Genomic DNA, 71,809 nt, shown 5'->3' on the forward strand with positions numbered 1-71,809 from the left:
CTTCAGTACATTGAATCTCCAGATGTGGAAAATGAAGTAAGGAGACTGCTGCGTGCAGATGCTGAAGCCATAAGTACCCGTATCCTTTATACAAATATTTTCTGCATAGTCTGTTCTGCCCCATTTGTACATGCTAACGAAGCCTCACCTCTGGTGTTTGTGTGCCAGTCTCGATGTGTAGAACTTAAGATTTTTTCAAATGTTATGTTCTAGCTAGGAACAGTAAATTCATGTAATAGAAAATTATTTATTGTGTAATTCAATATAAGGCACTTCTCCAAGCTAGGAATTCCAATACAAATGGCCTAAACTTGGACTAAATTAAATAGCACTGTTAGTCAAAGAGCCCCTTCCCTTTCAGCTGTGCCTTTTTGTTTCCTTCTGTGTTTTCCTTGACTACCCACTCCTTTCAGGTTGGGAAGTCGTTGCTGAAGATGGAACCAAGGAAATAGAAAGTCAAGGCTCCATCCCAGGATCTGTGATATCCTCGGGAATGAGCAGCCACAAGCAGGGTCATACCTCATCAGGTACTTTAGTAAAGGCAAAGCAGGAGTTTCAGATAGGGCAGGTATTGACTGGGTATCAGATCATTTTCCATGAATTCATAGGCCAATCCAGAAAAAAGGATGGTTTCATCCTTCCCTCTTTTTTTTTTTTGTTTTGAGATGGGGTCTTGCTGTGTCGCTCAGGCTGGAGTGCAATGGTGCGATCATAGCTCACTGCAGCCTTGACTTCCGAGGCTCAAGTGATCCTCCCACCACAGCCTTCCCTCTTTTTTTTTTTTGTTTTGAGATGGGGTCTTGCTGTGTCGCTCAGGCTGGAGTGCAATGGTGCGATCTTGCAGCTCACTACAACCTCTGCCTCCTGAGTTCAAGTGATTCTCCTGCCTCGGCCTCCCGAGTAGCTGGGATTACAGGCATGCACCACCACGCCCACCTTATTTTTGTGTTTTTAGTAGAGTCGAGGTTTCACCATGTTGGCCAGGTTGGTCTTGAATTCCAGACCTCAAGCGATTTGCCTGTCTCTGCCTCCCAAAGTGCTGGGATTACAGGCATGAGCCACTTTGCCGGGCCTTTTTATTTTTTGGGGGGAGACAGAGTCTCACTCTGTCGCCCAGGCTGGAGTGTAGTGGTGCGATCTCGGTTCACTGCAACCTCTGCCTCCCAGGTTCAAGTAATTCTTGTGCCTCAGCCTCCCAAGTAGCTGGGATTACGGGCATGTACCACCACACCCAGCTATTTTTTCTTTTTTCTTTTTTTTTTTTTTTTTAGTAGAGATGGGGTTTTGCCACGTTGGCCAGGCTGGTCTCCAACTCCTGGCCTCAAGTGATCTGCCCGCGTTGGCCTCCCAAACTGCTGGGATTACAGGTGCGAGCCACCACACCCAGCCCTTCTTCCCTCTTATTGGTCCCTTGGCAGTTTAGGGGTTTTAGATTGGTGTTCTAATCTCCCATCCACCGCTGGTATTTTAACTTCCTATGACCCTTAGAGTCTCTAAATGTCTTGATCACTCACTACATGAATGAATGTTACAGTGTTTTGCACTTGCTGTCCTTGTTTTACAAAGGGAATAATCTTCCTGTATGAAAAAATGATTTATAAAATTTACTGGTTGCCTGGAGAATGTGAAAGTAAGGAGTATAATTTTATCTGGAGTATGAGTCATTTGCAGAGTTTTAGATAGTTCACCTTCTTCTTGCTTAAAACCAGTAGAATATGATATGCTTCGGGAGATGTTCAGTGATTCTAGAAGTAACAATGATGATGATGAGGATGAGGATGATGAAGATAAGGATGAGGATGAGGATGAGGATGAAGATGAAGAAGAAGAGGAGGAAGATTATTCTGAAGAGTATCTGGAAAGGCAGCTTCAGGCCAAGTTTATTGAATCTGGCCAGTATAGGGCAAATGAAGGTACCAGTTCAATAGGTAAGTCAGAGAAAAAACAAAGGGATGGGACCAGGGTGGGTGGCAGTGCTAAAGGCTGACTCTATGCTTACATTAGACTCAAAGCTAAGCTCAAGAAGTTATTGCTCAGATGTTTAGTGGAGTTTTACTTGATTTGGATCTTGGTCCATTCATTTAGGCTATATTTAATATATAAGTTCTATGTATCTCTGTTAGTCATGGAAATTCAGAAGCAGATTGATAAAAAGGAGAAAAAGCTCCATGACATTCAGAATAAAGCACAAAGACAGAAGGATCTCATCATGAAAGTGGAAAACCTGACACTCAAGGTAAATTCTTGGCTGGCATAAAGAAATCCTGATCTCTTACTTTCAGTATCTTGCCTTTGTGTTTCCACTTATGTCATCTCTATGCAGGGTTCTTGTTCATTCATGAACCTTAACAGCCTCTTAGAAACTCCTAATAAAAGATAACCCCGTTTCCTTTTACCTGAGTAATTTTGATCATCTAATATAAGCATTTTGGGGAAGGGACTAGGTGATTTGAGATAAAAATTGCCATTATTGAGCATTTGCTATGTAAAACGCACATAAAGAGCTAAGAATTATGTACACATATTATCACATTTTATCCTCACATCCTTGAAACATAAATACTGTCACCACTCCCATTTTATAGATAAAGAATGGAAACTCAAAGAGGTTAAGTAACTTGCCAGGGATCACAGTAAATGGTAGGGCATAGATTGAATCCTGTTATTTGTATTAAAATGTATCCATTGCAGTAAAAAGGAGAAATAATTAGTTTTTAAATTTTTGGTGCATTTTGAACAAGAATAAATATTTTTATTAATATATGTTTAAGAGCTTCAACAAAAAGAAAATGTATGTTTAGGTCATGTTTGCTTCCCTTTTTTAGTGAGGGAAGTTCTGAAGCATTTGGAATTTCCTGCCAGATTTCATTTTCTTTAGAGCTGTATTCAGCAAATGGGAGCACAGAACTATACCCTTTTTGGGTGTTGTCCTTTAGAATAACCAAGTAAGATAACAGATAAGGACACATTTTGAAAGATACAGATATATGCTATTGTTGTGATTATTGTTACATGTAGTACTAGTTAGGAATAGTGATACTCTGCCCTAGTTAGGGGAAATGGAGGAGTCATCAGCACCAGATTCTAAGCCAGCTTCTCTAACAGGTCACCACAGACAAAGGATTTGTGCTAAACTAGAAAAAGGTAACATAAGGGCATTCCAATCACTTAGGGTAAGACAAAAAAAAAAATGCTATACAGTGTATATAAAATCAAATTGGATGGTACTGTAGTTGGGGGGATAGTTTTTATACTCTAAATCCTTTAAAAAGAGTGCTCTTTTGTATGACAGTTTATTATTTGCGGCTGGGCGCAGTGGCTCACGCCTGTAATCCCAGCACTTTGCGAGCAGCGGCAGGCAGATCACTCGAGACAAGGAGTTTGAGACCAGCCTGGGCAACACAGTGAAACCTCATCTCTACTAAAAATACAAAAATTGGCCAGGCGTGGTGGCATTCTCCTGTAATCCCAGCTACTCAGGAGGCTGAGACATGAGAATCACTTGAGCCTGGGAGGCAGAGGTTGCGTGAGCCAAGATTGTGCCACTGCACTCCAGCCTAGGTGACGGAGGAAGATTCCACCTCAAAAACAAAAACAAAAACAATTACTTGCCAAACTCCTTGCCTCCCTTGGTTTTTTTTTCCTTTGAGACTCAGTGTTCATCATTTATACAATTTATTTTTCAGAATCATTTTCACTCTGTGCTGGAGCAGCTTGAGATACAGGAAAAAAAAAAAAAATGAGAAGGTAAGAAGTATATTTTCAAATTAACCAGAAAACATTTGATACAGAGAATCCCCCAGCTCACTTCCAATATTATTGCTGGCTGTTCCTCTCATAGGAATAGTGGTAGCCAAATCTTCTAAATGAAGGTAGCAGGGTGGAACAAGGTCTTTGTGAAAGTTCACTCTTTCAACAGATATTGAGTGCCTATGAAGTAAAAAGCACTGGATGTACAGTGTTGAATAAGATAAATATAATACAGTAAATCCTCAGTATCATTGATAGGTTCTTGGAAACTGTAACTTTAAGCAAAATGAAGTATATATAATGAAACTAATTTTACTATAGGCTAACTGATATAAAGAAGAATTGAGTTCCTATAGCATATTTCTGGTCACAAAAACATCACCAAACTTCTAAATAAAAACTAAAACACTTCTAATATTAAACATTGAAATAAATGTGAGCTATACATACATTTGAGAAAGACTGATAAAAACAAGTAAGACAATTATGTACCCAGTGATTCCAGTTCAGGGTCTCAGATGGCCAGAGCCTATCCCAGCAGCTCAGGGCGCAAGGTGGGAACCAACCCTGGATAGGATGGCATCCCATTGCAGGGCACGCTCATACCCACTCTCACTCAGACTGGGACAGTTCAGACAGACCAATTCACCTAACGTGTACGGGGAAGTGATTTTGTTTTTCTCATCAACATTATAATGAGGCCAGGCATAGTGGCTCATGCCTGTAACCCCAGCATTTTGGGAGGCTGAGGCGAGCGGATCGCTTGAGGTCAGGAGTTTGAGACCAATCTGAGCAACATGGTGAAAACCCCGACTGTACAAAAAATTAGCCAGTTGTGGTGGCATAAGCCTGTAGTCTCAGCTACTCGGGACGCTAAGCCCAGGAGGTTGAGGCTGCAGTGAGCCATGATCACGCCACTACGCTCCAGGTTGGGCAACAAAGTGAGACCCTGTCTCAAAAAAAAAAAAAAAATAAAAAATAAAGGAAAAGAAAAAAAACATTATAATGAAATTACATTGAACTAACGATGTTATTTGGAGACCTTTTGCATGTCATTTTGCTTAAAGTTGCAGTTTCTAAGAACCTGTTGACATTAAGTGAGGACTTACTGTAACAAAACGACACTGAACAAAACGATGTTATTCGAGGACCTGCTGTACTTGTCCTCATGGAGCTGTCTAGCAGGGGAGATTGACAGTAAACAAATTATACAAATATAAAGGTACAAATTGTGAAGAAGTGCTATGAAGGAAAAAAGTCAATGGTGCTATTAGAATAAAGAGAGTCTTGAATTAATTGGGGGATCACGATAGACCTCTCCTAGGAGGTGCTATTGAAGCTGAGACCAGAAGGATTAAGTCCAGGCAAAGAGTGGGATGAAGAGCATCTTAGGTGGAGCATATGCAAGGTCTCATGTTCGGAAAGAACTTGGCCTCTCTGAGGACCTTTGGAGTATTTAAAGCCAGGAAGAGAATGGCTTAACATAAGGGTGGAGAAGTAGGCAGAGACCATAGTGTTTGGTTCCTTGAAGGCCATAATAAGGAGGATGGGTTTGGCCTTAAGTGTAGTGGGAAGCCCTTGAAGAATTTTAGATAGGAAAATCACATCTAATTTAAACTTTTTTTTTTTTTTTTGAAATGGAGTCTTGCTGTGTCGCCCAGGCTAGAGTGCAGTGGCGCAATCTAGACTCACTGCAACCTCTGCCTCTCGGGTTCAAGTGATTCTCCTGCCTCAGCCTCCCGAGTAGCTGGGACTACAGGCACGTGCCACCATGCCTGGCTAATTTTGTGTATTTTTAGTAGAGATGGGGTTTCACCGTGTTAGCCAGGATGGTCTTGACCTCCTGAACTCGTGATCCACCTGCCTCAGCCTCCCAAAGTGCTGGGATTACAGGCATGAGCCATCACGTCTGGCCTAATTTAAACTTTTAAAAGATTACTCTGATTATTATCTGGAGACTGGGTTGGAAGGTGAGAGTGGAAGCAAAGAGGCTGGTTGGGAGGCTTTGTGGTACGCTAATAACAGAGGATGGTAACTTGGACTAAGGTAGTAGCAATGGAGATTGAAAGAATATAGATTAATTTTAAACTGCAATAAAAATGTTTTTATAACTGTTTGAGATGTAATTCATAAACCATACAATTCACCCATTTAGGCTGGGTGCAATGGTGCATGCCTGTAATCCTAGCACTTTGGGAGGCCAAAGTGGGCAGATGGCTTCAGCCCAGGAGTTCGAGACCAGCCTGGGCAACATGGTGAAACCCTGTCTCTCCAAAAATTAGCCAGTCATGGTGGTGTGTGCCTGTAGTCCCGCTACTTGGGAGGCTGAGGTGGGAGGATTGCTTGAGCCTGGGAGACAGAGGTTGCAGTGAGCAGAGAACCCACCACTGCACTCCAGCCTGGGTGATAGAGTGAGACTGCTTCAAACCCCGTCCTCCCCACCCCTCCACAAGTTACCCATTTAAAGTATACAATTCAGTGGCTTTTAGTATATTCAGAGTTGTACAGCCATCACTGCAGTCAATTTTAGAATAGTTTCATCACTCCAAAAAGAAACTTTGTATCCATTAGTAGTCACTCCCCTCCCCATTTCTCCAGAACCTCTCCCCCGCCCAGCACTAGGCAACCACTCATCTACTTTGTACTAATCTACTGCCTATTCTAGTTATTTCATACAAGTGAAATCATATAATACATGGTCTTTTGAGTCGAGCTTCTCTCACTTAGCATATTTTCAGGGTTCATCCATGTTATGGCATGTCTCAGTACTTTTTTCCATTTAAGACTGACTAATACTCCATTGGATCAATATACCACATTTTGTTTATTCATTCATCTGCTGATGGACATTTGGGTTGCTTTCACTTTTGGCTATTATGAATAATGCTACAATGAATATTGATATATTAGATAATATATTTTAAAGGTAGAATTGATAGGAGTTGGGTCAATTACTGGGTGTTGAAGGAGAAGGAATCATTAAGGATGTATGCCAGATTTCTAACTTGAATGACAACTATTTTTTCAAAGCCACAAGAGAGTGTACAGGGTGAAGAGAGAAGAAGGCAATATAGGCTAAAAGAGGGTCAAGTAGCTGTATAGAAAATGTGTGCAGACTCTAACCTTATACTGTTGAGGGTTACAATTTTAAGGAGACTGGAGTTGGTATTATGAGGATGGGCTTAGCATGGTGCTCTTAAAGTACAGGCACTACTCCCCACCCCCATCCCCACAAGACCAGCGGAATTTTTATGTTCTATATATTCCCTTCCTCTCAGCAAATCACTTATCCAAGTACTGCTTTAAAACAATCAGATGAACAGTTAATGCCAGGGTTGTTTTAGTACCTACCAAACATCTTTGTTTTCATCCATGTAAGTACAGTTGTATGCTGCATAACAACATTTTAGCCAATGACAGACTGCATATATGATGGTGGTCCCATAAGATTATAATGGAGCTAAAAAATTCCTGTCACCTGGTGACATTATAGCCATCATAACATAGCCGCCCAATTACTTAATTTTTTAATTATTTTAGTATAGCCTAAGTTTATAGTGTTTATATAGTCTTCAGTAGTGCACGGTAATGTCCTAGGCCTTCACATTCACTCACCACTCACTCACTGACTCACTCAGAGCAACTTGTAGTCCTGCAAGCTCCATTCATAGTAAGTGCCCTATACAAGTGTACCATTTTTAATTTTTTATACTGCATTTTTAGTTTACCTTTTTTATGTTTAGATACACAAATACTTAACATTGTGCTACAATTGCCTACAGTATTCAGTACAGTAATATGCTGTACAGGTTTGTAACCTAGGAGCAATAGACTATACTGTGTAGCCTAGGTGTGTAGTAAGCTATACTATCTAGGGTTGGTATAAGTATGCTCTGTCATATTCACATCATGACAAAATTGCCTAAGGGTGCATTTCTTAGAACATATCCCCATTGTTAAGTAACACATGACTATAGTTAGAATTGAGGAGCAGCATAGAAATGTAGCTGTAAATTTTATTTACTAAGAGTCCCTTATGTTAGTTCATTTATCCAAATTAGATTTAGTAGGTGTCTACTTTAAGCTACGCTCTGCAGGGAGCTATGATATGCTTATGATGTAGTCTGTGCCTTCATTTGGGGAGAAACTGACAAGAGGGGTAGGGACTTAAAGGCATGAGAGATTGTCCATGGATATTAAGGAAGGCTTCATGGAGAAGATGGTATTTGACTGGGGCCTTAAAATATAGGTAGGGTTTTAATAAAGAGATAGGGAAAGGAGTGCATTCCATGAGAAAGCAGCATGCACACTGGCTCAGAGGTGGTGATGCCAGGGTGAACAGTTTAGATCTTTGGTGTAGGTCATAATGAGCCTTCAAAGCTTTTTTACCTGGGGAGTAACTCAGGAAGATTTTTCTGCCAGAAGTATATAGGAGAACTTGGAGTAGGGACAGCCTGGAGCTTCAAAGATGCAAGTTGTAGAAGCAAACAGAACTTAACAATTGATTGGATTTACAGGGCAAAAAGGGGAACAAAGATGAGTCGAAAGCCTAGGCAACCAGGAAATGATGTGCCATTAACTGAAAATAGGATAACAAGAAGTGGATTTGGAGGGGTATGTGGAGAAGTGCTTTTGAAAATGGGAAATTGGAGAGAGGCCCATACGCAGAAATGATCATTGAAGCTGTGGGGCTGGTTGAGTTAGCCTGGTTGACTGTTCAGCAAGAAGTCTGAACCTAAGGAAAAACCTATCTTTAGGAAGTGGCGGGAAGAGAAAGAGCCTGCAAAGGAGAAAGAACTGGAGCAGTCACTGGTTGTAATCATGGTCAATCAGGGGTCACTCAGCAACTGAGTGAGAAGAGCCTCTAAGTTACTGCAGATAGCAATTACTGTGGCTTGGTAGGTGATGTGCAGCATAGGATTGTTTTATAATGTTCCTTTCATTTCACAAACTAAAAATTAATTCTGGTATAGAGTGTCCTGAAATGAATAATATTCAAAAACAACCTTTGTTATAAAGATGGCATACATCTCTGAATGTTATTGGTCACTTCACCATTTCAAGTTAAAAAAATTAAATCCTATACCACAAAATGTTCAAGGCGTCTAACTTAGAAAGCAAAAGTAGAACATCATCAGGCTCCTGATGGGTCAGGACACTGACTAAGTTTCTAAGTATCTCCTAATGTGGTAAGAAGCAGCCGGTAAGACTCAGTCTAAGACCCGTTGTGTTCATTGGGACAAGAGAGTGTCCCAACTGTTTTACCATCTGACTCTTAGAATATGGTTACAGAGATCCCATCTCCTTTGCCCCTACAGTGAGCTGTGACCTCTGTATATTCTTCACAGAAGCACAAATTCTTAATAGCAAACACATTTTTTAAAGCCTATTCAATTTTAAAGCTTGATATAGTTTATCTGTGTCCCCACCCAAATCTCATCTTTAATTCCCACGTGTTGTGGGAGGTACCCAGTGGGATATAATTGAATCATGGGAGCAGGTCTTTCCTATGCTGTTCTCGTGATAGTGAATAAGTCTCACGAGATCTGATGGTTTTAAAAAGGGGAGTTTACCTGCATAAGCTCTCCTCTCTTTGCCTGCTGCCATCCATGTAAGACATGACTTGCTCCTCCTTGCCTTCCACCATGACTATGAGGCCTCCAACCATGTGGAACTATATAAGTCCATTAAACCTCTTTTTCTTGCCAAACTCAGGTATATCTTTATCAGCAGCGTGAAAATTGACTAATACAAAGCTTCCCTTCATAAATTGGGCATAATAAAGGACATCATCATGGCCACAGCATTATGCATGCATTCTTGACTGTGGCCAGTATTCTCTGGAACATTGCAAGACTAAGATAACCTTATAAATGCCAAATAACAATAGTTCTTTTTGGTTCATGTAAGTAAATTCTAGATCAAGTCCAAGAAATCTAGGACTTCAGATTTCAAATGAATTTTTCATGTCTTTCTACCTCTCCCTACAGCTCATTTCCCTACAGGAACAATTGCAGCGTTTTCTGAAGAAGTGAGGTGAGCCATTGGCCTGGCACACAAACCTTGGATCCACCATCCAGACTGAAGACTGGATGAAACTGTGCATGTTTCTGTCCCTTCCGTTGCCTTATGTTGAATCAGTTATATTTATCTGTACCTTCTTTGTTACTTATAATACGCTCAAAGTTTATAGTCATGTAGAAAAGGCCAGTATAAAAATACAGTAGACTTAGATACCCCACACGACCATGAGACTTTCTCTTTGTCAATTTGGGAATTATTATTATTAATTTAGAAATGGGGTCTTGTTAGGTTGCCCAGGCCGAATTCAGACTCCTGGGCTTAAGGGATCCTCCTGCCTCAGCCTCCTGAGTAGCTGGGACTACAGGTGTGCACCACCACACCAAACAAGAATTGATTATATTGCTTCTGTGCTGTGGTACCAGCAGATGATTCAGTCATGCTTCCAAAGGCAGTCTAGTCTAGAGGCCATACAGCTGTTTGGTTTGCATATGTTTTAGCTTTTCTTTTGGTTTTTAGTATTTCCTAAAACATAGGGGAAAAAACGAGGTCATTTCTACTAAATACTAGAACCTGCCACAGTGAGTTTAAGTGCCTACCTTGCAGCAGTTAATACTAGATTGTGTTCTGTCTCTGTTCAGTTAACAGGGCTGCATTCCTGCTCAAGGGTGATTTCTTGCTGCTGCTTATATTCTATTGCTTCTAGGATGGAGCTGATTGTTATTCACCAACTAAGGGAACAGTTAGAGCAGAGATGAAGAAATTATGAACTGTTATCCTTATTCTGAGCCTTCTCCTCCTAACCCTTATTCTGAGCCTTCTCCTCCTAACCCCCATCAGTTAAGGTTAGGAAGAACAAGATGCCATAATGCCTATGAAGACTTCTTTAACAATCTTGTTTGGGTTTTTTTCTGGGTATATTATTAGTATTTTATGGTCTGTGTTCTTTAAACAATAAATAAATTGTTCCTTTTAAATGGATTGCTGTCAATTTATTAAACCATCCCTGATGATGAGTGTACTCATATCCAAAAGGAAACAAGAAGAAAAGCAATAAGCTCTGTATCTTAGTTCATTTGGGCTGCTGTAACAAAAATACCACAGACTGGGTAAATTATAAACAGCAGAAATTTATTGCTTATAGCTCTGGAGGCTTGGAAGTCTATGATCAAGGTGCCAGCAGCTTTGACATCTGGTGAGGGGTTTGTCTGCTTCCTAGATAGCGTCTTCGGGGTGCATCCTCACACAGCGGCAGTGCAAACTCCCTCGGGCCTCTTTTAAAAGGGCACGAATTCCATTCATAAGGGTGGAGCCCTCATTACCTAATCACCTCCCAAAAGCCCTACCTCTTAGTACTAACATACTACTGATTATATCTTAACATACGAATTTTGGCAGACACATTCAGACCATAGCACTCTGATTAGAAAATGGCAGAAGATGCTGTCAACCTTGGGGCATCCTTCCAGAGTTCTTAGGGTAACTCCTAATGAATTAAACAAATCAAATCCCAATGCTATATGGTTAAGGTGAGAAGATTTGCTCCAGATCCCAATGCTATATGGTTAATATGAGATGGAAAATATGAGATGGAACGGGGGAGGGTATAGAGAAGTGATACAAATGGCAGCTCCAATATTTGGGTTGAATTACCATGCTGTAGTGGAACTCACACAAGGATGGAACTTGCCTTGGGCAAGCCCCTATGTTTTGGTTTTGTTTTGTTTTGTTTTGAGATGGAGTCTCACCCTATCACCCAGGCTGTAGTGCAGTGGCACGATTTTGGCTCACTGCAACTTCCGCCTCCCTGGTTCAAGTGATTCTCCTGCTTCAGCCTCCCGAGTAGCAAGAATTACAGGCACCTGCCACCACGCCTGGCTAATTTTTGTATTTTTAGTAGAGACGGGGTTTCACTATGTTGGCCAGGCTGGTCTCGAACTCCTGACCTCAGGTGATCCACCTGCTTCAGCCTCCCAAAGTGCTGGGATTACAGGCATGAGCCATCACGCCTGGCCGCCCCTATGCTTTTTAGAGCCTCTATTTTCTCATTGTAAATCGTGGGTGATAATGCTTACCACCAAGAGGCATCTGGGGGTTTTCTGGAAGTAGCCCAGCTAGCTCCAGGTCTGATCCCAATTGACAAAGTCAGTGCTGCTTTAGGAAATATACTCCCAAGTTCTCTGTGCCACTTTTAGTGCTACTCCAAGTCAAAGTTAAGCCATGGGCAAAGGAGAGGTCATGTATGAGCAGGGCCTGTGAAGCTGGGATGGAGATGGCAAGAATGCTGGGGGAAATGCAATGGAAAAAGTAAGACTAAGGGAGATAGGCATATTAAAGGCAAACAAAATGGAGCCCAGATTAGGAGAGAAGTTTGAGGATTGCTTGAAAACCAAGATGATATTTTAAAAAGATAGTTTTTTTCAGAAACCCATAACTTGAGAATAAGGAGAAAGAACGAGGGAAAGGAGTTGAGTGTCAGAGGTAGAAGATGGGGGAAGAGGCAGAGTTTGAAAAGAAGATAGGCCTTTCCAGATAAAGGCAGGCAGGGGAATGATAGAAAGTACCCTGGGGTTATGCTGGAGACACAGGCCAGTGAGTGTTTCACATGTGCCACAGCGGGCATCCAGGAGTGAAAGAGGTAGAAGAGCCCTCGTACAGCCTCTGTCTGATATTGCAACCTGAGAACAGCCAGTGCTCTGCTGAGAGGCAGGGTGGTAGGGAAGACAACACAACAGGAAGGGGCAAGGGCAAACTAGTGTGTTTGCAATGCCCCTCCGTCTCCTCTGCTACCACTTCTCAATGTAACCCAGCGGGGCTGCTTCACCACTGCCCTCCAGTCACCCAAGGCTATTGCCGTTCTGACTTTCCACCCCACTCCAACGTACGCCTGCACACATTCACTCTGACACCTCAGAAAGTTTTCCTTTGCTATAGCTCAGTGATTTTGGCTTCTGTATGCTACAGACTTGTGCTGTCCAATATGGCATCCACTAGGCACATGTGGTTTTTGAGCACCACATGACTAGCCTGAGTTGAGATGTGCAGTAGGTGTAAAATAAACACTGGATTTCTATAAAGGAACTGCTCTGTGCCCACATCCTGATGACTTTACACTATCCACATAGGCCACACAGGCCAGGCTCAACTGCAGGCTGACTCAGGTCCTGGCATAATACCCTGTGATCCTCCCGGAACACAGGAAGACAGGCAGTCTTGTGAGAATTTGCTACAAGAGCATTTCTCAGTCATCTCCCTATCTTAAGGGAGGTTGCCATGAGGCAGCTTGTCACCTGCCTCCCTCATTCCAGTTAAGTATAGGGCTTTCTGCCTGCTTCCCACTCCAGAGGGTACAGTTGCAGGCCATAAAACTGCTTAGCTGCAGTGTGGCATTGGCTATGCAGTACCAGGATGTCCTACCATTCATGCTGCCTGTCATCTAGCCCCTTTTGTTGTCCTGTTATATTGTTCTGTGGGACGAGGGATGCAGGGAGCTGATACCATTGTTGATCTTGCTTTTGCTATCCCTATAAGGAATAAACTGTCTGGATCTGTCTGGATCTCGTGTGTGTGTGTGTGTGTGTGTGTGTGTGTGTGTGTGTGTGTGTGTGTGTTTCCCCCAGCTGAATGTGTCAGCTTGCTTGACATTTCCAAAAACTTAGTTAAAAATATATTTTAGCTGGGCTTGGTGGCTCATGCCTGTAATCCCAGTACTTTGGGAGGCCGAGGCGGGCAGATCACAAGGTCAGGCAATTGAGACCATCCTGGCTAACACGGTGAAACCCCGTCTCTACTAAAAATACAAAAAATTAGCCGGGCATGGTGGTGGGCGCCTGTAGTCCCAGCCACTCGGGAGGCTGAGGCAGGAGAATGGCGTGAACCCGGGAGGCAGAGCTTGCAGTGAGCAGAGATCATGCCACTGCACTCCAGCCTGGGTGACAGAGCGAGACTCCGCCTCAAAAAAGTAAATATAAGTAAATATATATATATTTAAAATATCATTAATAATTGTTTTATACTGATTACATGTTGAAAGGGTAAAATTATGGATATATTGGGTTAATTATTAAAATTAATTCCATCTATTTATTTTTATTTTTGTAATATGGCTGCCGTAAAATTTAAAATCACATATGTGGCTTGCATTATTTTATACTGGACAGTGTTGCTATAGTTTGGTGAGAGGCTGAGGCAGGAGAATCGCTTGAACCCATCAGGCAGAGGTTGCAGTGAGCTGAGATTGCGCAACTGCACTCTAGCCTGGGTGACAGAGACTCCGTCTCAAAAAAAAAAAGAAGGAAAAAGAAAAGAAAAGAGGGATTGATAGGGTTTTACTTATTGACAGGATATATATATATATATATAAAATATATGTTATATATACATATTTATATATAACATATATATTTATATGTTATAAATATATATATAGTGTGTGTGTGTGTGTATATATATATCCGTAATCTCAGAATAAAAGGTAGACCTTTAAACTGAATAAATATAATTTTACAAAAACTCAATGCATTGTCCTGACTTTTCTTACAATGCTTCGGGCTGGTGAAAAATCCTCAGGCTGAGGAGGATGAAATTTGGAAACCATTGCTACATACAGCTCATCTCATAAGGCGCTAACTAGCTAATTTGGGGAGGGTTGGGAGGACATTGAGAAGTGACTAATCCGGGTAACAGTGACAGATGGGCCCAATGGGGAGGTCTTTTTGTGTCCCATAGGTGTTGGACTCATCTGGTGGCCTTATGTTTTACAGTACTTCTGTGGCTTCTTGGTCTACCCTCTCTTCCCACCCCCAAATAAGGGAAAGATATGAAATATCAGACTCAGAGAGTATAACCAGAGGAACCAAAGTAAACAAGTACAAATTTATTCTTTTCAAAGCAGAATTCAAGGGAAAGGGGGAAGGCACCACAGTGAGTGGCAATCAAAGTTAACCAATTTGTTCCCAACCCTGTCCCTTTGTCCCCTAGACTTCCATGCCACCCTTGTCACCTCCCCCAAATCCTTTCCCCAATTTTCATCCTGTGACCAGTTCTTGCAGTCAGCAAGCAGCATAGCAGGCTTCGGTCAGGCCTCAATACTGCCATAGCGGACAGCAAGGGCATTCAGCAGGCCCCCTCTCAAATGCGGCAGCTGTGGGAGAAGATGGACTCTGCGAGCTGAGCCCTGGCCTTGAGCCTTTCTTTCTCCCACAGCAATTGGTGTTAAAAGAGTAAGAAGTAGCTAAAGTGTTCCTTGTTCCCACGGGAGCCACCCAGCTGAAGAATTAAGTCTCCACAGCCCCAGGACAAGGCCCCCAGTTTTTTTCCCAGAACTGCTCGAGTTAAGATAGCTACTTTCTTGCTTATCTGTCACCTATGTGAAGAGAAATTGGATGGGATTTTTGGCCTTGAAATGGTGCCACAGGCCATGACTCTGCCGTTGAGAATGTGAGTTCAAATGCTGGATATGGAGCCCAAATCTTAAGCACACACATCAGGAAGCACAGGTATTCCTTAAAATGAATCTGGAGGGAAAACATCTCCTAGGATTGGCCTCTTTCTGGCCTCAGGGTTTCTCATTTCTGTGTCCTGCCAACCCATTTCCTGGAGCACCAGAAACTCAAAACAGATTTCTCTGTAGGGAAATATTTCCCATCTTTGGGCCTTGAAGAAAATGGGCACTTGAGAGTCTTGATTCTAGCCTTTCTAATCTGGAGGGAAGGGTACATGTCCTCTCTAGGGAAGCATAGCACAGCCTGATGTCTTCCAGCTAGTCAGCCTTCCATGACAATGCCCAATCAATGTGAAACCACTATGCTGTCACTGGAAGCAGAGGTATCCTCATAATGGCTTTTTGGCCTCTATCAAATTCTGTCAAGAAGAAATCACCTCTCAGTCCTAACTGTTCTTTGATACTATTTGACAACAACCCCAGCAAATGCTCACATTCCTTATCATTGATGCTAACCCCACAGTCAGAAGGTTTTCTTTAGGCTACCAACCTAGCAACTCCCTTCACCATCCTTCTAGTGTAGGGCTATAAACTACACAGTGCCATGCACAACACCCTTAGGAGACTAATACACAACAAGATGTCTAACGACATACAATACATTTTGGTAAATCCAATCCCAAGTTGGATTCATAGTACCCAAGGATCCATTTACTTTACTGTGGGAAAATTCCCCACACATACTGCAGTGACTGTCCCTTGACCCTTGAACAATATACTCACCTTAGACATTAAGGTAAACACAGGACCACAAAGTGTCAGTGACCCCTTAGTGAGAATTCAACTCCTGACCTGCTGCTTCAGTCCACCTACAACACAAACCCTACATAACAAGATCTACATCTTTTCTACCATGCCTGGCCCACTGCAGTTGCCACAGGCCCTCAGTAGCCCAAGAGCTCTCAGGTGAGGTGGGGATAACAAAGGATTTTCCAGGACTTTCCTGGTAAAAAATTGCTCCTAAGGCTTAGGCAGGCATATGCCTCTAAGTCCTTGAGCCCCCTGTCCCACATTCCTGCCCACAATGTAGGCTCCTACAGATATGCTCCCACTCTGACTGATGCCCAGATTCTATGATTGATGCCTGCCTACCACCTGCTCAGAACCATCTATCCAGATACCCAGTTCTTACGCCCAGAGACCTCATGGACACTAAGGCAGATGTTATGCTGTGAAGTCTGACACCCTGGACCTGTGGCTTAGTGGTGGAGGAGGCAACCGAAAGCTTCTGGACCCAAGCTGCTGCCCTGCCTCCCCTGTGGCAGATCAAACTAGGTTCCTAGCAGTTCTACCCACTGGCCCACTGCTGGATTATAATATAACACCCCAACCATCACTCCCTCCTGATTGTGGTGGCAACTGTTGCTTTCTTTAGCCCTGAGTGAGATCATAAGAGCTGGAATGTTCTCTGCGTCTTAGCTGGTAAAGGCTAATAAAGGCCTGTTTGTCCTTTTCTGCATGGGGTGGGCAGAGCTTGGATTTGCTCTCTTTTGGCACCTGAACCATTTAGGGGAGCCCAGGAAAATTTACCCAAGGCCCAGGTCTCAAGGGAACAAGATTTGGAATGAGTGAAGAGAACAGTGACTCTTCCTGTTAGATTCTCTGTGACCACGGGTTTCTGTTGCTTTGGTCTTGAGGACAGCCCACCCCAAACATCAATGGAGAGAGATATCCTAGGGGAGCAGCCAGGATATATCTATCTTTCCAACCAGATGCTGGGGCTAACAAAGAGCAAGGTAGAACATTAATACTTCAAGAGGTATTAGAATTTAATGTGTGAGTGAGGCCAGGAGAGCACTGATGTACAGTAGATACGTAGAATAGATAGGTATGTATATAAACTTAGGCAAATGAAGTCAACTGCAGGGCTCTAGGTTATAAAGCTCCTCTTGGCAGAAAGCTGTCTAAGTGGGCTCTGAATCTATTCATTCCCAAGCCCACTCCCCCACCCCTACTATCTATTCTGAACAGTTTCTGGATAAAGAGATCATGGTATATGTTGCCTAGGAAGAGTTAGTTCAGTTTGAGGATTGGATTCACCTTCCAGAGTCAGAAAGAACAATTTTAGGCGCAGGAAGGCCTTGCTGTTGTCTGGGTGGAAAGCGGCCAGCTTCCTGATTTGTGGCCTGTGGCTCCTATGGAGGGGCCACTACACAGGGTGGCCAGCTACAAATGCCTTATGATTAACTGGGGACAATCAGCCACCTCACCTGACTCAGCCTGAGAGCTTTCAAGGGTCACAGCCTGGAAAGGTGTTCGATGGCAGTCATGCTACTCCAGACTTGAGGTGGGCTTCCTCTTCCTCACCCAAGGAAAGCAACACTCCCTTGCTTAGCAAGCTGCCACTGTGTTCCCAGGTCTGTGAGGACAGACTCAGAGGAGCAAAGGGTGGCTTCAGCCGGGTTTCCAGAGCAACTTGCAACCCAGTGGGTCTCTCAAAATGCTGAGGCCTTTAAGAAATAGGAAGATGTGGGGCAAAAAAAAAAAAAAATCTAAACCCGGAAGTATAGATGTAATGCTTCCAAATATAACGTGGAAGAACCAGAATGAACTGCTCTCCCCTTAAGGAAGGTCTGTCAGGGACTGAGGCTAAAGAAAATGAAGATATTTGAGGAGAAACCAGTACCTAGGTAGCATTAGGATGGCTAACGATCTGTCCTGGAGCTGAAGTAATAGAACACACACTGCCCAGACTTTTTCAGGGGCACTTGGGGCAGGGAAGTTGTCTCGGGGATACCCTTTTGCCTCCCTGAGTTGTGCCAGAGAGTAGGGGTAAACCCTGTGGATTCATAATGCTGGAACCTTGGGGTAATTAGGCTTCTCTCTCTCCATAATTCCACGGAGAAGGAAGAGGGGCCAACGGGTACCGCTTAGCTCTGCAAGGCAGCCTCTCTGTTCCCCATCTGAATGGCCAAGTGATATTTGCCTGAGCTGCAACAGAAAGGTACTTAAAGGACTGACCTCAACCTTGAAGATTAAAGGGAACATTTCTAGAGGCAGAGGAATCATGCCTCCCCTTCCCCCATCACTGCCCACACCCACCTCACATACCACCAGATAGATCCCTGCTGCTGCCCAGAGACCAAATAATACTAGTTGAGGAATGTGGGGCCAGTGAAAACTGGAAAGGTTGGGTGAAGGCTGAGGAAAGGCTTTGACCGGAACCAGGAGAGGACAATGAACTATAGGATAGGGATCTGGCTCCATCAAGAGGCCAGCAGGGTGTTGGCAGTCACATCAGAACTTCGCACACTGGGGAAGGCATGACGGAGTTTCTCCATGATGTCCTCCAAGCACAGGCTGACATCCTGGCTCTTTGACCCCACATCATCTGGGTTAAAAAAATAGAGATTTGAGAAAAGAACTAGAGACTCCTTTATGACGCCAAGGGACCAGATAGAATTCTGCCAGCTGAAGGGCAGACCTGCCCACAGCATTTGCATCTTCTCAGCACAACGCCTAGTACATAGGTTGTGCTCAATGTACATTTATTTGTAGAATAAGCATATGAATTAATCAATCAGTAAATCAACCATCCCTGACCTTAAGCATAAAGCCAAGAGGAGAAACCAGTTCCAGCCCTGCAAAGCCTTGGGCAGGAAATCGAGGGCAGGACAAAGCCATGGAGAAAGGGGCTGGGAAGGGCCAGGGGAACTCACCTGCAGCCTCGGTGTCTGGAGTTGTCTGTCCCTTCTCCCGGGGGTGACTGCCTTCTGACTGCTGTGGAGAGGAAGCTAGGGACGAGCCTGCAGAGCCACTGCCATCTGATTCGGTGGGTGGCTAGCAAGAGGTAATGAATGACTTAAGTGACTTTGCCTTCCTGACCTTACTTTGACAGACTCCTGAGCTTAGAAGGGACCTGAGAGACTTCATACCATCCCTTTGCCCTTAGACTTTAAGAAGCTTTTGGTATTACCTAAAACAGTGGCTTCCACTTTGCGGAAACTTCTTAGAATATTGAATTACCCATTACCTTCTTCCTTTAACAACATGTGTCAAAGGCTCCCAGTTCTTGTAAGAATGGCATTGTAGGCCAGGCGCGATGGCTCACGCCTGTAATCCCAGCACTTTGGGAGGCCAAGGCGGGCGGATCACCTGAGGTCAGCCTAACCAACATGGAGAAACCCCATCTCTACTAAAAATACAAAATTAGCCGGGCATGGTGGCCCATGCCTATAATCCCAGCTACTTGGGAGACTGAGTCAGGAGAATTGCTTGAACCCAGGAGGCGGAGGTTGCGGTGAGCCGAGATCGAGCCATTACACTCCAGCCTGGGCAACAAGAACGAAACTCTGTCTCAAAAATAAATAAATAAATAAGTAAATAAATAAATAAAGAAATAAAGAATGGCATTGTACCTAAAGGTCTCTTGCTGTCATTTCAGCTATAAATAAGCTATTTAGAACACAATTCTCTCTGGAAATGTAGTTTCACACCTGATTCTTGGTTCATGACATAGCATATGTTAGAAACCTCCAGGAATCCATAGAGGCCATTCCTTGGAGGATCTAGGGAAGAGGCAGAAGAGTGGTATTTTCCATTACATATGATGACAATAATAGGTAACATTTATGAAGGGTGTATTAGATGCCTGGCATCAAGCTAAATTCCATAAATGCATTATCTCCTTTTGTGTTCACCACAATTCTATGAAGTTGGTACTGTTACCACCTCTGTTGTATAGATGAGGAAACTGGGGCTTAGAGAGGTTAACTAACTGTCCAAACACCCCACAGTCAATTGGCAGAGCCACATGCAAACCCAGAGCTGCCTGACTCCAGAGCTATACTGCAGCACACACACTGCCTGTCAGAGATGAAAGGTGCAAAAAGGAACAAGAAACACCTTTAGATAGCACAAATCTTTCTCTTGCCAAACTTGTCCAAACCCACTTCTTTCTAGCAAATACCATACTAGCAAAAATCAATGTTTTAGATGATTCTTGAAGTTTGTTCTCTTAGTATGGGATTCCAATGGGTTGTGAAGAAATAAGCCCTCAGAAGTCTTCTCTCTGCCCCAGGCCCCACAGTGACTGGAGAGTGACACACAGGGTGGCATGGAAGGTAGGTGGAAGAGAGTTGGCTGGAGATGTGACCATACCAGTCTCTTCTTTCCCCCACCCAACAACCGCAGGCCCAGTTCTCTTCAGGAAGCTGCTTGAGAGCCACTGCCAAGGAGCTCTCTCTTGTGTCTTCTTTGCCACAGCCCTCAGCTCCCCAGCTCTTCCCCTGGGCTCAGAGGCCGCCCTGGCTCTTTTCCTGTCTCCAGCCTCACCTGCAGGAGAAGCTCCCTCAGGCGCTGCAGCTGGGACTCTAGCTGCTTGTTGTGATCTTCGAGGATCTGCATGCGCGTCTCCAGGCGGCTCTTGTGTTGCCGAAGGATACGGGCCTCGGCCAGAAGCTCCTCATTGCGGTGGTCTGGTGCTGCCTCAGTGGAGCCGTCAGCCAGAGTGGGTGCCTCAGCAGCCTCTTCATGCTGCCACTTCAGGCGCCTCAGCTCTCCCTGGAGAATCCTGCCATGGAGAGAGACACCAAGACCTATGGATCTAACAGGGCTCTGACTGTCCAGGTTTCAGATATCCCCTCAGGCCTAGGTGTGAGAAATCCCTGTGCTCTTCCACCCCACCTCACCCCCACCCCCACCCTCACCCCCAGTTGTGCTCTTGCTTGAATGGCCACATCCACTTCCTCTTCAGCACGTATGTCATTTACTCTGCCATCCTGAGACCTCAGAGCAGAGAAAGTTGACATTTTGCATAAGAAATGTCTCAGGGCTTTGATGTGCTGCTTTAGGGATTAATTCTGACCTTAAAATCAGGCAGAAACACAGTCTGCAAACAAAGGAGGCATTAGGGCCACTGACTCACATACTCCATATTTAGATGTTTAGATTCCAAGGGAAAACATAACATAAACAAGAGACCACCTGTCTTGTCTCTTCTCTTCACAACCCTCCTCTTTGGCCCACTTTGAACACCCGTGCTGTGTCATCAAAAAAAACAAAACAAAACAAAACAAAAAAAACAAATTCCAAACAGGTGGCCTACTTTTGGGGATATAACTTTTGGCTTTGTTCATTTTTTCTTTCTTTCTTTCTTTATTTATTTTTTTTTTGAGACGGAGTCTCGCTCTGTCGCCCAGGCTGGAGTGCAGTGGCCGGATCTCAGCTCACTGCAAGCTCCGCCTCCCAGGTTTATGCCATTCTCCTGCGTCAGCCTCCCGAGTAGCTGGGACTACAGGCACCCGCCACCTCGCCCGGCTAGATTTTTGTATTTTTTAGTAGAGACGGGGTTTCACCGTGTTAGCCAGGATGGTCTCGATCTCCTGACCTCGTGATCCGCCCGTCTCGGCCTCCCAAAGTGCTGGGATTACAGGCTTGAGCCACCGCGCCTGGCCTATTTTTTCTTTATTTGCAACAGAACAGTCACTCTCTGCCCAGTGTTTCCCAGGGCCTGCGGACTGCTGCTCAAAGGCAGTGTTTCTCAAATGATTCATGGTAAAAATTCAGGTTTTTTTTTTTTCCACTCTGTTATGGACCAGTATGTGGTCCCAATGCACATAACTAGTACATAGCTCACACCACGTGCAATTCATCACACAAGTTCAACAACACTCAAACTGGTCTCTACCCTATTCAATGAGATGAGTCTACCAATTCTGTGCTTGAATATCATAGCAATGTCAAATTGCTGTAAAAGTTTCTAAAAGCTTACTCTGTTTTTTTTTTGTATTTATCTTGCCTTGGACTGGTCACAAACTGGTCACAAACTGGCCCTGGTCTGCTCTTCACACTCTGAGTAGCACTGTTCTAAAGACTTGCTACTCCAAGTGTGGTCTGTGGAACAGCAGCATGGGCATCCACTGGGAGCTAGTGAGAAATGCAGAAACTCAGACCCCACCCAGACCTGTGACTTAGAATTTGTATTTTACAAAGCTTCCCAAGTGACTATTTTATGCACTACTGTTTGCAAAGCGCTGCTCTGAGGGGTACTATGAATTCCACTTCATGCCCCACAAGTGGCTTGGACCCTTCTTAGGTCCCTGCTGCCACCTTTACTTTATGGAAAGTCATGCCTTCCCTATATTCTTCTTCACTATCCTTCTTCCAGACCTCAAATGCTCTATGTAGTGTCATCGTCCTCTGGAATACTTTTACTAGGTGATACATATTTCTTTCCACTTCCAACGTTGAAAGGTCTCTGAGAGCAGGAACATGTCATACCCTCTCCTGTTTTCTCTATGCATTCTCTCTGCTTGTATCTCGTGTGTTCTTGGAAAAATTTGGGTTACATTAAAAGGATTCAGGCTGGGCACAATGGATCACGCCTATAATCCCAGCACTTTGGGAGGCTGGGGTGGGCGGATCACTTGAGGTCAGGAGTTCAAGACCAGCCTGGTCAACATGGTGAAACCCCATCTCTACTAAAAATACCAAAAATAATAATAATAATAATAATAATAATAATTAGCCAGGCATGGTGGCGCATGCCTGTAGTCCCAGTTATTCGGGACGCTGAGGCATGAGAATCGTTGGAACTCAGGAGCCGGAGGTTGCAGTGAGCCGAGATTACGACACTGCACTCCAGTCTGGGCAAGAGAGTGAGACTCTGTCTCAAAAAAATAAATAAAAAATAAAAGGATTCAAATAATCATTATAATAGCTAGCATTTATTGAACCCTTACTATAAGCCAGGCACTGAGCCAAACACATTATATGCCTGATCTCATTTGGTCTTCACAAGTGATCCTAGGAGGCAGGTTTGATGATCATCATCCCCATTTTACAGATAAGGAAATAGAGGATTACAGAATATAAGTAACTTGCTCAAGGTCAGACAGCTAGGATGTAGAAGTGCCTGGACCTAAATTCAATCTGTCTGCCTCAAGAACCCACACAGATTTCTGGTATCATCACGCCCACCGGTTCTCATCTTCCAAGTGGGCCAGGATTTTCTGTAGCTCCCCCTTGCTTTCGGTGGCCACACTGCATGGAGCCTGCTGTCCAAAGGCTGGTTCCCGGTCTGTGATGGGGCTGGAGTGCCGCAGCAGGTACTGGTCCTCGTCTCTGCGTGGGTGTGGGGAAAGCAGAGTAGGTGGCCAGTTGTTGAACAGAGAAACAACTCAGGGCGTAAGTTCTCAGCTCTCAGCTCAGGCCCCAGGAAATGCATGCTGGAGGATTCACTTCTAAGTCACATCGAGAGGGAAAGGACATATATTGAGACTTGAAAGGGATGAAAGTGTTCAAAGGAGGCAGAGGCTGTGGTTAGGGGTACTGAGAGAGTGTTTTCAGGATGCAGGTTTCTGGGTTCTACTTACAGCCCCCTGGGGAAACAATGATCAAATCATTTCCCTTTCTGTGCTGTTCCCCCACTCTACCCTCCTTTGTTTCCTCTTCTTCTAGAAGGATCTGAGTCCCAGTCAGGGCAGATTGATCCATGTAGCCAGCAGCTCCTAGGATCTCTGAGCAGGGTGGGGACCTCCCTAGAGACACAAGCCCCCTTCTCTGGGCTGTCATACCAGGGAGTTCCCTTGTTATACTTCAGCCAAGTCCCTGATGTCTCCTAGAGTTAGTGTAGCACTAGATAGGGCTTTGGCATCTTGAACACAAGATAATGGCTCCTTTCTGAAACTTCAGATGAGGGAGGGCATATTCTTCATTCCTCACAGTTGTGTATAGATGGATGGGATCTTGCAACAGGAAGGGACTTGGAAAGATGGCAGGGAGCTAGTACATCACTCATTTCCTAGGTCAATTGATAGAGGGAAGACTGCCTTTCTTACTGAACATCATGCCCAGAAAGCAGCCTTCCTTCCTTAGGGAGCTAAAGATCCTAACCACCACACACCCCCATTCCCCGGAGGATATACCCTTCCCAAACAGTGGCACAAAGATCTCAAGGAGAGCTATTTCTGGCAAATAAGCAGCTGTGGAAACTCACATGCTGTCATCTGGGGACAGGCTGTCATTAAAGAAGGAGCAATTTTGACTTTCCATCTCAGCAAGCCTAGGAATAAAGAGCAGAGGCAGGAGAGAAAACAGGATGTGGGGCCTGCTTCCATCTCAAGGACTCTAATCTCACAACAGGATCATTGGCTTTGAGAGCTACCCCAACTACTCCTAAGTATTGGGCCTTGCTGGCTGCTGCACACCCCACTCTGCACATCCCCTGGCCCTGACTCCATTCTCCTTGCCCTGACTGAAGATCCCTTCCCCTCGGACTTCCTACAACAGCTCCCACCCACCTCCCGCAAACCTGGTGGTACCTGCTGGCAAAATGCTCAATTCGGGAGTGCGTGTCGGCATGTGGCAACATCGGGGAAGAAGCCGGCCTAGAAGAAAGCAGCAAAGACTCAGAGGACCAAAGACTGGGCAGCCTGTTTCCTCCTCCCTCTCCTGCTCCCTACATTATGGACATGGGCAAGAGCTGATGGGAACAAAATACAAAGATTGGATTCCAGTCTACTTCTCAGGCCGGAGTTCAGGTCAGGCCCAAGCTGAACTGCCGTATCACTAGTGGGATTTACCTTGGAACATTCTCCTAGACCACCTGGGACTCAGCCCCTTCACAGCCTACGATCGGGCTCAGTGAGGCTGCCCACAGCCCCTGCTCAGCCACCGGTACTCACGTCTCACTGTAGTCAGCCTCCAGCACTGATTGCACAGGCAGATAACCTCGTTGAGGGTGTTTGCTGAAATAATGCTTGGAGCGGAATTTGTTCTTTAAGGTTGTGGCAAAGTCCCTCATGTTCTCACTGGATGTGGTCTGAGGAGAACACAGGGCACAGGAACTTACCCTAATGGCTTCCAGATATACTGGGCAGGTGTGGCTGTTCTGCTAGAGCAGACAGCCTGCTAGGTAATCCACTCTTGCTCATGCCCACCACACCCTGCTCCTAGAAGGAGGTCTGGGAGGATATATGCCAAACTCTCAACACTGGTTGCCTCTGGGAAGTTGAACTGGAGGGGTGGGGGCCAGGGTGAGGAGACAGGAGGACTTTCATTTTATACTTAAAAAAAATTAGTTGCCTCAGTTCCTCTAAAAGAAAAAAAAAAAATTTATAGAGACAGGGATCTCACTGTGTTACCAAGGCCAGTCTGGAACTCCTGGGCTCAAGAAATCCTCCTACCTCGGCCTCTCAAAGTGTTGGGATTACAGGTGTGAGCCACGGCACCCAGCCTTTGTTTTATACTTTAAACACTTTTATATGATTTGAATATTTTATAATGAGCATATGTTTGTTAATTTTTAAAATACGTTTCTATGAATTCTAAGGATGTGGAGGATGAGCAGGTGGTAGAGGATTATCAGTCTACCAGATCCAGCCAGTTTTCCACGTATGACTTTTCTAATGTTTTCTTTAAAATGATAATAAACGAAAAGTAAAGGGCATAGTGTGGTCCCTGTTCTCACCAGGCCACACATTTCTGTGCCAACAGGATTTGAAGAGATGAAAGCTTGGACAGATGGATTGTGGGGCATCAGGTTGAAAAACAGGAGAGAGAATTGGGGAGAGAGAGCAGTAGTCGGAGCTGGGGATATGATCAGGGCTTTGGGAGCAATGGAAGGCAAATCACCTGGAACTGCCTTGCTCTCTCTGTTTTTGTCTGTTTTGTTTTGTTTTGTTTTGTTTTGTTTTGTTTTGTTTATTCCTGAGACTTTTCTCTGCAGTAAAACAGTGAGTGCCCTTAAAATGGCTGAGAGTGTCCTGGGCCAGCTGTGGCCAGGCCTGGTGAGGGAGAAGCTCTTCTGGAAGAATAGAGGGGCCTGAATCCCCCAAACTGGTGAATCACCAGAGCTCCTTGGAGAATACGCCCCACAGGAGAGCAGAAAACTATGAGCCAATGCTGGGCAAAGTGGATCAAGGCCTAGTACCTGAGAGCTGCCTAACCCTCCCACCCAGCCTGGAGGCTTCATACCGGTGTGTAATACTCCATGATGGGGTAGTGCAGCTTATTGCCTTTGCTGGCCCTGCCTGTCAAGAAGCAGGTCTGGCAGATGTCAACGTTGAATTGCTTCAGACTCCGGTACCTTGGGGGAGAGGAGATATAGTAGTAAAGAGAGTCCAATGTGCCACAGTGACCTCCCCACTGTTCCCCTAACATTAAAATATACACACACAGTAGAAGGGGATGAATGAGGCATGGAGCCATAACATGCCCAACAGTGTATACATAGCAGTGGCTGACTTCTCAACAGATGAACAACTTTATTCTAGAGACCATAAATCCCTATGAAATCATAAGGCCAGATTCCCAGGAAGTGTGAGAAATAGCATTGTCTCACCACCTTTGTTTAAGGGAGACAGGAGGGAAGCGGGGGTAAATATCTCATTATATCAAATGGCCTTCTAAACAAGGATGGCCCAAATAGGTCAAGGCTCCCAGGGACCACCACCTACACTGGAGAAATTACACTTCCAATATGAAGGCAGTTCTTTCTACCAGCCTTGGCTAAGTTGCCAACTTAAAAAGTTATTTCCAAAGGTTGTTCATAATAATATACCTATTATTGCAGAATAAAGAATAGCCCTTCAGATCTACTTCCAAAGCCTGGCTGAACTGCCCAACCTTGTAGCATAGTACAGTGAAATGCCTAGACTTAGAGGAGTCATACGATCCAATATCTAGTCTAGATCTACCACTAACTAGCTGTGTGCCTCATTTGTTCATCTTATGAAAAGCAGGGTGACGGTAGGGAAAGTTGTGTGTTAATGCTTTACAAAGGTAAAAAGTTGAGTGTTTTATGATGAAAGTTGAATCCAGGATAGTGGTTACCTTTGTAGCGGAAGGAGGGGAATATAATCAAGGAGACCTCAAATGTATTGCAATAATGTTTTATTCCTTAAGTTGGTCATGGGTATATACTGTGGTGTGCTGAGGCCAGCTCATACCAGCTCACGACAGCTGGCTGTTAAAATTTCAGGGGTTTTCTAAGCCAGTTGTCAAATCTAGCCATTATTAAATTATATAAACTCACAATTAAATAAATTATATTACAAACACAGGTAATAAATACTCAAAACTCATTACTTCCTAATTACTTTGCTACTGTCTATGCTCTTGAGATTACTTACATCTATTGTATCTGCATGGCAGACATATTATATAAATGGTGTGCAACTGAGTGTCTCTTTCTGACTCTGCTCAGAGACCTCCTGTAAATAGCCTGACGTCATTCACAGTGGGAGTATATACACCACAGAAATTAGCAAATGCTACAGATCAGGTTTCCTTTTTTCTTTTTAGAGAGTAAGTTGTGAAACATTTGCTGGCATACTATTTAGTACATAGGTGCTCTTATACCTATGTTCTTCTATACATTTTTGTAGGTCTGTAATACTTTATAATACAACTAAAACAAAATATTTCCTTACTTCCCATTTAAAACAATTAAACATTCTGCAATAGAAAGGATTACAACAGTATATAATAATGTATAATATACTAGTGTAATTATATAATAATTAGGTAACACTTTATTTTATAATATCTGAGTTATATGTCACATGAAATATTTATTATTATAATCTCAGCAGGTATTGTTTTCCCTACCTGAACCCCTTGATGGGGCACTGCCTACAGATAGAGCACTTGGTCTGATGCTTCACTTGCTCAGCAATGGTGACCCGATGCAGAACAGCCAGCCACACCATGGACTGGGGCTCCAGGTTGACCCACTCCAGGAACTGGGACACTTCAATGACTGGCTTCCCAGTGCTCTAGGGAAACAAGAAGACCAATGGGAATGATTGAGGCCCAAAGTGTCTTATCCCTAGAATGGCAGCCCTCAGAGGGGCAGGAGAACCAGCAGGGGCTGGGTTGGCCTGTTCTCCAGAGATGTTCACCTTCTGCCCTGTGCTAGTTGAGCTGGCACCCTCCCCAACAGGACTATGATTCTAGAGCCCCCAGAACCTTCTGCCTTGTTGTTCCATCCCAATAAACTCCCTTGCATCTGCATACTTCAGATCAAAAGCCTAGCTCGTAGTCCTCCTTCCCTTCTTCCCACCCTTCCTACAACCTCCCTTCCCTCCCCCGCTCCCCAGTCCCATACTCACAAAACGGAAGCAACTACGGACACTGGGTTCCACGTTGCTGCCCCCAAAGGCTGCCACTTCACCCAGCTGACGGGGCACCTGAATGGCCTCATGAAGCAGGACACCAAGATGGCGCTGGTCACACTGGCTGCCTGAGTTGGCCACTTGGCTGAAGAGGTCTGCTGGCCCCACCGTCAAGAATGGCCAGCCCCGACACAGGAATGGCCGGAGAATGGTGAGGAGAAAGGGCAGAAAAGGAAAACAGGGAAAGAGCACAAACTGAACTAATGACTTTTGAAACTGGACTACATAGAGGTCTATCCCTGACCTTCTAGAAGTCGAGTTCTAAAAAGATCATTCTCTGAGTTCAGAGAGAAAAATCAGGCCAACACAAAGAGAGAATATCAGGGTGAGGGGAAGACAGAGAGAAAGAGTGAAAGAAAGTGAAAGCAAGAGAGAGACAGAGAGAGAGAGATCGAGTGCACTGTGTGTAAGAGCAGTGCCAGACACAGATATGATACTGTTGGGAAAACAGAGTCCTCCAGAAGCAGGATAGGGGGGTGCGGATTCAGGGGCACCTGAACATGAGTCACAGTCAGGCTGCCATACCCTCTCCTGTTTATGTGGTCTAACACTATAGTAATCTCTCAATTGTCCACACAAATGGAAGGAAACACTGGCATGCATAATCCAAAAAGAGAAGCTAATTCAAAACATCTGATCATCTAAAAATTATCTCAAAGTCATTGTGGAATCTACTGTGATACTTATCTTTGCATACGGGTTATTTAAGCCCTTCTATGGCTGTTTCCTTTCACATCCCAATCCAGCCTTAGCAAACCTCCTCCAGAGGTTATTCTCTGTCTGCTTCATACCTCGCTTAAGGCTTAGAAAACACACAGAAATAGAAGGCAGAGAGCCTAGGTTCAAGTTCTGGGTCCATTACTGACTAGTTGTAGAATCATGGGTAAGTCATGAATCTCTCTATGCTGCAGTTTCCTCACTTTTTAAAACTAGAGATGGAGTGTCACTATGTTGTCTAGGCTGGACTTGAACTTCTGGGCTCAAGTGATCCTCCCACCTCGGCCTCCCAAAGTGCTGGGATTACAGGTTTGAGCCAGCACGCCCAGCCCAGTTTCCTTACTTTTAAATTGATGATAAATAATCACTGTTCATCCCATCGCAAGGAAATGTTGAGAGAAATACAAAATATCATAGCCATGGACATGTTTGGAAACGTTCTCTTCCCTGTAAAGTTTTTCCAGACTGCTGTCATCTGTCTCTTTTCTGTCATTTGATATAGGATATATTCTTGGCCATTTGGATTATTCTCATCAGTACTTTCTAAAAAATGCTTTCTGTGTACTTCCATCTCCTCCTCTGGACTGTAAATCATTGGAAGCAGGGACAATGTCTAATTTAACTTAGCACTCACCCCATTTAGCAGAGTGGTCAACACACACTAGGACTCAACAACTAATCATGCTGCTACTGAAAAGTTCAAAATGCTGAACACAAGATGGAGGACAGAGGGGAAAGCAAAGGTACTATAAGCCAAAGATGTGAAAAACTACAGAAGAACAACATAGTGTCCGCCTCCCAGCTATTGGGGATGACTGTGCCCTGCCTGTGTATATAAGAAGTCTCTAGTGACATGGCTTGAGCTTCAGACTGGAAGAGGGCTAAGCCTGATAGGCCACAGGGGAATGCAACTAGAACATCAGGGCCCTGGATACCTCAAAATGCCAACATAGATCCTGACTAAGTACTTCCATCAGTTCAGAAGGAATGAAGCCCATTGGAGTGACACTGGGAATAGTAATAGGTCTTAGGCCCATCTTGTCCTTTGGCTGTCATGTGTTCTTTGCAATAGTGTGAACCAAGAAGCATCATAAGGTAGCCCAAGTAGCCCTCTGCTGAGTCACAAGATGTACCTTCTGTTTGTCTTACATCCTTCCTCCTCCCCGCAACATCTCTCCCTCTACCCAACACCACTCCACACTTTGGAGTTATACTCACACTGAAGTTTTTCCTTCACTTCCGTGCCACACAAGCATGCAATGCCAGTCTTAAAAGACAATGCCCGCATCTTTCCACTGCGACCACTAGGTTTAAAAGAAGAGACTGAGAACATGGATGTATGTAAAGGGTTAACATCTTGGCAATCATTTCCCTCACAAAGTTGATCCTAGCAGGGCCCTGTTCCAATCATGCCCCAAGCTGAGCTGGGTCCATATGGCAGCAGCACCTTTCCACCAGGCCCACTTGAGATATCCCATTGAATTTTATCCTGGAGCCTTCCAGAGCTGAAAGCCCTTACCTATCAAAAACATTGAGGAGCCAATTGAGGCTCATGTCCACACAGAGTGGCACGTTGACCAGGATGCCTCTTTCCTCCTCCAAACGTTCATATAAGGCAGTCAGGCAGTGAATGACCTCCACCACATCCATCACGTGCTCACTGGCCTGCAGATCATGCTCATTGAAGATTTCCAGGGCTGTGGTTAAAGTTACCAGGTCCACTGGTAAGGAAAGAAGAGAAGGGAAAAAATATAGCCAAAAGTAGAACCCCAGGGATTAAATAAGGAGATAAAGCCACCAGCATCACCAAATTTGACTCAATCTCCAGATCAACCATTTGCAAATATGATACGAGCTTGTCCTTTACTAAGACCCTCAACCAAGGAGGAAGAAGGCAGCAAAATGTTCCTCAAATTAACCCGACATGTTATTATATCCAATGTTCTTTGACATCAGTTTCAAAAAGATGATGGGACAAAAGTAAGCTCATCTCCTACGTTGTACTAACTCCCAAGGGATCAAATCCCATTTTGAGTTTCCCTGTCTTTACATGAGTTTCAACTGCGAATAGGTTTGTCTATAAAATTTGTTCTGAGAACCTAGACACCAGCAATGAAGGCTCAGGTATGGTTGGGGAAATGTGACATACCTCAAGAGGACACCTTAATTACCCCCAAATGCTGGCTTAGCCTAGCCAGACATGCCTGAGCCAGGAAGTCTGAATGAACAGTGTCTCTGAGAAAGGCCAGAAGGCATATTACATCTGTAGCAACACTGTTCCCTAACCACTGCTATTTGCTTCAACAGTTTGCTACTACATCCAATAACCCCAAGATGGCAAATCATGGGTTGCAGTACTTCCTGTCACAGAGCAGTTGCTTGATTATACATACTGAGTATGGGGAAAGGGTCAAGGAGGAGGATAACAGTGGGGTTAATTTGGAAACACATCTGGGGCTTAGTGAGAGTGGAAGGGAACTGGGAAAAGCAGAAGTTGACAGCTAGCATATTGCAGGCTTTGGAGAGTTTCCACCAAGCCAATCAACAACTTCTGCCGAGGTGGGATGAAAATGAGAAACAGCAGACAGATGAGGAACAGGAGAGGGGTGGTGAACGTCATAGGGAAGTACAACAGGAGACATACAGCGTAGGGCTTTCTGGACTCTGCGGAGCTTCATGGCAGTGCGATAAGCTGAGAACTTAATGTTGTTCAGATCAGCTGCAAAGAATGGAGAGAGACCCACTCAGATCAGAAAAATTCAAGTTAAAGGCGCAACAAGATACCATTTAACACCCACCAGACTGGCAACAAATAGAAGTCTGACAATAGCCAAGTGTCAACAAGAATGGTGATGAATGAGAACTGATGGTGAAAGTGTGAATTGACACAATCATCTTTGAAAACAACTTGGTATTACCTAGTAAAATGGAACAGTCACATATCCCACCACTCAGCCAGCTATATATCCCAGAGCAGTGACTTGCAAATGCTTTTTGATCAAGACTTACAGTATGAAATTAATTTTATAGCATACATGTGTATATGTAAAAATAACTAAATCAAACATTTCAGGAAGCAGTTCCTTACTAGATTGGATAGAGTGAAAACAATAAAATTAACATCAACTATGACTCTTGCTAAGGATCTGTTGCATATTAATATTTCCTAGTCTATTTCAATTTTTTAAATGTTTGTCACAACACACTGAAATGATGTTATGACCTGCAGACTGAAAAACATGTCCCACAGAAATCTTTGCACACATGTACTGGAAGACACATACAAGAAACTCCTCAGCAACACTGTCCTCATTAGCTCAAACAAGAAATGACCCACATGTCTGTCAACAGCAGAATGGATAAAGAAACTGTGCTATATACAATGGAACATTCTACAGTGGTAAAACAGAATGAACTGTAGTCACATGCATCAGCATGGATAAAATGTGCAACAAACATAATGATGAGTCTCTCTTAGCAGGTAAAGATAAGGCATGTGTGAGTCACACATATCACAGCCAGGACAGTCTTTTAAAGCAAATCAGACTTCACATCTGTAAGAATAATGCACTAATCCGATGATAAAATGGTCCAGAGGGGAATGTAGAGCCTCCAGTTGGGAAAGGTATAGAGGGTAAAAGGAAGGCAGGCTGTTGGAGAAACGATGAGGCACTCATTCCCTCTCCCACCTGCTTATTGACTGAGATTCTCTTCTATTCTTTTTAAAACCACTCTATTGAGTTATAGTTGACATACAAAAAGCTGTACAGATTCAATGTATACAAGTTGATGAGTTTGGAGACAAGTATACATCTATAAATCCGTCACCACAATCTATGCCATTAGTACATCCATCACTTCCAAAAAGTTCCAACTACCCTCTTTATTGTTTTTTCCCGTAAAAAAACACTTAACATAAGATCTACCTTCTTAGCAAATTTTTAACGGTACAATCCAGTATTGTTCACTGTAGGTACTATGCTGCACCGTAGATCTCTAGGACTTATCCATCTTGCATAATTGAAACTTCTTTGTACTCTTGACCAATATCTCCCCATTTTCCCCTCCCCTCAGCCACTGGCAGCCACCATTCTACTCTCTGCTTCTATGAGTTTGTCTATTTTAGATTCCTTATATACATGAGATCATGTAGTATTTGCCTTTTGTTTCTGGCTTATTATTTCACTTAGCACAATGTCCTCCTGGTTCATTCACATTGTTTCAAATGGCAGTATTTCCTTCTTTCTCAAGGCTGAATATTCCACTATATGGATATGCCACATTTTCTTTATCCATTCATCTGCAGATGGACATTACAGGACAAAGGCAGCTGTGTATATGCCCACCGTATACAGGAAGCCCACATTCTTACCTAGGGTTTGGTATAACTCTGTCATCTTGGGATGGTCCCAGCATGTGGTCTGAGCCTGGTGGCTACAAACAATAGCATCAATAGCACCAGTATCTACACCACCCACCCACCCCACACACAGGTGTGCACACCACTTGGTGACAGGTTGGATGCAAGAAGCTGCAGGATTCGAGGGTGAACCCAAGATGCCAAAGCCCAAGGGTTCACCTTTACCCAAATAGAATCTTGAGATCTTGAGATGAGTAGGAGAAAACCCGAACTGGATGGAGGAATCCCAACAGACAGAGTGACAAGGACAGGTAGCAAAAAGGCAGGAGAGGGAGGGGGTGGGCAGGTGACTGACCCGCTTCTGATTCAGATGGTCACTCACTTGATGTAGTAGGGAACTTTATTGGGTGAAATTGCTCTTTCCCAGGGAACCTGGACAGAGGCTGGTAAAGGAGAACAGAAAGAGAAAAAAAGCTGGCCACTAATGCTCTTAAGGCCCCCAGCTACTCCCTTGCTCTATCCTCCCAAAGAGGTGGTCAAGCCCAAGAGGGGATGTCTGAATTTCACTGCCAGCTCTTAACAGCCTCTGAGGGTGGGGCAAAGAGTTCTAATGAACACGCTTCTCTCCCTGATGTTAGGGCAAGGCAAGGAGAAGAGGCTGTCACCGATATCCTAACATACCAGAGATGTGGCAAGGGTATGAACAGGAATACTTGGCCTTGGCCACCCTGACAATCTTCTCCCTAAGCAGACTGCCATTTCTACCCATCAGCTGCAGGCAGCTGGATTACTCTTGTGGATATAAAGTAGACTCCACTTTACTCTTAGGGCTCAAAGCTCTTCCCCTAGAAGGTCAAGCTTCTCAGTCCTGTGGGACTGTGGGTAATGGTACTGCCCATTTCTCTCTCTCTCATGAGGAACTCTGGAAACTCATGCCTCTCTGCCTGTGTCTATCTTTTGAACTTTCAGGAATGGCCCCGTTTACATGGTCAGCTTGCTCACTGCAGTTTTCCTTGGTACAAGAGTCCTCTGACTGCAGGTATAGCTGTATGCCAATGATTATAATAGCAATAATTTTAACCACAGTTAACATTTACTGAGCTCCTACTATGTGCCAGATATTATGCTCATTGCTTTGTGTGTGCATATCTCATTTTTCTGTCTGTATATTCTTACCATCTCCACTGCTACCAGTCCCCCAGTCTGGGCCACCATAATCCTTCACCTGGATTATTGCAATGTACCTCCAAATAGGTCTCCCTGTTCCCACTCTTGCTCCCCAGTAGTCTCTTCTCAACACCCCGACTCTGTTGAAACATAAGGCAGATCATGCCATGCCTTGGCTCAAACCCTGCCAATGGTTCTCCATTGTATTGAGAATAAAATCTGAAGTTCCTCCCATTGCCTACAAGGCCTTACATGCTCCGGCCTCCCCTACTCCCCCGCACTTTGCTCTCCTTGCTGTTTTTCAGACACATCCTTACCTTAAGGGTGTGGAATATGCTGTTCCCTCTGCCTGGTATGGTCTTCCCTCAGTTATCATCCACACAGCTCAACCCTTCACCTTCTTTAGACCTCTGCTCAATTGCCACCTTCTCAGTGAGGCCTCTGTTAATCACCCTGTTCAAAATTGCAACACCTCCCCGCTTAAATCCAGCACTCCCTATCCACGCCTTCCCTGCTTTAATTTTTTCCATAGCCCTTGTCACCAAGTAACCTTATATATATTTTACTTATTTGTTTGTGGTCTGGTTTCCCCAGCTAGAATATAAGCTGTCTAAGGATTTCTGTGTGTTTTGTTTACTGATGCAGCCCCAGTGCCTAGAGCAGTATCTGACCCACAGAAGGCCCTCAATAAATATCTCTGAAAAAATAAAGTCATTTAATTCCCATAACCTGATGAGCTAGGTAATATTTTTCCTTCTTTTTACATATGGGAAAATTGAGGTTCCGAAACAGTAAGCTATTTTTTTTAATTTTGAGCCTGCACAGCTATTACGTTGAGGTGCTGTGTCTCAGACCCAGATCTCTCCAATTTGAGAGACTGTTCTTTTTTTTTTTTTTTTTTTTTTTGAGATGGAAATTCACTCTTGTTGCCCAGGCTACAACTTCCACCTCCCGGTTCAAGCAATTCTCCTGCCTCGGTCTCCCAAGTAGCTGGGATTACAGGTACCCGCCACCACACCCAGCTAATTTTTGTATTTTTAGTAGAGATGGAGTTTTGCCATGTCGGCCAGGCTGGTCTCGAACTCCTGACCTCAGGTGATCTGCCCACGTCAGCCTTCCAAAGTGCTGGGATTACAGGCGTGAGCCACCACGCCCAGCCGAGAGACTGTTCTTTTAACCACTATACCACACTGTTTTATCCTTACTGCTTCTCGGGTGTCAAGGTATACTGGGCTCCCACCAGGGCCCCAGGGAATAACAATAGACTCTCCAGGAAGATGGCTGAGGTTCTGCTAAGTGGAGTCCAGTTTGGTTCACGTACAGGAGAGAAAGTGCTGTGACCCAGGCCCAAAGTCCCGGTGGGCATCCTGGAGCTGCTTAAGCCTCTCACTAACTGACGCCTATGGAAAGAACAGGGTGAGATCAGTAGATTCATTCCAGTTATTTAGAGTGGGATCCCCAGGTACCTCTGGGAATCTTTATGAGCTTCCTCAGAGACTGGCTTTTCTGGTTCCAGCCTCTCCCACCGTCACCCAACTCCTAGCCATCCCCCAGAACTCCCAAAGGTCACAGCAGAGCATCCCTAATTCCAGGCCACAGTCACTCTTCCCCTGCTCTTGTCTATCCTGAGTGCCCAAATCCAGAAAGACCCCTCTTATTCACTTCAATCATTCCCTGCAGCTTAGAGTTTGAAAAGCCCATTCCCTAGCCCTACATTCTCCACTCCTCTTTTCCCATGCACATCCCATTTCCATAACCCTGAAGAAGTTTCCCCCAAGCCTAGTTATATGGAGGCACCTCCCCATGGTTCACTCCAGGCTGCTCTTCTACCTGTAGTTGTTTCCATCGGACATTGATCTGTTCCAGGGCATGAGAATTCTCCATTGACAAGTGCACATCAGAAATGGCAAGCTGGTGGGCCAGATCATTCACCAACTTTACTCCATCTTTCATGGGGGAGAATTCTTCTTTGAACAACTGGAGAACCAGGACCCAAGTGCCACAGCAGACAGAGTGGGAAAGAAGAACCAATAGTCATTCACCTCTACTCTTCCCTCTTCACCCAGAGGTTTTGTTTCAATAACACAGCCTAGTGCTTGCCTATTAGGGCAACCAAACTAAGGTGTGGGTGGCCACTGTCCTTATCCTCTTCCTCTCATCCTCAGAAAACACCAGGAAAAGAGAAGAAAGTAGAAAAACAGAAGAGACTACAGCCAAACCAGCCCCAAATCTAGCACATAAACTGATGGCAGCTCAGTTGTAGTCTAGGCCAACAATGGAGTCTCAGCAGCAGAAACATTGTCAGGGTCTGGGGAGAGCGTCAGGTCTCAGGGTAGACTGTAGGCAGGGGAGGGGGCTTGCATACCTTAATAGCCTGGATGTGCTCTGGGAGTGAATCAATGAAGAGATCCCCGATGGGCTCCCAAGTGGCTCGGACTCCTTCGGCTTGGCTCAGAGTAGTGCTTAGTTCCTCCATTGCCCCTTGAATCTCCAAGAGCTGCTCCAGAGTCCGCTCAATATGACGGTGCTGGTCCACACAGCGGGCTGTCAGCTTCTCCCACAGTTCACTGGCCACTGTCGCCTGCTTCCATACAAAGCGGCTGAGATTCTGGATTCGCTGTTTCGGGGAGGTATCTGCAAGAGGAGGCAGGAAGCCAGGTTAGGCCAACCAGGCAGGGTCAGCCCAGAGAAAGAGACAGAAACAGCCCTTTATAAAATGTATGTGTGTGTACTTGTGGGCATGTTTGTGTATATATTCATATACACACAAATACGTATTTTTCCATGGTCGAGGCCTTTAATACATTCACGTTTTTTTTTTAATCTGTTTATATTTAAATCATTGTGGAGTCATAGGCAGTTATAACACAGAGATTTCATGTACCCTTTACACAGTTTCCCCAAATGATAACATCTTGCAAAGCTACAGTACAATATCACAATCAGGATATTGATATTGACATAATCTGCCAATTTTGTCCAAGGTTCCCCAGTTTTACTTGTATTCGTGTGTGCATGTGTGTACACGTGTGTTTAGTTCTATGTGATTTTATCACATGCATTGGTTTACATATCCACCACCACGGTCAAGAGACCATACTGATTTTTTCCACTTACTATGTCATGAGGACTTCCTCATATTTTAAAACAGTAGGAAATGAAAAAGTAAGACATTATAAGCATAGTGAGGCAAACCATCTAGAGCCCTACTCATATGACCCTGGAATGTGATTTTGCATTAGTTTCTGTTGCCCACTTCCTGCCAAGGGGAGGCATTTTATGAAGGCTCAGCCCAGGAGAAGTTGGTATAATGTGTCCAGTTTTTCCACCTGGGCTCCTAATCTATAGATTTCTTCTTCCTCCCTCAGATATCTCCTCAGAAGATCCAGAGCCCCATAGCCCCAGGCTAACTAGAATTGTGTTGCTCTTTCTAGAGCTTGTCCTATCTGAGGCCCATTGGGCATCAAATTAAGTACTGGCCCTCCCATTGAGGGGCCAGAAGTAAACTAAGAGGGCATATGGCATTGGCAAAGGGCTCAATTCACGAAGGGTTCTTTCAGGCTATTCACAATCCATCTCAGAGGGTTGAGGATTCTTTTCGGAGAAGAGGGCTTGCTAGACCACCACTCACATCTAGTCATCATGAGTCCCATCCCGCTGCCTTATTTGAATCTAGACCAGAATGGCCCTCTCTATCAAGGGAAGGGGCTAGAAATCATCGGAGTCAGTATCAAAGAGTCACAGTCGGCTGGGCACAGTGGCTTACACCTGTAATCCCAACAATTTAGGAGGCCAAGGCAGGTCGATCACTTGAGCCCAAGAGTTCAAGACCAGCCTGGCCAACATGGCGAGACCTGGTCTCTATAAAAAATGCAAAAATTAGCTGGGTGTGGTAGCATGCGCCTGTAGTCCCAGCTACTCAGGATGCTGAGGCTGAGGCAGGAGGATCGCTTGGGCCTGGGAGATCAAGGCTGCAATAAGCTGTGATCACGCCACTGCACTCCAGCCTGGATTATAGAGCGAGAGGCTGTCTCAAAAACAAAGACTAAACACAAAAAAATCCCAAAGAGTCATAGTCAATTTGCCTTTCAAAGGCAATCATCACCTAACTTTTTAGATTTTATAAAGGTTTATTATTTGCTGGTTTGCATGTCCCTTGTTGTTGGAATAAAGCAGTATTTTAAAATTATGATTATTTTACTTTATTATTTTATTTTATATTATTTATTTTTGGAGTCAGGGTCTTGCTCTGTTGCCCAGGCTGGAATGTAATTGAGCAATCATAGTTCATTGCAGCCTTGAACTTCTGGGCTTAAGTGATCCTCCCAAAGTAGTTGGGACTACAGGCACACACCACAAAACCTAGGTAATTGAAAAAAAAATTGGGGGCCGGGCGTGGTGGCTCATGCCTGTAATCCCAGCACTTTGGGAGGCCGAGGCAGGTGGATCACAAGGTCTGGAGATCAAGACCATCCTGGCTAACACAGTGAAACCCCGTCTCTACTCAAAATACAAAAAAAATTAGCCGGGCGTGGTGGCAGGCACCTGTAGTCCCAGCTACTCGGGAGGCTGAGGCAGAAGAATGGCGTGAACCCAGGAGGCGGAGTTTGCAGTGAGCCAAGATCACACCACTGCACTCCAGCCTGGGCCACAGAGTGAGATTCCATCTCAAAAAAAAAAAAAACATTTGTAGAGATGGGGGTCTCACTATGTTGCCCAGGCCAGTCTTGAATTTCTGGGCTCAAGTGATCCTCTTGACTCAGCCTCCCAAAGTGCTGGAATTACAGACATGAGCCACTGTGCCCAGCCAGTACTGTGTTTTTAAAGGACATACTGGTACTTTTATTCATTGAGTCAGTTCAATTCATTTGAGTGGTTTTTTTGTTTTTCTTTTCCACATCTCATTAAATGGCCACACATGCTGCTCCAAAGAGCCACATACAGCTTTGGGTCACACAACTGTTGACCCCTGCTCCAGGCTATATTCTCTTTGCTTTTTTTTCCTGCAGTAGGAATCTTGCTTTCTCCCAACTTTGGATAGACTCCTGGGGGAAACTATCCTCCCAGATAACAGATAAGAAAATGAGTTTGGGGAAGGCAGGAGGGTGTTTGTTCAGCAGTACACGGCTCAAGAAGAAGTGGGAAAAACAGAAGACCACCTACCTTTGCTCTCAGAATGAGGCTCCTCTAATTCCTCAAATGGGTGCTGGGACAGGAAGGCCTGAGCTGACTCCAGCACAGAATAGATGTAGGGGCCCCGAGACTTGACTTCTTCCATAAAGGCCTATAAAGTTTAGCAATATGGTCAACAGGAAAGGAAAGTTTTTCAATCACTTTACATTCCATCCTGCAACTGACAGCCTTTCTTCTCAGTGCAACATGATTCTTTGGCATTATCAGGTATCTTTGAACTACCTAGACAAAAAGACGTGCAATCCTCCTGATAGGCAGAAAAATAACTCTGACACTGGAAGGTCTGTTTAGTATGAAATTTGTCTGTCTATGCCACAGGATAGAGAAAAATGTGGGGATCTTGGTTCTTTAGAAGACTCAGAAAGCTTCCTGTAAGGGTCTTAAGGAAATCAAAACCAAGATAGGCAGGATTTATATTAAAATTATAATTAAATTTTTGGTTGAAATATATACAGGGTACACAAACTAAAAGTGTACATTTTGATGTAACCAGTACTGAGATCAAGAAACAGAATTCTATCAGCATCCCCGGTGGGCCCTCCTAGTCACTATCTCATCTTCACGCCCCACCCCTCCCTCCCCTCCCACAAAGGTGACCACAATCCTTGTAAAACCACTGATTAGTTTTGCCTATTTTTAAACTTTGTATAAGTGGAATCACACAGTATGTACTCTTTTTGTATCCAGCTTTTTTTTTCACTCAACATACTGCCTGTAAGATTCACCCATGCTGTGGCACACAGTTATAGTTTATTTTATTTTATTGCTGTATTATATTTCATTCTGTAGTCATTTTAAGAAGTATTTTAACTACAGCAGTAATATATATCACAGAAATACTAGAAATTTCAGAAAGATATGAAGAAAATTAAGAACTCCAATTTTATTACATAGAGTTAACCATTGTTAACATTTTGATATAGTTCCTTCCTATGCTATTATATGTATGTAAACATCACACTCATCTATATACATTTTTATACAATTGAGATCCACTTGCACTTAGTTTTGTATCCTGTGTTTTTTCACTTAGCATTATATCATGTTCATTTCCACATATTTCCATTAAAAATCATGGCAGTATTTTAAGGGAGGCCAGAATTTGATGGGAGGAGTAGAAAGAAAATATTTGACTTAGGCTGTGGCATGCTAGCCACAGACTAGCAGGATTGCATACAGCCTCCTATTCATTTAGGTTCTAAGCAGAGCTGGGTGTCTGTCAGGGTACTGCAGAAGGGATTCCTCCCCAGCTGAGAGGTTACACACCACGGCTTCTCTGATTCTAACCTACCGCATGTGTCTCCTTCTCTTGTTGCACCAGGGCCACATCCCCTTGTAGGGGCAGCTGAGCTGACAACTCCTCATCCTTTTGGCTGAGCCAGTCAATAATCTCTTGAAGAGGGAGCTGAAGCTTTCCACTGTGGTCTGAGAAGGCCTCTAGGCGAGCGCTGCACACAATGGGTAAAATCAGTGATGTTCAGTCTTCTTTTTAAGTGGCAAAACTTTTTTTCCAAACTAAGTTATATGGAACTTTAATATAGAGAACAAATTCAGGAGGAGCTTTTCTGGTTCAAGTGGGAGGAGGCCTGGAGTCCTCCCTCTTACCCACCCAAAGAGGGTCCCAAGGCACCTCCACATGGAGCACAGTACTAAAACCAGTAGGTAGAACCATGGGTGTGGAGGCATCCCAAACTTGAATGGCTTAAAATGTCACTTTGTGGATCTCAGTTACTTCAGTTGCATGCCAAACAATAGGCTGGGAAGGGTAGGAAACTGAGCAAGGGCATTAGAGGTGACAGCTGTCTGGTTCCCCTTTTGGCCTGGTAGAATTCAAGTCACGCCAAACTGCTCAACCATAGAGGCTGTTCCGAACTGCCCTCTGCGCAGGAGAGGATTCAGTAAGTGGAAAGGGCAAGTTGGGGGGTTGAGTGTAGGCATGCGCATGTGCAAGGATGCATATGAATATAACAGCCCTTGGGACCCAAAGGAACATTGGCTAGAGGTCTGAGATATGGAAACAGAAAAATCTGTACTGTATAATTATCTCTGTCTGCCCTCCCACCCTGCTGCCCTCCAAATGAACTGTGGTAGGAGGCTGGAGGCTGGCCAAGGATATGTGTAGTCATCAAGCCATTCCCCTTGGCTGATAATAATAACTATCTTTATTCATTGCCCCCCTCCCCACCATCACCTAGACCAAGATCTTTACCTAAATTATTGCTTCAACTAATTCTTACAACAACCTTATCAGGTAGGCATTCCTATTGCTCGGAAAGGGTAAGTAGGTTCCTAAAGGTCACACAGTTAAGTCATTGATAGAACTATGATTTGAACTCAGGTTTACCTGACTCCAAAGCCTGCATTCAATCAACTTATCCACAATGCCTCACCCCAATAAAGCCCGCCAGAAGCCAGAAGCTTGGACTTTGATGATAGAGGGTGGAGAAAAAAAGTGGCAGGCATGCACAGACAGCTAGAGAAAGCCGATCAACTGAGAAAAAAACTGCCTTTAGGCTCTTACAGAGCTACCCTTAGTTTGGGGAGAAATAGGTGGGCTGAAAACTTACAGATAGAACATAAAAGGATGGGGAAGAGAACAGATGGGACCTACTAAGATGTAGGACAGCTATGAGAGGAAGAGGAGATGGGAGCAATCATCCCCTTCATTCATACATAGGCACTTTTAAGTTTAGAAAGCATTTCCACATCTGATTTGAATTCCCATGACCACACTGCGAGGTAGTTAGAACAGGTATTATTCCTCCACTCATTTTTTGTCCTTATAAAGAACAAAAACAAATGCAAGCTAACATTTCGAGAACTCAAACAAGTTACTCAGGGTGACACAACTACTTAAAACTGAGGCTCAGATCCAAGTCTCCCGACTTCTAAAGCAAGGCTCTTTCCCCAGTGCCAGCATAGGAAAAGGAGAAGCGGGTGGGCTGAAGAAAGGGGGATGCAGAGGCTGCGAGGAGAAGGACAGGGTGCAGCAGCAAAAGGAGCCCAACACCATCTAAGCCAATTCCCTAAGGGACCTGTTTCTTACCGGAGGTTATGAGACTTCTTTTTGATTTCATTCCAACACAGATTCATGGCTGGTGGTTCCAGGGGTCCAGAGGCACCAACAGACCCGTTCAACAGCTTTAGGCTTAGGCAGGGAACCCCAGCACCATCTTGAGGAGGTGCAGGGCTGGTGACAGCAGCTCTAACCTGGACAGAAACACAAACATCCTGTGATCCTTGAACTGTGCCACACCCTGGTCTGCACCAAGCCAAAGGTGAGAGAAGTGTGAACAAGGGGAGAGAAGGGCTGCTGCCAGGGTTCAGAAACGTTATTCTCTGTGTGTTCAGGGGTTGAGATGAAGAAAGACCCTGTGGTCCTGTTCATTGCCAGGTCTTCTCTTGGTACAGGTCAGTTACATAGAACTGCTGCCTACTATTATTGTTACTCATTATTAAAAATTTTGGCCCTAGGGAAAGGTTAACATTTCCAAGCTGGGCCCCCACCCCTCAGGACCACTGCCCAGATGGGGTCTTGGAAGTACCTACATTAGGTAAGAAGCTGCACAGAACTGCCCAAATTCTGGACAACCATACCATTCCAGGTAAGTTGTTGGCTCATACTTCAGGGTCCTACAGTTTACCCAATCTTCTAGAAAAGCAAGCTGAGAAGTTTCTCCATAAAGATTTATAGAGGGAGTAGACTGGCAAGAGAGAATGATCAGTGATCTATGTCTTACTTCCCATATGAACCTTGGCTTTGATGTGTCTACCACCCTTCCCCACCTGTACTTCCCACCACAGTCAGGAAGCCTCGACACAGTCTTCAAGAGAACTGCTCATAAAGATGAGCGGAGGACTCTGACCAGAGTTGGTGGCCAAGAGGACAAGCCATGGAGCCTGCCAAAGTCTAGTCTCTCAGGCACATACTCTATCGCTTGCTCTCCTAGGCACTGGTAAGGCCCTATGGGGGGAATTGTGGGGTTTTGTGGGGTTTGGGGGAAGGGTGGTTATCCCAGATAGCCCTAAGGAAGGTAGCTACCTATAGCACAGTGCCAGAACTGCCCAGCCAGGAGGCTGGAGCAGGCGGAGGGAAGGGGAATTGGAGGAGGAAATCAGCCTGGGCTGTTCTACCACAGACTAGGGAGACTCACACCTGCCTACCTGCCTGTCTACACACTTGCATTCATTTGGAAAGAAAATAGCCCTGCTAGTCAGTGGTTGAGACTCTTGTAGTCTCCCCTTGCCCCCAAACCATATTTCTTCCCCACACAAGACTCTCCAGGCAATTTAGGAAACCAATTATCCCATTAAAATCATAGCTCACAGCCACACCAACAAAGGGAAGTGAAGAAGCAGTCAAGCTATGGGAAAAGCTCAGCACTCAGCCAGCCTGTAGCCCCAGGAGCTCACCCTACCTGTGCTGCCTGGGGAGTCCGTAGCAGGATCCAGCAGCTCCATGATCATCCCTCACCAGGAATCCAGACCTAGTGCCTGATGAGCCACAGACAGGCAGAATCCTGACAGGCTCTAAGCAAGCCCTCTCAGGGAGGCAGGCGGGGCTGAGCCAGGCCAGGAGGCGGGGGTTGTCACCCTGTTTGTTTACTGACCCCCCAGGAATCTGGAGGGGGCGGCTATGTCAGGGCCTGGCTGGTGAATCAGAGCTTTGTCTCTGGAGAATTCCAGTTCACTCCCAACTGGGCCTGCCACACCGGGGCCAGGATGGCCCTCTCAGGCTGGCAAGGATGGCAGGAGTGGGACTGGGCATTCCATGGTGCTGAGGAGGGGCATGCAGAGGGTAGCTTCTGTTGATTTATTTTCCCTTTCCATGGAAGACACAAAGGGCTCACTCTGCCTCTAGGCCCACCCCTCCCCTGAGGTGGAGGATAAGATCAGACCACCTTGGTGACAAGCTTCTGGTAAGCAATTTCCCCAAGACATGATAAGAGGATGGGCTTGGAAAATAAGCCTTGTCTTCGACTAAGTAAGCCTCCTCAGAGACAGTGAGGAAGGTTTGTGGCACGTGAGGGACAAAGCCATGAGATGGCAGCATCAGGAAGCAGGGGCAGCAGAATCCCTCTGAATGTGATTATCCTTGGGTGAGTGCAGAGGCCAGGAGATTTGTCAGAGTCCACTGTGAAAATGGAGGGGTGCTCTGCCCTGCCTTTGAGAGGTAGAGAGGAGTGGAGGGAGAGCCATAGCCCTCAGACCTCTCGTTGCGCCCTGAGGCCAAAGGGAAATGGACAGTTTGTGGGCATCCCATTGAACCTTCACAGAGGAGGGAAACGGGTCTTTGGGACCCAGCAGTTCCATGTAGGCAGCCATTGCCAGGGAGGCTCCTGTGCCCTGCCTGTGCTACCCTGGGTGGGGGCAGGGGAAGGCCCTTTCCCATAAGCCACTGGCCTGAGGGGTAGGGCCCCTCCTGAAGTGGCCACTCTTCTCCTTTTCCAACAGACTTGTCTGGGGAAAGGTTAACATTCCCAAGCTGGGCCCCCATCTATCAGCACTGAGGGAAAACACATCGTTTTCACCAATAAGTGTTCTGTTCCCATCCTCATTTATCTCCCACAGAGTCTTCTGGACTTTCCAACAGTTCCACATTGTTTCCGTGCTGAGGCCCACCTACAGGAATAGTTGGAACAGCTGCCTGACTCTTTCTGGGGTTCTGGGGTGGAGCCAATCAGGGTGGCCGGGGGATGGCAGGGGATGGCAGGCCAAGAGCAGGGAGTCGCTCTAGCTCTGGGCCGTAGCTTCACTCGTGCTGGGTCCTCTGCACTGCGAATGCCCCAGAGTTAGCAACAGCCCCTTGTGACCCAGCCACAACCAAGCTGTCCTGACTCTGAGGGGAGCACCCACGATGAGCTGGGCTCCACCCATGTCAGCTTTGCATTCCCTGCAGACTTCTTGGTTTCCTAAACCCCCACCCAGCTGCCATACTATTCTCCATCATCCTGCTCTCCCTCTCCTACTTCCCCATATACTCTCAAGTCACACCTAGCAGAGCCAGGCACACAATAGGCAAATGATGAATAGTAATGTTTTATTTCCCCTTCCCTGTCAATTGCCTTCCACTTCTGGCTTTTGCAGCCAGGATATTTGCTTCTTGCACCCCACTCCCCTTGAGGTTCTCTATCCATCCCTTGAATCTTTGAGAAAAAGGCTGCAGGAAAGGAAGAGAAACTGGATTGTGGCACAAGAGAGAAGTTGAGCCATGCCATCGGCAATCACAAAATGAAGCCCTCAGGTTTCCCTGCCTACATGGTGGTGCTTGGTGGGGATAGACAATGAACAGGGTAAGCCTTTTGGAAGGGCTCAGTTTTCTCAATCCCTCAACCCTGTGAAAGTCCCACTCTAGGGAAGGGGTAGGTTAATGGGGGAGTCTACGTTGACCCTTGCTTTGAGAATATGTTCGAGGCAGTAATTTCTTTCTGGCTGGATGTGGGAAAATAGCTCAGGGGGACCTGACTCTAATGCCTCTCTGGACCTTGACTTTCCTTCATTACTGCCTCCAAAATGGGCTCCCCAGCATCCACATTCTCCATCCCCACTTCCTTTTTCTTCCCTTCTTCCTTCCTGTATATTCAACTGCTGCCTGTCCCCCAGCAGTGACTCAGCACTGCAGCCCATCTGTGAGGCTCCAGGGGACATAGCACTTTCTCACACCCCCATAGCCTCTGGACCCAAAGCATTGTAGGGCAACCCAAAGTATGCTTAGGCATCTCCCTTCTCCAGTCAACTTTCCCTAGACCTCACTCATTGTTGGGAAAGGGGGCTGCCCTCCCTACTGTCTCACACACATCCTCTACCTGCTTACCAACATACACAGGCGGGCACATACACCACCACCATCACACTACTACGGGAGCAGAGAGAGAGAACAGGCAGATATGGAGCTCAGGGAATTCTAAGTGGGGCTGAGCCAGGAGCTATGAAAAAGGCTAGGAACTTGAGAGGAAAAGCTGATGGCAGGAGAGAGACACCTGCAGAATGTGGAAGGCATGCCACAGAGAAGCCAAGGCAAAGGAAGGACCTGCCTTGTCCTAGACCATGCCCTGAAGGATCATACTCTTCTAGGACATTCCTGTACCCGTAACTCTTAGAAGGTTAACACGAAACCAGCCCCACTCAGCTGCAGTGGGCCCTCTGAGCTGCTCAGCCCAACACCCTTCCTTTCCCTATGCCCCCCCATAAAAGACATCATGAGTAATGAAGGATGGGCCCAATATATTCCCCACGCTATCCAAGGGATTGCGTGTATACAGGGAATGCCCCTGAGCCTTAGGAAGTGTGAGTTCCCCAAGGATACACAGATCCTGTGTCCACTCTTTCTCCACAGGTCTTTCTTTTACTATCAGATTCTTACCTGAGGGTGGGGGCAGGTGCTTCGGAGGCTGCTGCTATGATGGAACTGGTCAGCTGCCTGCCAATCATGACATCGTGGGAGGGTATAAGGGCATCCCTGCATGACCATAGGTTGCATAAAAACCAAGGCTCATGGGGAGGTGAGGACAGGCAGTGCACCAACTATTGATCATTAAGCACCTGGAAAATCAATACAGAGAGATTTCGAGTCAAGACCTAGAAAAGCCTATGAATCAAGCATCTACCCAGAGGTGGCTTGACCAGATAATAAGTATACAAATAAGTATTCAAAGCCTACTGACCTACCCAGGCCACCATGTACCATAAAAGACTTTATTTAATTATTGACCAAGGAAGCATTTATTGTTTACCTATAGTGCTTTGTGCTAGAGACATAAAGATAACTGCTGAGATATCAAAGCCTAAGGGTGGAGGTGGGGGAGACGGGTAGGCGAGGCAGTCATGTATGCTGATAATTATAATAAAATGTTACATAGCAAATGCTAAAATCAAGAGTTTACCAAAAGGCTAAGGGAGCACAGCTAACACTGAGAATGTGTACATATTTCAGAAAGAGCACACTTGAGATGAGTCTCAAAAGATGAGTAGATATTTGCTTGTGCAGAGGAGAAAGGGAGAATGGCATTCCCAGCAGACGGATCCACCTGTGTGAAGGTGGATGTCATAAAAAGGCCTAGCATGTTCAGAGGACAATGTGATCAGTATGGCTAGAGTTTAAGAGGCACAGAGATGAAAAGACATGGGGGCTTCCCCTGAGGAGTATCACATACAGACAGAACAAATGTGGAGAAAATAATGGCCATAAAGTGTTATTTGAGGTCATAATGTAAGTGTTTATGGGATAAAGTGAAGAGACTGATGAGGGAATTGTGAGTTCTATCTGGTCATGTCAAGAAAAGTCTCCCTAGAGGAAATGTGCTTGAGGTGAGTCATGAAAGAGAAACAGATTTGTCATTAGGCAGTGAAGGTTAAAAAAACATACAAACATGAAAATTAAATGTATGGTGTGTTCAGTGTGACCAGAGTACAAGGTACGTGCCTTGTTGTGTGTAGCAGGAGATGAGGCTGTGGCCAGATTGGGCCATGCCTTGAATGACAAGCAGAGGATTGTAGGCTTTATCTTGCAGACAATGGGGAGGTACTGAAGATTTTAAGCAGAGAGCGACATAATGAGATTTGCATTTTATTTTATTTTATTTATTTATTTATTTTAGGCGGAGTTTCGCTCTTGTTGCCCAGGCTGGAGTGTAGTGGCACGATCTCGGCTCACTGCAACCACTGCCTCCCAGGTTCAAGCAATTCTCCTGCCTCAGCCTCCTGAGTAGCTGGGATTACAGGTGCCTGCCACCATGCCCCACTAATTTTTTTGTATTTTTAGTGGAGATGGGGTTTCATAATGTTGGCCAGGCTGGTCTCGAACTCCTGACCTCAGGTGATCCACCCACCTCGGCCTCCCAAAGTGCTGGGATTACAGGCATGAGCCACCGCATCCGGCCAAGATTTGCATTTTAGAAAGAGCCCTCTGCCTTCCTTGTAGAGTGATTCTCCAAAAGGAAGAACCTGTTGAGAAGCTGTTAGAATAGGCAGGCAGTTGCAGTGAAGATGAAGCAGACAGCATGACTCTGAGGTACATTAGAGAGGTAAAATACATTGGGCTTGATGATCAACTGGATGTGAACAGTAAGGGAGGAGAAGGAGTCAAAGGTTTCTAATTTGGGAGCTGAGTGGATAATGTTGCCAACTGCAAGAGAAGGAAAACAGGAGAAAGTATATTTGCTGTGGTAGGGGATGGGGCAGTGTTACATGATAAGCTATGCTTGAGACATATTCAGCTTTAGATGTAAAGAGCTAAGCTTAGTAAAGGAGAAATATGGGGACAAAGTTTAGATGTACAAACCAATTGATGGTTTAGAGAATGTACACAAATGTGATGAGAATGGGTGGCAAAGATGATGCTAGGAAATAATAAGGTGATCTCTTTTAGTGTGGGGCAAAGACACACAAACCCTGATTCAGACGGCCGGAACTGAGCATCTTTTTTCATGATGCTGATAATTAAATAACCACTATTTTTAGACTCTATTCCAGTGGTTCACAACGTTTTAGATATAAGAGGCCCTTCTTAAAACTAAAAAAAAATCTCACTTCACCCACTCTCACCCACAATAGTAGCTGTAATTTTAGAACGTACCGAGTGAGAAAAACATTTATGCATTTAAAGATCTGTGGACTCCTTGCATTAAGTACCCACCCCTCCTCCTCAGGAGACTATAGTCCAAGGAGTGGAGATTATTACAAATCACAAGGGCACAAGAGGTTGTGGTCTAAAGGGTACTTTGTTGTAGTCAAAGTCCCTAGAGATTATACAGCTATGTAGCTACTCATCCCCAAAGAATGACTGAAAATATGGCTCATCTATGATCAGACAGCACAAAAGCATTAGTCACTTAGATTAAAAAATGAAGTACTGCTATGGATGTGTTATAAGCATAAAGGCTACAAGAGGCTTGCTTTCAGACCTCTTTTTATGTTAACATTTTTATTTTTGCTGATTATAGAAGTAATACATGTTCTTTATAGAAAAACTGGGAAATACAAAAAATAATAGGGATGAAAATAAAAATAATCTGTAATATTACCACCCAGAGATAATCATTACTAACAGCTATGAAGTTTTAATTTTTCTCTGAAAAATATATACATACACTTTTAAAATAAAATTGCCATCACATGCTATCATTTCGTATCCTGCTTTTTTCACTTGTCATTATACCATGGTCATTTTAGAATGTCATTAACTATTCCCTTAAAACATGATTTTTTTTTTTTTTTTTTGAGACAGGGTCTCTCACTTTGTCACCCTGGCTAGAACTGTCATTCCTGTTTTGAATAAAAGTAGTGAAAGTGGGCAACTTTGTCTTGTTCTTTTTTTTTTTTTTTGAGACAGGGTCTCTCACTTTGTCACCCAGGCTGGAGTGCACTGGCGTGATCTTGGCTCACTGCAACCTCCCAGGCTTAAACGATCTTCCCGCCTCAGCGCCCCCAAGTAGCTGGGACTACAGGTGTGCACCACAATGCCTGGATAATTTTTTGTATTTTTGGTAGAGACGGGGTTTTGCCATGTTGCCAGGCTGGTCTCAAACTCCTGAGCTCAAGTGATCAGCCCGCCTGTGCCTCCCAAAGTGCTTATATTACAGGTATGAGCCACCACGCCCAGCCTAAAACATGATTTTTAACAGCTGCATTGGAAGTACAGCACTGTGACTGAGGCCATGGGCACTGGCATCAGACAGACCTAGAGTCAAATCCACACTATTCAGCCTATTAGCAGTGTGGCCCAGGACAAGTTAACCTCTCTGAGCCTCAGTGTCCTCATCTGCAAAATGGGGATAAATAATGATAGCATCCTCACAGAATTATTCTAATGATTAAAGTTAATAATTTAAATAACTTAGCACAGTGTCTGGCAACAGTGCACAACTCAATAAGGGTTAGCTATAGTCATTGTATAGTATTCCACTGAATGGATACACCATAATTTAACAATTAGACATATGTTTATAGTTCTTCTTTTTTATAAATCAAAGTGCAAAGAACAACCTTGTGCATATTTGTGATTTTCTTCATGGGATAATTGCCTATAAGGGGGAATTCCTGGATCAAAGGGTTTATGATACATATTTCTAAATTGCCCTAGAAAAAGTTATATCATTTTATACTACTACTAGCAATGTATGAGAGTGCCAGTTTCCCAGCACACTTGCCAACAGTATGTATTCTTACTTTATTTGCCAACTTTGTGAGTGAAAATGGTATTTTGAGGATTGCTTTGCATTTCCTTAATTGCTAAAGATATTTAGCTTTTCCTCCACACCTTAGTGGTCGTTTTTATCTCTTCTTTCATCAACTATCTCTTTTCTTCTCTTTTGAGATTCATTTATCTCCAAATTAACTTCCTTCTTTCTTATTCCTCTACTGACCTGATGCTAGGTTGAGGCTTCACAAAACAAAACTAAGGTAAACCCAGGAGTCAGAGAATTCAGATCTTCTAATACCAACACAGGCAGGAAAGGAATAGATTTCTTCTGGTCCTAAAATGACTATCCTCTGCTCTTTTCAGACCTTACCCCTGACCTTGACCTCAAGTCATATTGCCTCTCTAGGCCTTAGTTTGCTAATGTATCAAATGTTAATGTTTAAGGGTTGCTAAGCACTGAAAACTATCATTCCCTGTATTCATATAGCATGCCTTTGTAGTCTGTTGTGCTGTCTTTCATGATCCTAAGCACAACCTAGTAAAGTTGTCCCAGCCAGAATTAAGATCCCACTTTACAGATGAAGATGCTGAGATGCAAGCGAACCAGGGCCTCCTGATTCCTGGGCAAGTACTCTTTGTTATACACAAAGATTCTTCTGCCTCTATCTAGCTCAGTCCTATCTCAAATCACCATCTGCACATACTGATTTTTTCCTATTCCTCTTTTTAATTTGCAAAGGCTATGAGAGATTGAAGATGAATCAGACTTGGTCCCCAACTGGTCAAATGTAGGAAACAAGACAGGTAAACAAAAAAAAAAGTATACTTTTGGGGGGAAAATTATTCATACCCTACGTGGGTGCTGTGGTTTGAACATCCATCCCCAATGTGACAGTATTGAGAGCTGGGACCTTTAAGAGTTGATGAGGGCTTTGCCCTCATGAATGGATTAATCCATTCACGGATTAATGAATTAATAAGTTATCATGGGAGGAGAATTCATGGCCTTATAAAAAGAGGAAGAGAGATCTGAGCTAGCACACTAAGCCTTCTAGCCACATGATACTCCATGCCATCTTGGGATGCTTCAGAGAGTTTCTACCAGCAAGAAGACTCTCACCACAGCCCCTCGAACTTGGACTTCTCAGCTTCCATAACGGTAATACATAAATTCCTTTTCTTATAAATTACTCAGTTTCAGGTATTCTGTTATAAGCAACAGAAAATGGACTAAGACAGCAGGACACAGAAATCATGCTATAAGAGGTCACAGAGGAGGAATTGTTCACTTCTAGTTGGAGGGATTTGGGATGTGTTTATGGAAAAGAAGCTTTTGAGCTAAGGTGAAAGAGAAGATTTTGACATATGCAGGAGTGGAGGATGCTTTTTGGGTGGCAATAAGCCTTCCCTGCCCTCTCCTAGGGATCCTGCTGGATATGAAACTCTGGCTTTTTGCCACTACAAATACTCTTCCTGGTTCTAAAAGCCATACACAGGCTGTTTCAGGAGGATTCAGTGGGAAGGCATTGCTTCTCTTGAGCAGAGATAAAAAGCTTTAAAAACACAGGGGAAATATTAGGATTTCAATATGAAAGCAAGATTGTTGGCTCATGGAGGACAAAACCCACACCTGATATTTATTTATAGCCCACATATTTTTAACACAGTGCTAGGCACCCAAAAACTGGAGATGTCTAGGAACATATGCTACTTAAATTTATGTGGAATAATGTACAATGTTAGCATTTGAAACAAGTACAATAATAAGTACGATGTTGGCATTTGAAACAAGGCTTGAAATGGCAAAAAAAAAAAAAAAATTGCAAAAACTTAAATGTCTATCACCAGGGGACTAATTAAATAATGGTGTATCCATACAATGGAATTCTATACAACTACTTAAAAAATAATTAAGAACTCTTTATGTGCCAATACAAAATGATCTCTTACGATATACTTTAAGTAAAAAGAAAACAAGAGAAAAATCAAGGTGGTGGTTAGTCTACACTTGTATACTAAAAATATGCGCTTATAGATGCAAAAAAATATCTTTGGAAGTATACAAAAGAGCCTGTTACCATTGAAGAAGGGAACTGAGCAGTGAAAATTCTCCCCATCTCTTTGGGATTTCTACTATTTCTGCCCTTTTTAAAAATAAGAAATACACCTATAAAAGTACATAAAGCATATATGCAAATTATATTAAATCATTATAAAGTAAATTCATATAATCACTTCCCAGGTTGAGAAACAGAATTATTCCCCACACCACATAAGCCCCATGTTGCCAATAGAAGATAAAATTTTTTACTAAATATAATTTTGTACTTTTTGAATTTTGACCCATGTGAACACATTACCTATTTAATAACAGTTAATTCTTCGCCCCCTCTCCACTCCCCACCAAAATGCAAGGAGGTCATCAACTATTTTATGGAAAGATTGGTGTGGCAGCTTTTCCATAGCCAAATAAATAATAACTGTATTCTGTGTTTTATATATATTAACTAAGCAGTCTACATACATTAACTCATTTAATCCTTATGACAACACTATAAAGTAGTTACTATTGCTATTCTCATTGTGTGGATAAGAAAATGGAGGCACAGAGATGGTAAGTAACTTGTTCAGAGTCATATTGTGAATACACTGTGAAGAGCTGGGATTTGTACCCAGGCAGTTGTGTCTCAGAATACAAGTTATTTACCATTATGCTATTCTGCCTCTGTAAATTCTAGAACCCAGGCTCTGAGGCATTGTAATCACTGATACCTGGATAGTGGAGACAATTTTTGGCTATGGACCACCAGGTGGGAGCCCAAGCATTGATTCAGTTATGCCACTACCCAGGCAAAGACACAAGCAATTAAAAACAGACAGGATGCAGTCAGTCTAAGGTCTGGGGCAGCACTAAGCTGGCAAACAGTGAAAAGCACTTAAGTGACCTTTACAGGAATCTGAGAAGTGAAATTCTGGTCAAGTCTCCTATTTTGAGCTCAGAGCCTCCCCAGTGCCTAAAGCTCAATAATTTTTTTTTTTCAATAAATAAGCGCTTTCCATCTAGAAACCGGAGAAATCTAAGAGCCTATGTTACAAAAAGACCTCCAGAAGTGGACAAAGATGTCTGCTACAGTATTGTTTATAATAGCAAAAATCTGCATTCACTCAAATGTCCACCAACAGGGGACTGGTGAGTAGACTATGTCTGAGACATATCACAGTATGATTGTCTGGGGCATAGGCTCTGAACCAGGACGCTCTGGCTTGCACCCTGCCCACTTATTGGCACAGATATGGACAAGCTCCCCAATCTTACTGTGCTCTAGTCCCCACATCTGTGAAACAGGGATAACAAAAAGACCTACATCTTAGCTTTGTTGCAAGGAGTTAATTCATAGTTTCTGGCATTTAGTAAATATTCAAATGTTATTTATTATGATAGCCACTCACATGGCAGAATATTATGTAGCTGTTAAAAAGAAAGAGGCAGATCTATATGCACTGATTTGGACAGATTTCAAAGTTATATATTTTAGGCCAAAGAAAACAAACAAATGTCAGAACAGCATGTGTAATGGAACTCCAATTTTGTAAAAACAATCCACTGTGTGTATGTGCAGAAAGGAAGCCTGGACATCTGTTTTTTGTTGTTGTTGTTGTTGTTTTGAGACAGAGTCTCACTCTGTCGTCCAGGCTGGAGTGCAGCTGGAGTACAGCGGCATGATCTCGGCTCACTGCAACATCCAACTCCCGGGTTCAAGTGATTATCTTGCCTTAGCCTCCCAGCTGAGATTGTGCCACTGCACTCTAGTCTAGGCGACATAGGGAGACTCCATCTCAAAAAAAAAAAAAAAAAAAAATTGCAAACATTTATTATTCTTGGGAGAACAAATTCAAGAGATAGGGAAGACTTCTAAGATGAAGAGGTTCTGTAAAGAACAGGGCAATGGGAACGAGACCCCCTTCCCATGGGCTACAGATTCCTCTCCCCAATCCAAGGTAACACTGTGTAACTGTCTTTCCTCTCACACCACGGCCTTTCTACCTGACAGCATGGCAGTAAGAGAGAAGATACACATTTCACTGGTAACAAACTGTGTTATACTTCCTAAAATAATTCCTGCAATGCAGCCAAAAAACCTAGGTTCTGCTTCAGATGTACCTCATTTAATGAACAAATCGTAGAAACTCAGAGTTTCAAGCTAGAAAGGACCTTTGAGATCATCTAGGCCAATCCTCTGATTTACAAATGAAAACAAGGAAACGTATTCCTGAGAAGTTTAGCTGTCAAGCAATTTTGAGAAATAAAATTTATTATCCAATTAAAAAATCAGAGACGCATCCCCATGGGAGAAAACTGTAAGAGCCCATTAATGCAATAAACCTGAAACCTTTATACACTGATGGTGGGAGTGTAAGTTAGTAAACTATTTTGCACAGTGATTTGACAATATCTCCCAAAGGTGACAATGCACATACCCTGTAAGGGACAATTCCACCCAGATATTTACCCAGTACAAACTGTCACCTAAGAATAGCTACACAAGAAAGATCACAGTACCTCTGTGATTGCTCAGAACTAGAAATAGCCTAAATGTCCATCAACAGCAGAATAGATAAAGTGTGGTATAGTCATTAGAGGAGTATACAATAGTGAAAAAAATGAGTAAACTAGAGCCCCGTGTTACAACATGGATGCTTTTCACAAATATAACATTGAATAGAAAAAATAAGTTTCAAGCCAGGTGCATTGGCTCATGGCTGCAACCCCAACACTTTGGGAGGCTGAGGCAGGAGGACTACATGAGGCCAGGAGTTTGAGATCAGCCTGGACAACATAGCAGGACCCTGTCTCTATGAAGGAAAAAAAAATTAGCTGGGCATGGTGGTGCCACCTGGGGGGTGGTCCAGCCCAGGAGCTCGAGACTGCAGTGAGCTATGATTACAGTAATTCACTCCAGCCTGGATAACAGTGCAAGATCTTGTCTCTTGGGAGGAAAAGAAAAGAAAAGAAAAATCACATTGCAGAAGAATACATACAATACACCACTGATATAAACTTTTAAAACATATAAAGCAGTAGTATATGTTGTTTAAAAATACATACATGTATAGTAAAAGTATATACATCAATGCATGGGAATAATAAACACCAAATCCAGGATAGTGGCTACTTTGGAAGGAAAGAGAGAACTTTAATCATGGAGAATAGACAGAAGGTTTCAACTCTACTGGTGATGTTTCTTTACTAAGCTGTGCAGTGAATAACCTGATTTTCACCATATTATTTTTATACCTTTTTGAATGTACGAAGATATTTCATAACACATTGTTTAAAAGAATGCAACAAAGCCCATGCTGAAAAGAAAGTTGACAATTTTTGCATATAACAAAATACCAGAAGAAATGTATTAAATGTAAATGTTGCACTCAAAATTTAAAGATTATTCCTTAAATCTGCTTCATTTTCCTGGGACTAGTTTCACAGGAGGGGACCTGCTAGAGAAGCAGCAGTTGGGTACAGTGGGCTGGGGAATCAGGAGATAATCCCAGATTCTCATCAGCTATGGGAAGGAAAACAATATGATTAACGTCTTGGGTTTTTCATGTTTAAAAATGCATTGTTGGACTAGATTATTTTACAAGTGTTATCCATGTGACGATTTCTTCCGGTTTGTTTGTTTGTTTTTGAGCAGCAGTTCCCCAAACTGTATCTGCAAGAGGCAAAAAGTGTTTTCCATAAAGAAAAGTGTTCCCTGGTCAAACCAGTCTGGGATGTACTGGGTTAAACAAAATTAAACAGATTCATTTACAGCAGTACTTCCCAGAGTCTTTAATATGCGTTATATATACTGTGACTCTCCAAAATGAGAATTCGGTTAAGAAGCATTTCCAAAAAAGTATTGAACTGCAGAATACACACACATGCATGCACACACACACCCAACACTTATTTTAAAACAGAATCTATTAACATTCTCTCAGGATGGGGCTCTATAGAACATTGGTTTGGTAAATGCTATCCTAGAAGGATTTATCTCACTTGCTATTTTTGTTGCTGATGCACGTTTAGAATCCTTCGTAAGGGAGGAATGTCATTTCATAGTATAATTTCCACTGAATGGGTTTCCTCTGAGTGTGTATCCCTGAGAAGTTCAGAAGGCTATCTTCTCGGACTTCATTAGTGAGATCCCATCCTAGCTGGCATGGTGGCAGATCCAACATCAGAAACTTCTGAGCATCTACAGTTAGAAGGGCTGAATCCCAGATGTGCTCTCCACATCTGACTCGGGGCCTTTGCTAAATTCATTGCTTCAAGCTATGCTCCCCTCCTTTATGGCGGACTTGAAGGGTAATCTGAACTGGAGCACAGAGCTACTTAGCTGAGGCTGAATGCCTAGAAGTACAAATCTCACAAGAAGAGGAGCTCTTTCCATGTGCCTTCATACCCCAGCAATGGTTTACAGAAAGCAAGACTACAGGGCAGAGGCCTGCCCACCCAGAGACAGAGGGGCTTGGTCTTTCAGAAACAGGACACAACACTGCCACTTCCAACACTGCCTTTTCACGGAGGTTTCCTTAGAAGGCCCTGAGATTCTCTGGGATCATCTCCCCACGCAAACCTTAGAAGGAAAATCTCCTGAGGCTTGTGGTTCCCACAGGCCTTTTAAAAGGTGATTTACCTGAGGGCCTTTCATCTAGAAACAAGGATTCCTTTGGAAAAGTCAGGAATTAAGATGAACTAGACATAGAGTTTTTAAGGCTTTTGTTCTTTTGACAATCAAAATGAAAACATTTTTTTAAAGTATGTTATTTTCCAGACAGCATGCACCATGCTTTCAATGGAAGCAGGCGGCAGCTGCTGCTGACATCCTCCTCTACCCCACTCCACTCCACCCCATCCCAGCCTTGCCACCTGCTTAGACCCAACACCTGTGAGGCCTGGCTTGACCTGCCTACCAAAGGAAGGATAAACATTAACTACCCATACAGTCTCAGGCCCACTTACTAGGCTGGGGCACTTGGCCTGATGCTGGGAAAGGTGGTGAGAGCAGGTGATGGGGTGTTAGACTCCAAGAGAAGCAAGCCCTATTTGAAACCACTCCAAGCTAGGCTTTCAAGAGTGGAAGGATGCCTCCTGATTACAGGGTGTAGAAAGGAAACCAGGGGAGAAGATAAGGGGGAAAAAATGTCACAGAAAAAACAACAGAGCCAGGAAGTAAATACAGAGATGAGATGAGCCCTTCAGCTCCAGGCTCTTAGGTCAGAGCCTGGTTTACTTCAGCAAAGAACTCCTGTGTCCTGTCTGCTGGCCAGAATACTCATTTGTTCAGGGAACCTGCTCCAAAGTCCCATGTTTCCTCTTTCCTCCCTTGTTAGCCAATGCTTTCCACACACCTTTCCTTCCCTCCTGCCAAGAAATACACCCTTGGACAAAAAGCATGCTATTGAGAACCTAAAATAAATAAATAAATGCCCCTCTCTTCTCAGAGAAGCAAACTGTGTACCTCCTTCTTATTCATTTTTAGACCTTAGTTGCTCAAATTGGCTTGAGTTTCTATTCTTGGGCATCTTTTTTTTTCTTTATGAATCTAAATGGTGACTACTTTATTGTGGGCATTTTTTAATGCAAGTTTTCCCCTAAAAGCACATGCAAACAGACCACAGGCAGGCACATGTACAAACACACACACACACACACACTCATTTTCTCTCTCTCTTCCCCCACCCCCCGCCCGCCACACAGTACCTCTGGAGCTTCCCCTCCCTCAGTCATTTCCCCTCAGCCAGCTGAACAAGGGCAAGGCTTGGAAATAATTTTTCTGTGGCCTACCTTCTGATTCCGTCAGGTCTGAGAAGCAGGCGGCAGCTGTAAGCTGGGAGGCCGGGGCTGGGCTGCCTCTGTGAATCAGCAAAGAAGTCCCTGAGACAGGGATGCCGACAGCTGCTGTATGCACACTCTCCCTCTGTCTCTCCCACCTCCCTGTCTTCCTTCTTCTCCTCCTCCTCCCCTCTCAGAGCTGCTCTGTGTTGCTATGCAATCATATCACCAGGACTAACAGCATCATTCTGACCTCAGGCAAAAATACCCTTGACTGGGCAAACGCAGGAAGAGCAAGGACAGTTTTGTAAAACTACCAGAGATGTGGCGGCTCTTGGAGGTTTCAATTCATTAGAAGCAGAGGAGGAAAGCGGAAGAGCCTGAGAAGCAGAGGGGGAGAGAAGGAGACAGGGATTGGGGGAAGACGGAGAGAGGGGGAGAGGAGGAGAGGCTTCCACTGGGGAGGAGGAGACAAAAAAGCCCCGGAGATCAATCAGGCTGCTGAGCGAGCAGCCTGGACCCCAACTTACACTGATCTAGCCCACAGACAAAACCAACTTCAGAGCCAGCCGCTGGCAGGGACCCCTCGTAGCCAGTCCAGGATTCTGTTTCTGTGTTGAGGGTTGAAACACTGTGATCTAGAATCATCACTGGTACTCAAGGTACAGTGTTGGGCTCAGGACAGTCTGCCAGTCACCCCTAAGTCTCGTCTTCACACCCTCTTAGATCTCACATATAGAAAAAGCCTCAACAAATTGGGGAAACAAAATGGATCTTGAATAATTCGGGAAAACACAGCTCCTCCATAACTCCCCTCAATGACTACCCCAGGCACCTTCCTGCTTTTGTCCGTACCAGCCCTTAGGAGAAGAGGGTATGAACTCCAAACACCCTGAGAGACCTGGGAGAAGCCACTAGCAGGATAGATACGATTATATGCCTTTACCAAGTGCCCAGCACACAGTAGGTTACTTAATAAATATATGTTGAATGAGTAAATTGAATGAATGAATAGGTGGATGAATAGCAGTCAGAAAGTCCCCATCCTCATCCTCCTACACAAACATACAAAGATTTAAAGCCCCAGCAGTCCCAGGTCACCGCAAAGGATAAAAGCAGCTTTCTTCTTTCCTCCCTCCATCTCTGGAAACAGGGTGTATATGGAGAGAGAGAAAGACTGGTTGGGAGTGGGTTGCTTAACTTCACTGATTTGCCTCTAAAAACTTTATAAGCTCTGATGGCACTGGAACTTAGAAAATACTTCCTAGGGCCGGGTGTGGTGGCTCACACCTATAATCCCACACTTTGGGAGGCTGAGGCAGGCAGATCACAAGGTCAGGAGTTCGAGACCAGCCTGACCAACATGGTGAAATGCCGTCTCTACTAAAAAAATACAAAAATTCGCTGGGCGTGGTGGTGTGCACCTGTAATCCTAGCTACTCAGGAGGCTGAGGCAGGAGAATCGCTTGAACCTGGGAGGTGGAGGTTGCAGTGAGCCAAGATCGCACCACTGCACTCCAGCCTGGGTGATAGAGCGAGACTCCGTCTCAAAAAAAAGAAAAAAAGAAAATACTTCCTAGGACTAGTATTTACATAGGATCTAGGACTAGTGTTTACAAAGTGTCTAAAGGACCCAGAATTATGGTTTTTTTTAGTTCCATTTTAAAATTATTATGTGATTTTTATGAAGTATTTTTATTATTTATTTTTGACAAATAATAATTCTATGTATTTATGGGCTCCAGTGTGATGTTTTGATCTATGTATACTATGTAGAAAAATTCAGCCCAGCTAATTAACGTATTCATCATCCCACCAACTTACCATTTTTTTTGTAGTGAGAACATTACAAATCTATTCTTTTAGCAATTTTGATACATACAATACATCATTAATGACTGTGGTCATCATGATGATCATTACTATTATTGAAAACCTTCAGCTAGAAAATAGTGTGTATATATGTGTATGTTTTCTTTTGAGGTGAAATTTTAAAAACTTAAGTTGCTAGCTTCAGTAAAAGGCTAGAAATATGGCCTGATTTCCTCTTCAAAATAAGCAACATAGAAACCAATAGCCCCTGTCATCAAGCTTTCAGAGCTATGTAAGTAGCCCTTCCTATCTGGTCCAAATAGCAGAAGGCAGGCTCCCATGCAGGTGCAGAAAAGGCCTTTGATTTCTGAAGGGGCTTTTGAAAACACGTCCGGCTTCTCAACCTGCACATCTGCAACAGAACATTTCTCAGCTACCTAGCCTAGCCCAGGCCTGACCCTGTCTCGCCCTCCATCCTAGCCCTGGAAGCTTACAGGGTTTGTCAATACCATCCAGAACCGGGGCCCTCGGAGTCCTTTACAACTGACTTGGAATGAGTTGGAGTGGGGAGTTGGCTAGAAGAAAGACCAGAGGGAACATTCTGAGAAATAGTTTGGGATGGCACACACAGAACAACTGTGACAGACATATACAAAACACATGGGAACCTGACTCACTGCTCACCTTCGGCACCAGCTCACCACATGCCCAACAAGCACATAGTCTAGGCTCAACTATTTTCAGAGGAGGGCAAAGAAAGATAAAAGTAGGTCGGGCCACAAGCTTTGACTTTAGTTTCACCTTGGTAACTGGCAGAAGGATGTTCAAGGCTCACCCTGGTATCACTGCACAGGACTTTGCTAGGGTATTTCAGAGAGGGAGAAAGCATGTGTAAAAGAACAAAGGTTAGAGCACACAGCCTGCTGAGGAACTGCACGTCCTAGTTAAGTATGGTTAACTTAAGACAGGGATATGGGTAGGAAAGGGGAGAAGGTGGCAGGAGATGAAGCTATGGAAGCACATGGGATCAGCCCATGGGGGTGCTGGAATACCATGCTAAGGATCATTTAAAATGTTTAAGCAAGCAAGTGGCATGATCAGGTTTATGTTTTAGAAATATCACTCCAGTGGTTTTCATTCGAAGAACCATTACTGAGTGTCTTCTACACTCCAGATTCTGTGCTAGATCCCAGGGGCACAGAGAAGACTGGAAGACTGCCTTCAAGTTGCTCATAGCCTAATGGGTGAGACAGTTAATTAAAAACAAATACAACAGAGTGATAAGTGAAATGAAGGATGAATCTGAGGGGAGAAAGGCTGGAAGCCTGGGTGCCTGGTAGGAAGCAGTTGCAGTACTCATCTGATAAGGGCCTGACGTAGGGCAGTTGGTAGTAACGGTGAAAAAAATGGACAACTCGGTTTTATATTGGAAGAGTGGGCCTCATCCCCAAATGGATCTTCTTCACACTGGCCTTTCCATGTATTGATTCTTCCTTATCTGCCTACTTGCTGCATTGCTAAAGGAGAAATAAACTGTATTTTTGTCCTTTGTGGGTGGGAGAGATGGTATAGCTTATTCTCATTGCTGTTTTGCCATTCCACAACCTTATTTGCTAGTCCCTGACCATGTTTACCAAAACAACTACTTCGGTTCATTTCTACTCTTATCAGACACCCAACCCCAGCCACCTACCTCAGCAAATAACTTTCATTCTCTTGCTTTACTGAAAAAGTGGATGTTATCCCTGCAAACCTCTCTATCTTAGAATGTCTTCCAGTCTTTCCCTCCGATGTCTCCAGACAAAATGAAATCGTTTATTACCTCCCTAAGGTCAATGCCTCTTCCCATAACCTCAGGCCGTTTTCTCTGGGAACTTCTTTTTTTTTTTTTTTTTTTTTTTTTTGAGACGGAGTCTCGCTCTGTCGCCCGGGCTAGAGTGCAGTGGCCGGATCTCAGCTCACTGCAAGCTCCGCCTCCCGGGTTTACGCCATTCTCCTGCCTCAGCCTCCTGAGTAGCTGGGACTACAGGCGCCCACCACCTCGCCCGGCTAGTTTTTTGTATTTTTTTTTTTTTAGTAGAGACGGGGTTTCACCGTGTTAGCCAGGATGGTCTCGATCTCCTGACCTCGTGATCCGCCCGTCTCGGCCTCCCAAAGTGCTGGGATTACAGGCTTGAGCCACCGCGCCCGGCCGGAACTTCTTACACATTGTTTTCTTTCTTGCTTTCCTCTGCAATCTTCCGGTTGCCTCCCTTTTCCTGCTGTTGAAAAACATGCGAGGAGCAGGAAGTATGTTGACTCCAATGAGCTGGAAAGTGGGAATAATGTTTCCCCACTATAGAAAGCCCCACCCCCTTGGGCCGGGCACAGTGGCTTACATCGGCAATCCCAGCACTTTGGTGGGCCGAGGCAGGAGGATTTCTTGAGCTCAGGAGTTTGAGACTAGCCCAGGCAATATAGTGAGACCTCGTCTCCAAATAAATAAAGTTTTTTAAAAAAGAAAGTCCCATCTCACGTACACACACAACCAGTTTAAGACTATGTTATGGACAAACTGGAGAAAGTTTAGAGGGAAGCAGCATCATCAGGGCAAAGAATACCCAGGTTTCAGTAAGGTTGGGAAGTAAAAAGTGTCCCTCAGAAAATGCAGAATAATAATAAATCTTTGCCAGCTATTATTTGCAGAATATCTTCTGCCATATTATTTGATTTACATAGCAGAGATTGCTTCCAGTGAATTGAGGTTCCATTCAGAAAAACCAAAAGGGTTAGTAGAAGAACAGATAGAGGCAAATGTCTCAGGACAAACAAGATTAATATGAATTGGGATGAGAGAATGAGTCAGAGAGTAAGAGGGAGGGATTTTCACCACATAGATGCAGGAGGCTGGGAGATAAGTTGAAGGAACATGTTAAGTTGGAGGAACAGGTTAAAAATGTAGGGGCACAATGTCGAAAAGGCTGAAATTCCTCATTGGAGTTGATAAGGAATAATGGAAAGCCATAACAGACTAAGGGTTGAAGAATCAGTATTGTCCCAGTCAATGGTCTAAGCACTCTCTGTTGCTTTTGTTGAACATCTGAAAATGCGGAACTCATTTTACACACTTGGTTACCTCCCACCCTCTTCTGCTGTTCTTCAAGCTTCTGCTAAACCAGACCCAGCAGCTGGGATGTTATATAACATAACTTCTATTTATGTTTTCAAATATATTCCATTTAGGCCAAAACCATTCAAGCTACAGTTAAAGTGGTACAGATGAAAGAATGTTGAATTAGGAGTCAAAAGACAAAGGTTCTAATCCCGATTTTGCTATTAAATTGTCACTGACCTTTTTGAGCTTTGATCTTTTCCTTCACCAGATAGGAGATAATAGCTGTCTGCCCTGTTTACTTCACTCATTTGGATTGAGACTCAAATGGGATAATGGATGTGAATATATATTGAAACTATAAAGTGTTATTCAAATGTAAGAGATTATTATTTCTATTGCTTCAAGGTCCTGGTGGTTTTCCTATATGCAGAGGACATACATCTTAGAGCACACTATAGCAGCTAAGGACATCGTGCCAGGAATTTAATTAGCTCCCTGTTTCCATGCTAGATCAGATACTATATTTCTTTAAGTAGACATACCAACCACACAGTTCAAGTTTATTCACTATCTTTCACATTATCAACCTTCCTATCCTTCTTTCAGCCCAGACTGCTAGACATATGCACATTCACTAGCAAACTTTCACATATGAGCTTCCAAGAAAACATATACAATTCAATAAGAACTACTGATTTTCAGCTGGGTGCGGTGGCTCACACCTGTAATCCCAGCACTTTGAGAGGCTGAGGCGGGTGGATCACCTGAGATTGGGAGTTCAAGACCAGCCTGGCCAACACGGTGAAACCCCCTCTCTATTGAAGATACAAAAATTAGCTGGGCATGGTGGCAGGTGCCAGTAATCCCAGCTACTTGGGAAGCTGAGGCAGGAGAATCACTTGAACCCAGGAGGCAGGGGTTGCAGTGAGCCAAGACCACGCCATTGCACTCCAGCCTGGGCAACAAGAGCAAAACTCCATCTCAAAAAACAAACAAACAAAACAAAAACAAAAACAAAACAAACAACCAAAAAAAAACCTACTGCTTTTCTAGGCTAAAGAGAACTGCTATTGATTTGTACTTTCATTGTGTTTAGGATACTGAAGCAAGATGGTCACTCACTTCTTGCTTGTAACTTGGATTGAGAGAGGAAGGGAATTAACATTTTTGAGACTGTATTCTGTGCCAGGTAGTGTAAGGCACTTGACATCTGTTACCTCCTGCAATGCTCACAATGATTCAGTGAGGTAAGGGTTACTATTTCCAACTTTACAGACAAGGAGACTACAGCTCAGAGATGTTAAAAGTAACTTGTCCAAATTCATAAAACTAATAAAAAAATTCAAGCTGGGATTCAATCCCAAATCCACCTGACTCCAAAGCTGATACTCTTCCCACTTCTCTCCTACTTTTAGGCAGGGCCACAGTATTACAAATAGGACACATCCTAGAACTTACCACTTCATAATTCTAGGTACACTTGGAAGCACATACTGGCATATATGGGTGGCAAGCACCTTGACCACCAACTGGTAGAGACCCCTTTCAGGGATGCCTTTAAACCCTGAAGTTGCTTCGGAATCTAAAGCAACCCTGGGCCTAAACAATGAGAGCTGTCTGTTTTATATCTAGTAGCAAGCTCTATCTGTCTCACAAAAGAAAGGCAAGGTATTTATTTGCTTGGTAGAGGCAAAGTGACAATTTCAAGGTGAGATTCTGTCAGTGATAAAAGGATGCCTCATACAGGGCAATAACCAGTCAAACTCGGAGCTACCATATTGGCCCCTCCTTAGATCCAATCTTAAATTCAATCTCACAGGAGTCAGTGGAGTTAGTAGGTACCTACTTGGTATAATTTGAGGAGGGCTGAAATGCTATCACTAATAAAAATGACTTCCCCCACTGGCCCCACCATGGTGCCTGCAATTCCCTATTAATCATTTCCTTCAGGTTAAAGCATCTGTCAAAATGAAAGCGCTATCTTCAGTTACTATACATTATACTCATTAGTTTGTCTCTTTCATTCTAATTACCAGACAGGCATGGGATAGAGGGCAAATGATTTCGAAGGGGAAGGCAAAGAAGGAAAGATTCAATGTGTTGTATGATGCACAGCTAGAGTCCAACAAGGCTAGGTTAAGACATTTTAAAACCCCAAGAACAATGGCTGGGCATGGTGGCTCACGCCTGTAATCCCAGCACTTTGGGAGGCCGAGGTGAGCAGATCACGAGGTTAGTAGTTCTAGACCAGCCTGGCCAACATAGTGAAATCCCGTCTCTATTAAAAATACAAAAAGTAGCTGGGCATGGTGGTGCACACCTGTAGTCCCAGTTACTCGGGAGGCTGAGGCAGGAGAATAGCTTGAACCCGGGAGGTGGAGGTTGTGGTGAGCCAAGATCGCACCACTGCACTCCAGCCTAGGCAACAGAGCGAGACTCCATCTAAAAAAAAAAAAAAAAAGGCAAAAACAAACAAACAAATAAAACAAGAATGAAAGAGACAGATAATGGTACAAACCCTAAATGCTCATAAATAATTTAAGATATAAATAATACTAACCTATAAAATAAGCATGAGAGAATTTTAACAAAATCTGAACTTTTTCGTAATTACAACTGTAATTCTTTCTTATTGTCATACAGTTCACTTTTTAAAAGTGCATAATTCAGCCAGGTGTGGTATAATCTGAGCACCTTGGGAAGCTAAGGCAGGAGGATTGCTTGAGCCTGGGAGTTCAAGACCAGCCTGGGTAGCACAGTGAGACTTTGTCTCTACTGAAATATATTTAAAAGTTAGCCAGGTATAGTGGCTCGTGCCTTTAGTCCCAGTTACTCGGGAGGCTGCGTGAGGAGGGCCATTTGGGTTCAGGAGTTCCAGGTTGCAGTGAGCTGTGATTGCACCACTGCACTCCAGCCTGGGCGATAGAGTGAAACTCTGTCTCAAATTAAAAACTCCACACTCATTATCAGTTGCCCTTCATTTCCCCCTAGTCCCTTCTCAGGTCTAGGCAGCCACTAATCTACTTTCTGTCTCTATATATAGAGTTTCCTATTCTGGCCATTCTACACAAATGACATCAAACAACATGTGGTCTTTTGTGTCTAGATTCTTTCACGTAGCATATTATCATCAAGCTTCACTATATCATTCCTATATATGGCTGAATAATATGCTATTGTATAAATATACCACATTTTATTTATCCATCCATCAATTGATGGACATTTGGGTGTTTCCACCCTTTGGCTATTATGAATATTATTGCTATGAACATTTGTGTACAAGTTTATTGTATGAATATATGTTTTCAATTCTTTTAAGTACACACCTAGGAATGGAACTGCTATGTTATATGGTAACTCTATATTTAACTTTTTGAGGAACTGCCAGACTGTTCATCAAAGTGGCATCTCCACCAGCAATGTACAAGGGTTCCCATTTCTGCATATTCTTGCCAATACTTGTCTTTTTTAGTATAGCCATCCCAGAGGGTATAAAGTAGTATCTCACTGTGTTACCACACAACTGATCCTTTTTAAAAAATATATCCAATACTCAAATATTTTAAAAAAAATCTTTAATGCCTCTATTAGCTGGTTTCCTAAGCATGTGCTTAACCTACCTATTATTAGGCCATCAAGGACTGCTATCAGTCAAATTAATTAGGTTCCTGGGGTTGGAAAGCAGATAAGGGAGGGCCTGCTCGGTATAAAACATTTCCGACACCAAAGCAAGATTCAAAAATGACTAAGTCACAATCTCTGTCTAATAGGGGAGGTAGACACCTACTCAAACAACTATTAAACAAAGTAGAATGAGAAAAGTGCTATAATAACGCAGTGGAAGTGCAGAGGGGTGTTAAAGCAAACTAGATGCAATTCTTCCAAAGTACAGTACTAAGCAGCCTCAAACATCACCAAAGCAGCCTAGATCCTTTCCCCTATGCAGCTACCCCACTAAGCCAGAGTCTTCTTGGAAACAGCTATAAGAGCAGGGAATAAGGCTCTTGGAGATATACTGTGCTGGAACTGAGAGGTATATTTGTCATTTTCTCATTTCAATGACTATTCATACTTACTACCCACTGGGTAACCTTTCAGGCCTAGCCTCATTATTTTTAGTCTTATATCAATTTGTAGGACTGTACTGAAGAATAGCTGTAAAGTGCTTTGTAATTCTATGGTGTGTTATAAATAATAATCTCTCATTGCAACCACCTTACCAATAATAAGCAAATCCTACTCCAGCAGTTCCACATTGTCCCCTCTCCAATCTACTATTTTACCTGAATCATTCCCATTACACTTCTTTGTATCAGAACACTCCAACTTCTGGAGATAATGGTTACAATCAGTTAAACCTTCGGAGACCTTTGTAGTCTTAGAACCAGTTTGATTCAGTATTTTGCTTCGGAAATAGAAAGCAAGCCAGGGAGATTGCTCCCACTTCATAAATGGAGACAGTGAGGTACACAGAGATTAAGTGACCCAATAATTAAAAAGGAAATATTACCAGACTGAAGTTCTGTGTGTCCTCCCCATCTTACCCTCACTCTACCCACAAGAAAACTGTAGCTATTAAGGTTGTGGGTTTGGGGTGCCTACTCCCCAGGTCCCAAGCCTTTCTCCTAAGAGTAGCTAAGAGTAAGCAGACTGCCAGAGCACAGCTAACTCATATTCAACAGACCAGAGAAGGCAATTTCACTTTTGAACTGTTCTCTACTTTCCTGAAGTGGGACTCAATTGTGTTTGAAAATGCAAACACAACCTAATTGCCCTCAACCGTCTGTCTAAACTTCCTCAGAGCAATGGGCCAAAAACATGTGACCCTGCCTAAGGGAGGCCTTGGGGAAGCCCTTTGGAAATTAGAGCCCTCTAATCATTTATTTATTCAATTATTTGTTGAGTACATACTCACTTTAATATTTCAGAGTGGTATTAGCATAGTGGTTACCAGCATGGGATCTGAAGGCTGACTGCCTGGGCTCAAATCCTGATGCTACTATCTGCTTATTGATTTTAGTTTCCCTCTTGGTAAAATGAAAAGACTAAAATTGCTAGAGGGTAGGTATGAGGATGAAATGAGATGCATATATGAAGTGCCTAGCACATTGCCTGGCACATGGTAAGTATTCAATAGATGTTAGCTAGTATTGTTATTCATGCTGAATCAGAGCAAACCTGTCAGGGATCAATGAACAATACATAATAGATAGTGGAGTACAATTTTAGGGATGTTCCACCAGTTTCATGGGTCCATTGCTGAAAGCGTTCTGGCGAAGAAAAATGTGCTAAGAAGAGCAGTAGAGAAAGTGTTGTGATTCAAGGAGGTAAAGTAGAAATCACACTTGGATGCCAGAGAATGACTTGTTGCGTTACTGAAGTTTCGGAAGAATATAAATGCTAAGGAAGACATTATTGCATATCAATGCATTCCATTCTAGAGGAAAAGATTCCTGCTAACAAGCCCAGTCCTTAGCACCAATGTTTTCCATCACACTATAAAGCACAGAATTAAGGCAGTGATTCTTAGGTGCAAAGTCCAGAACCTAACAAATTATCCCCAATTTCTCCCAGCAACACTTTCTGGAATTAGTTCTGTAAGTTGGGGTACCTCAACTGACCCCAAGAAAAGGAAATAGTGGCCGGGCACAGTGGCTCACGCCTATAATCTCAGCACTTTGGGAGGCTGAGGCAGGTGGATCACCTGAGGTCAGAAGTTCAAGACCAGCCTGGCCAACATGGTGAAACCCCATCTCTACTAAAAGTACAAAACATTAGCCGGACGTGGTGGTGTGCGCCTTTGATCCCAGCTACTCGGGAGGCTTAGGCAGGAGAATGGCTTGAACCTGGGAGGCAGAGGTGGAGGTTGCAGTGAGCTGAGATCATGCCACTGCGCTCCAGCCTGGGTGACAGAGCAAGACTTCGTCTCAAAAAAAAAGAAAAGAAAAAAAGGAAATGGTGTCAGAGAGAAAAGCCTATTGATGAGCCTATTGAGAGGATTAATTTAGGACTACCTTGAGGGGCTTGGGGGCCTCCTGCTGGGGCAAGGCTCAAAAGAAATGTAGGGAGAGTGGGGAGTGACAGTGAGAACTCTGTTTTGACTATATTAATGACTGTCAAGCAGGGATCTTTAACCTCATTCCTGGCTTTCATGTTTATTTAGTGTCTATTCTGTGCATAGCAGTGCCAAACATTGTAAGGGATACAAAAGAAGCCACAAATAAGCTTCCAAACTGTGGTTAAATTGAAGTGAGAAAAATATTCTGCATTTTCTGCCCATAACTTAATTCCAGATTGCAGAATACAAGGTAACAGCTGCACTAATTGCTTTTATTTTACATACAGCACTTTTAGATTTTGGGCCTCTTGAACTCAATTCACAAACTGACATAAAACCATGTGTGAGTACTTCTGTTTGTTACAGCATTGCAGCCAGAACTGTATAAAATTCTATGTTTATATTCTTTGCTGCACTGGTCTCTCATTGGACTGGTATTCCACAGTCTTTAAACAATAACTAACCCACTGAAATATTTCTGGTCTTTCCAGGGATCCCAAGGACATATACACAGTGGATTAACACCATCAGCCATTCCTGTATCAGCTCTACTGTTTTCTCTCAAGTCCCTTTGCCATTTGAAGGTCCTGTTTTTGTTTTCTGCTCTCAGTGGGCTGAACCTCAGAAACAGTGGGCTGGTGAACAACCATTTGTGAACAATCTAATTGTGAGAGAAGCAGGACAATGGCAGACTGAGCAGAATGAACCCTAAGCATCAACAAGCTATGAACCCATGCATCAGTACACTCTCCAGATTTCTCAGAGTTCCACACACCTCCCACTTAGGGTAAGAAGGCTCACAGTGAGGGGAGGTATGAGGCAGAGGCAAGTACTTTTCTACGATTATTTTTCTTTTCTGCAAGACATGCTCAAAGAGTTCTCCTTTGATAGTGTGGGATGGATTAGGTGTAGTTCGTCTTGAAAGCAAAGAGACAGCCTCTTTCACCCATGTCAATCTGATTATACTTCCTGACTCCCACAGAGATGAGCCAAGCACCCACGCTGTCTAGTCTTTTCTTCTGTCCAAGCTAGCCAAAAGATCTCCTCTTATTGAAAGCTTGCAGCTACTGCTATTACTATTACTACTGCTTTTTATCACTGTTTATTGCTCTTGGAAAAGCTCAGCCTGATAGCGCAGGAACTGAGAAATTAATTCTGACCTCAAAAGGGGATAGCGTCTGTGAGACTTGCAAGAGGGGCTGATATTTAAACCAGTCACTAGGCAGAGAAGAGCATTCCAGGCTGAACAAACAGCATGAGCAAGTGTGCAGAGATACGCAAGGGCATTGTTCTCATATTCAAGTTCACGAAAGTGAATAATCTAGTGGGGCGACAGGGAAGGCCATCAGAGCAGTGAGAGTGATGCCAAAGAAACTGGAACAAGGTAGAGTGGGGCAGATTTGTGAAGCACATTGAATGCCATCAGCAATGAGGCATTCTAAGCAGATGAAACACAATCCAATTCACTTTGGCAGGAGTATGGAAGTTTGATTGGCAGAGATAAGGAGACCATTTAGAAGGCTCTAGCAAGGGTCTAGACAAGAAATCAGAACCACATCTAGGGTAGTGGTACTAAAAGGTGGCAGGTTTGAAAAACACTAAGAAATAGTAGTATGTTGCTAAAAACAAAAACAAACAACAACAACAACAAAAAACTAGCTCTCTGGAAAAGCCAGGAAAAGAGACTTCACTAAGAACAAAATTGGCCAGCACCCTGATTTTGGACTTTTCAGCCTCCAGAACTGTGTGGAAATAAATTTTGTTGCTTAAGCCACCCAGTCTGTGGTATTTTGTTATGGCAGCCTACGCACACTAATACACATAGTATAAGATCATTAAATACTTGTTGAATGAATATTCAAGTGTTAGGACTGATCCTGACATTTGTATTGGAATTAGTATTTTTTAGAGATAAAATCTATTAAGACATAATGAGAAAATAGAATTAAGAAGAGGCATCACGTGACAGATCTTTGGTGATGGATTTTTCTCTGATGTAAGCTTTGGTCTGTGAGGCTAGTGAGGGGTTTCTTGTCAGGGTTTACAACAGT

At 43.8% G+C, this 71,809-nt stretch overlaps 2 protein-coding genes across 3 annotated transcripts in view; one reads left to right on the forward strand and one right to left on the reverse strand.

The window, feature by feature from the left end:
• Positions 1-10,118, forward strand: part of TAF7L (TAF7-like RNA polymerase II, TATA box binding protein (TBP)-associated factor, 50kDa) — a 29,588-nt gene extending 19,470 nt beyond the window's left edge. Inside the window, 7 exon segments of the mRNA XM_011954548.1 lie at positions 7-79; positions 414-527; positions 1,713-1,928; positions 2,124-2,236; positions 3,687-3,728; positions 3,730-3,747; positions 9,741-10,118. Of these exon segments, the coding sequence (XP_011809938.1) occupies positions 7-79; positions 414-527; positions 1,713-1,928; positions 2,124-2,236; positions 3,687-3,728; positions 3,730-3,747; positions 9,741-9,785 (621 nt within the window). The 3' untranslated portion in view covers positions 9,786-10,118.
• A 4,520-nt stretch (positions 10,119-14,638) lies between these two features.
• DRP2 (dystrophin related protein 2) lies at positions 14,639-59,164 on the reverse strand. 2 transcript variants are annotated; one of them, XM_011954549.1, is made up of 24 exons: positions 58,804-59,164; positions 54,335-54,438; positions 47,193-47,371; positions 42,876-43,039; positions 41,121-41,277; positions 39,800-39,920; positions 37,002-37,270; positions 36,467-36,613; positions 35,958-36,036; positions 33,852-33,912; positions 33,482-33,543; positions 31,754-31,828; positions 30,629-30,830; positions 30,328-30,413; positions 28,330-28,487; positions 27,827-27,993; positions 26,192-26,303; positions 24,901-25,037; positions 24,538-24,603; positions 24,213-24,278; positions 23,195-23,338; positions 20,549-20,786; positions 18,934-19,054; positions 14,639-18,605 (listed from the first exon to the last, which is right to left on the reverse strand). In XM_011954549.1, the coding sequence occupies exons 3-24, from the start codon at positions 47,307-47,309 to the stop codon at positions 18,481-18,483; spliced, it is 2,874 nt and encodes a 957-aa protein (XP_011809939.1). In that variant the 5' UTR covers positions 47,310-47,371; positions 54,335-54,438; positions 58,804-59,164; the 3' UTR covers positions 14,639-18,480. The 2 variants fall into 2 exon arrangements, with proteins under 2 accessions (XP_011809939.1, XP_011809940.1); XM_011954550.1 differs by lacking the exons at positions 47,193-47,371; positions 54,335-54,438 and having other exon boundaries at positions 58,804-59,006.
• Between the last annotated feature and the right edge of the window lie 12,645 nt (positions 59,165-71,809).

This window comes from Colobus angolensis, unplaced genomic scaffold (genome assembly GCF_000951035.1).
Source record: "Colobus angolensis palliatus isolate OR3802 unplaced genomic scaffold, Cang.pa_1.0 Scaffold385, whole genome shotgun sequence".
In the NCBI taxonomy this organism is placed as follows: domain Eukaryota; kingdom Metazoa; phylum Chordata; class Mammalia; order Primates; family Cercopithecidae; genus Colobus; species Colobus angolensis.

Bases quoted from the DNA above. Each gene is read 5' to 3' on its own strand.
- DRP2 (XM_011954549.1), bottom strand. From the start codon at position 47,309: ATGCAACCTATGGTCATGCAGGGATGCCCTTATACCCTCCCACGATGT. The intron at 33,913-35,957 runs GTACGTGAACCA...CTCCTTTACCAG, and splicing joins GTCACAGCACTTTCTCTCCT to CCTCTGTCCAGGTTCCCTGG. The intron at 26,304-27,826 runs GTAGGGAAAACA...CTCTCCCCCAAG, and splicing joins TGCCCCATCAAGGGGTTCAG to GTACCGGAGTCTGAAGCAAT.